The sequence below is a fragment of the Pelophylax lessonae genome (assembly GCF_965119305.1).
Source record: "Pelophylax lessonae genome assembly, chromosome: 9".
Lineage (NCBI taxonomy): Eukaryota > Metazoa > Chordata > Amphibia > Anura > Ranidae > Pelophylax > Pelophylax lessonae.
This window is the reverse complement of record NC_138776.1, coordinates 140,722,298-140,793,263: the sequence shown is the minus strand read 5'-3', so window position 1 is coordinate 140,793,263 and position 70,966 is coordinate 140,722,298. Positions and strand designations below refer to the sequence as shown.

The following is a 70,966-nucleotide window of genomic DNA, read 5'->3' as shown; positions in this document are numbered from 1 at the left end:
TCCGTGTGTCCGCAAATCATCCTATTTTTTTGCGGATGATTTGCGGACATAATGTAAGTGAATGGCACTGCGGGTGTCAGCGGAATACCATCTGCTGACATCCGATTTTCCTCCTTTCAGTTCTGTTCCGTTTTTTCGAATGGAACAGAACCCTATTTTTTCTTCCGTGTAAAAAACGGAAAGGAAGGAAAATCAGATGTCAGCGGTGTCATCCGCTGACATCCGCAGTGCCATATACTTACATTATGTCCGCATATCATCCGCAAACGGATGGGATGATATGCAGGCACACGGAGCGGATGACAGAAATGTCATCCGCCCCGTGGAAAAAAAAAAAAAAAAAGTCCCGCAGCGGAGCTCTCACACAGAGCGGCCGTGTGAAAGAAGCCTAAGGGAGACAAAAGGTATTATAAAATATCCATCTAATAAGTTCAAGGAAGCGCTGGAGTGTATTCACTTCTGTAACGACGAAGGTCCAGTGAAACAGAGACTGTTACTATATATGTTGCCATAGTATGTATAAATATAATATATATGATACATTGTAGGTACAAAAAGAATTAGGTCAGTGATGATAAAAGGACATGGATGTAGAGAATGGTTTTCATTTGAAAGGTTAAAAAAAAAAACATGTTTGTTCAGCAGGATTATTACGCACAAGTAACTCAGTATTGTAATATTTGTGTATGTTTGTGTCGGTGTTAACCATCAAAACAGAGACTTGGACTTTGTTTGCCAAAGGGCTGTGTATTTGTGATGATATATTTACTTTTGTAAATGTTCACTTGCCAAATGGTTCTCAGGTTTGATTCCTGACTTTTGGTGGTGCGGAAAAAAGAGGGGATGTTTTTGAAAGTGTATCTATAAACTAGGGCAAAGCCGATACATCTGGGGGCCAATATGCACTTTCTTCGATATATCGGAATCGGCCCCTGAGGTTACCGATATTGCCGATATTTCGACTCGATTTATTTTGACTGGCTGCTAAGCTGAAGCCAGGGGTATCTGCAGTATCTATCCCTCTCCCCTCTCTAGTGGCCAAAAAAAAACATTTGCGGTCAAGACCATGCCAGCAAAGGTATGAGATATCAGCCAGCTCATACCTGCAAATCCAACCCACATTGAAATTTGCAGATTTGTTACTGACATATTTAGGATTAGAAATGAGCCAAATCGCCCTGGGTTTTGGCTTGATCAAGGTTCAGCAAACTTAAAAAAAAAAAACGCTGAACCCTAACCCTCCAAAATCAATGGGGGCTTAATCAAAAGTGCACATTTTTAGGGCTAATAGGCAAAGGGTTTTTAAAAAAAGAGCGAGAGGGCGGCTCCCTCCTGGCTTCTTTTAAGAAAAAAAAAAGCACACCGCACCCTTCAAATGTCCCCCAAAATACATAGCAGTCAAAATAAGCCAGCAATGAAATGTCAGTTAGCAATTTAAACTGTATAATTTTTTTCTTTGATAATGTCACTTTTGCTGTAGCACATCCAAAAGCAGGAATGGAAAAAAAATTGCATCGAGTTTCCCCCAAAATGCATACCAGACCCTTTGAGTTTGGTATGGATTTTAACCACTTAACGTCTAGCCACGTAGACATACGTCGGCTGACTTTGAGTGGTTATACCGGGATGATCCCTCGAGCTAGAGGCATCATCCCGGTACCGTTGTTTGAAGCCGGCGGTCGGCTTTCCGTCGGTAATGACCGATGCGGCTCGGGAGCCGCTCGATCGTTACCCGGGGGGCGGGAGGGGACGTCCCTCCCCCTCCCGCCGCCTTCCGTGGCTTTGCTTTGTTGAAAAACGGCTGTATGCAAAAATGCAGTTTTCGGCGTTTTGCATACAGGGAAGTGTAGTGGAGGGGTCTAGGGTCTTTTAGACCCTCGATCCCTCCATAAAGTGTACCTGTCACTACATATTGGTGTCACAAGGGATGTTTACATTGCTTGTGACAGCAATAAAAGTGATCAGATTTTTTTTTTTTTTTAAAAACCTGTAATAAAGTTAAAAAAAAAGAAAAAATAAATAGGAAAAAAAAATAAAAATTTAGCCGCCCCCGTCACCGTTAGCTCGCGCACAAAAAAAACGTATACGCAAGTCGAGCCGCGAATGAAATCGCTGTTCAAACCACACATGTGAGGTATCGCCGCGATCGCCAGAGCATGGGCAATAATAAAAAAAAAAGAGCTACACTCTAACTCTAAACTGGTAACCGTTAAATAAATTTAAATCGTCGCAGATTGAGATCTCTATTGACCGTAGTTTGTCGCCATCCCACGGGGGGGCTCAATTTTAAACCATAACATGTTGGGTATCTATTTACTCGGCGTGACATCATCTTTCACAATATACACAAAAAATGGGCTAACTTTACTGTTTAGTATTTTTTAAATGCAGTGAAATGTGATTTTTCAAATTTTTTCCAAAAAATGGCGTTTTAAAGACCGCTGCGCAAATACCGCGTGACAAAAAATTTTGCAATGACCGACATTTTATTCTCCAGAGTCTTTGCTAAAAAAATATATATAATGTTTGGGGATTCTAAGTAATTTTCTAGGAAAAAATACTGGTTTTAACTTGTGAACAAAAAGTGTCCGAAATAGGCTCAGTGGTAAAGTGGTTAAGGGGGCCCCCAGGAAATCCATACCAGACCCAAGTTTAAGGGCGATTCTCACACAGTAAAAAAAATGCATGAGGTCCCCCTGAAAATCCATACTAGACCCTTAAATCTGAACATGCAGCCTGGTTGGCCAGGAAAGGAGGGAGTGAGTATGCCTGAAGTGAAAAGGTAACTTAACTCCATGCTCAATACGTACATGGTATTGTAAATAGGGCTATTGTGGGTGATTTGTAAATAACATTGAAAGCCAAGGGATCTGTACTAACAATGTGTTGTAAATACTGTTTAGTGTATAATTTATATATATATATATATATATATTATGTAACCCTTTCAATAAATGTGTATTGCTGATTGAACTACCTCTTTTGTGTAAAGATCTCTCTGGATCTAGATGTGTATAGGTGCATGCTACTACAATAATTGGGGTGTATGCACAGGTACACATAACAAAAGGCAACACACCTCTTCTTCCTGAATCATATCAGGGCACATGCTGTCAAGTTGTAATTTGGATATCTAACCATGCATTGTAAAACCTTTTTATCAGTTTTTAATGGTGGTTTGTCAACTCTAATAAAAGAACGCTTTTTTTCTCATTGGAAAAGAAATTCTGTTTTAGTAAACACTGTTATAAAAACCCTGACAAAATAACAATCTCAGTTTCACTTTACCGCAATCTGAGCACGGGTTCACATTAGCTGCAGCCGCGGCTCTCAGCAGGGGTCTGATGCGTCCCTGTTCTCCATTTCAGGTACAAATCAGGTCCGAATTGTTGCCTGAATTTGGCCCTTAAATGGAGCCAAAGACACACGACCCTTTCCTAATGTGGACCGTGGCTTCCCTGGAGGTGTGTGAATTGGCTCCATTGAGAGCTGGTCACACTCTCCTGTCATGTGAATTGGAAGCAGGGAAACCCAGCCCTTCCTGGAGGCTACCTTCCCACTTCTCAGCTTACCTACCACCTATGTAACTTTTATTATAAAGCTTCAGTTTTGACCAGAATGCTAGATTGGTTATTTCATAGTCGTTTTACACGGTGTCTCTTGAACAGTACCTAAAACCTGTTCCTTTAATTGCTTTGCTATGGATTGCGCCCGCATAGCACCCATCTAGCCAATCGCTTACACCCCTGATGCAATCCTTATTGAGAGAATGTGACTCTGCTACTCGAAGGTTAGGAATCTCCTCACTACTGGGCCTGCTAACTCCGATTCTGGGTAATCCAGAATTTGCCCCCAGGTCTATGTTCCACTAGGTTTTTGTAAAGAACAGCTTTGGCCCCTTCTCTACTTCAACAAGCTCTTATTGCCAGGGGACTTCAAACATTGAACACGCTAGTCCCTTCAGATTATACTGACCCAGGCCCATGCTTACACTACTTCTAGCTTCGGCATTTTTACATCTACCTCCCTAAACTTGGTACATTGCACAGGGACCCATTGCCCTTTGAGTCTCTTTGTCCTAGGCACTCTGATTGCACATTAGATCTACAATATATGGCATACTCCTTTCTCATGCATTCTCCCACTACCTGTACTACATCAGGGATTGGGAGAGAGAACTGGGCAATACACTTGCTGATGAAGACTGGGAAAAATCTTTTTTTTCTCACCTTTTTAAATTGAGCCTTTCCACTCAAATACAAGAGATGAACTATAAAATACTAACCAGGTAGTATAAATGTCCTGCATAGGATGCACCAAACCTATCCCGAACAGTGTTGGCACTGTGGAGAGGATGTGGGCACCATGATTCACATATGGTGGGCTTGCCCTAGGATTAAATCATTTTGGGAGACCATTTTCCAGCTATGTTCATGCTTCACTGGGGAGGCCTACCCAATGTGTCTGAAAATACCCCTGCTTTCCATCTTACCAGGCTTCCAGTTGTAGCTAAAAAGGGGCTACTACACTTTCTCCTCTGTAGTGAGGACACTGATCCCCAGATATTTGAATACTATGGTTGCGCTTACTATTAAAGAATGGGTAGTTAAACTGAACCCTGTAATGAGAACCGAAGAACTCACTGTGAGTTTACAGGAACAATATTCTAAATTCATAGAAGTGTGGTCTATCTGGATTGAATTTTTGAGCTCTGAAGCCCTGGGATCAAGGGCATGATGCATGGCAGACCTAGGGGTTCTTTGCACCCAGAAAACACTAGTTTGCATGTTGCACACATCTCTGATAATTAAAGCACTTATGTGTCCAGCATTAGTGTTATTAATCTTGCCTTTAGGTTCTCACGACCTTACCTTAGTACTTTCACACTCGTGTTTCATTGAGATAATATTGTACTTGGGTGTGATTATGATGCCTCTAGGTAAAATAAGATTTTTATATGGGGTTCTGCATTAACAAAGAAAGGGACTTGTCTGTACTTTTGGTGTGCTAATATTGCAGAATAACATCAATATTCTGAGTGTTAAAGCGAACGTACAGCCTAATACCTTAAATTCTCCCCTGCAATCATTAATGTGAGCGGAGTTTAGCCTTGTCTCAAAATGAAAAAAATCCCAGTTTTTCCCTTTGTTTTGCAGTATTCAGTGCTGTCACATGACTTTAATTCCTCTTCCTACTGAGTCCAAGAGCAGCAAGTGAGTGTGGTTAATGAAATCTAGTGACATCACTTCCAGGGAGGGGCACTCTTCCTGTGTATCCAGTGGGTGTATACAGGATGGGAGGAACTGATCATAGGTTCCCGCCCAGTGTTCTCTCATCAGTAAGGATGCATTGTACATCCTAATTCATGAGAAAATTAAGAAATAAAAAAAGAGCCAATCACACGGGACTCGGGGGGGGGGGGGTTGCTTGGCTGCACATATACAGTATAGCTGAGCTGGGCTCTGAATGAAGACTACCATAGGAGAAGGAAGGAGGCTTGGCACTGGGAAGGGGAGGGGGACTGTCAGTGTAGCTGGAAGTGCTCGGGGGTCTCAGCTCACCGTCTACAATGATCATAGTACAGGCAACCACACTAAGTCTCCACTAGTGCGACTTGTCATGTGACTTTGGACACACAAAATGACAAGTCACAGCCCATTGATTGCAATGGCACCCGTTCCCATGTATGCGACTTTGAAACAGTACCTGCACTACTTTGATACAGCTTTTGATGCAACTTTGATCCAGAGAGTGAAAAGTAGGATCAAAGTTGCATCAAAGTCACACTCTAAATCGCAATAGTGGAAATGTAGACTAAAGCTCCATTTCCACTAGTGCAACTTGTCATGTGACTTTTGACACAAAAAGTCGCATGACAAGTCACACCCCATTGATTTCAATGGCACCGTTCCCATCTATACGGCTTTGAAAATCAGCAACCTTGAAAAGGTACCTGCACTACTTTGATGCAACTTTTGATGCGACTATGATCCAGAGAGTGATAATTTGGATCAAAGTTGTGTGATTTAGAGTGCGACTTTGAGTGCAGCTTTGATCCAACTTTACACTCTCTGGATCAAAGTTGCATTAAAGTAGTGCAGGCACCGTTTCAAAGTAGCTGATTTTAAAAGTCCCATAGATGGGAATGGGTGCCTTGAAAGCAATGGGCTGTGACTTGTCATGTGACTTAATGTGTCCTTAGTCGCATGACAAGTTGCACTAGTAGAAACAAAGATTAAAACTCATTACTCACATGTAATGAGCACTAGAAATGGATCTGTATCCTTCTTAACTTTCAAAAATGTTCCTGTGTACCTTACTACTTTCATATATTGCACCGGTCACATGACCCCCCTCCCCCTCCTCTCTCTCCCTCCCCCCTCTCTCTCTCTCTCCCTCCCCCCTCTCTCTCTCTCTCCCTCCCTCCCCCTCTCTCTCTCCCCCTCTCTCTCTCTCTCTCTCTCTCTCTCCCCCCTCTCTCTCTCCCCCTCCCCCTCCCCCCTCTCTCTCTCTCTCCCTCCCCCTCCCCCCTCTCTCTCTCTCTCTCCCTCCCCCCTCTTTCTCTCTCTCCCTCCCTCCCCCTCTCTCTCTCTCTCTCCCCCTCCCCCCTCTCTCTCTCTCTCTTTCTCTCTCTCAGGAGAAGCTGCTACCCTTAACAAGGCTATGAAGACTGGAGGAGATCATGTTTTGTGAAGGATGGGAGGGATGGGGGCAGGGCTGGGCAGGTCTAGGCATGCCTGTCTAAGAAAGACCAACAGCCTTTTCAGGAAGTGAAAGACAGCTTAGAAAATTCAGATAAAGGGAGATAGCATGTCCGTGAAGAACAGGGAGAAGCTGTTTGTCTAGTTTAGATAAGACTTTCTACGCAACACAAGCAGCTAGCCAGAAAATGAATAATATCCAAGATATAAGGGGAAAAAGGTAGACTTTGAATGAGACATGTGACACAGCCACTGTGGTAAAACCATAATGACAAGTTTATTGTATAAATGTACATATACGTGGCAGTAGTAAAAATGTATAGATATAAAATAAATGAAAATTGTATGGATATGAGCTGGTCTACATACATCAAATTTGCACAATTAACCAACCAAAATTGGGCAGAGTATGATATATAACAGTAACCCATAATATTGATAATAATCTGCATCAATAAGGCTCGACGCGTTTCTGTGGACTGTATTTCACTTAATCAGGAGCAGATATATAATGCGAAACTGCAAAAAATAGTTGTATAAAGAAATATCCCAAAGGGTAAAGATGGTAAGAGAAAGAAGAAAAAAATAGATAGAAAAAATCCACCCAGGTCTTCTCACAAGGCAGCTCAGATCATTCCAAATCACGTGGGTATGTAATGCTAAAAACGGCCAACAAACCAGTCTTCCCAGGAGCTGTGGGGGAGCAAGGAAATGGGCAAACCAGGCACGAACATGGCACATGAGAATGGAAGAAAGAAGGAAATGAATAAAGAAAGGATAAGAATTGGCAGTGAGAAGTATAGTGGCATCAGAACTTACCTAGAGAACTTGTGAATGGACAATAATAAAGTCCAAGAGACTATTAACCACTAATATTAACCACTTGGGGTCGTGCGCGTGGTGCTGGGGGGCGAGTCGCCCCCCACTAGGCAGTGGGGATGCCAATCCACTAGGCAGTGGGGATGCTGATTGATGGGACCGGCGGCCTGTGATTGCCACCGGGCACCCGTGATCGCTCCCAACTGAGAGAGAAGGACGGCCAGCTGACCACTCTTCTCTCTGAAGTATTTACAGAGCCCCTGTGATCCTTCTATATAGGATCACAGGTCTCTGTGGTCATTTTACAAGCTCATCCCCCATACAGTTAGAAAACGCTCCCCTAAGCTCACACTTAACCCTTTGATCACCACTGTATTAACCGCTTCCCTGCCAATGTCATTATTACAGTAACAATGCATATTTTTAGCACTGATTACTGTAGTAATTTCACTGGTCCCCTCAAAAGTGTCAAAAATGTCAAAAATGTCAGTTAGGGGTCCGATCTGTCGGCCGCAATGTTGCAGTCCCGCTAAAAATCGCAGATCGCCACCATTACTAGTTAAAATAAATAAAATTGACAAATCTTTCCCCTAGTTTATAGACGCGATAAGTTTTGTGCAAGCCAATCAAAAAATATGCTCAATGCGACTTTTTTTTATACCAAAAATATGTAGCAGAATATAAATTGGCCTAAAAGTATGAAAAATCTTGATTTTTAAATTATTTTTTGGGGAATTTTATATAGCAGAAAGTGAAAAATGTTTTTTTTTTTTCAGAATTGTCGCCTTTTTTTTATTTATAGCGCAAAAAATAAAAACCGCACAGGTGATCAAATACCACAAAAAAAAAATCTCTATTTGTGGGAAAAAAAGGACATTGATTTTATTTCAGTACGGTGTTACATGCCTGTGCAATTTTCCGTTAAAGTAACGCAGTGCTGAATCGCAAAAAATGGCCTGGTCATTAAGGGGGCAAATCTTTCCGGTCCAGAATTGGTTAATAGGAAAAATTTCATTTTTGAAGTTTCCATTTAAGTTGATGCTTTATAAAAGAGTATCTGAGTAATCAGAGAATGACATAACTGAGCATTATTGAAAGAAAACCGTAGCACATTAAATAGGACATTTCCTTCTTAAGCCCCGTACACACGTACCGATCGTAGGCCGACCTATCGGCCGTCTTTTGTCCCCGGGCTGTCGTGTCCGCTGAAAAGTGCAAAAGACTGCACACGAATTTTGTCCGCCGACTGCAGAAGTGATGTCATGTAATGGTTAACTTTCCCTGTGTTTTTTCTTTTCTGAGCATGCCCAGTCTTGCAAATCGGCTGTCTGTCGGCCGAATTCTGTACTGACTGGCGAACAATCGGCCGTTCTGGTGTCGGCATACAAAAATTTTAATGCTTGCACGACAGATTCTGTTCGGCCGAAAGTGCGCTGTCGGCTGTCGGAAGCATCATACTAACAAGCCGAAAATCGGCCGATCGGTCGTCGGCCGAATCTTTTCGGGCCGACAATCTGCACGTGTGTACGGGCCTTTAGTGTTTGTTTTGTGCTAGGAACGCATACGTCACAATACAGATAGTACAAAGCAAAGTCAGTGAGACAAGAAGCATTGATGGGGATTTGAATTCACACAGTTGGAGATAAAAATGCTTTAACCTAGTTTCCAAACTGTCACATAGGTTCATGAATTATTAATAGTGTGAAAGTAGCATTGAAAACAAGATTATGTGCACTGTTGGAATGTTTTCCACAATATTTTTTTTTTCCCAAGCGTGATTATATAAATTAGAGGTTACTGTACATACATTTTGCTATTTGGTGAGGATTTTTTTTTTTTTAATTGCCCATTACTACTAAATCACAGAAATTGCCTGACTTTCAGCTTGCAATAAATGTATATAAGTTCCAGGGCCATATCATTCACAAGGCAACCTAGGCAGGAGCCTATGATCTGTTTGATGTCCGGGGAGGGGGGCAGCTACAATCTGCTGCTTTTTCCTGCAGTAAATCAGGAAGATAGTATATTTGGTCAAATCAGTCACGTCACAACGGAGGATGTACTGGTATGCAATTACGTTTGCTTTGGAATGGAATTACATCTATTGATTTAATTATATCCCATAATAGTTGCATTCAAGGCATGCCATGAATGAGAACTGTCACAGTTGCTTGTGCTTTCAACCAATCACTGACCACTTGGTTCACACTTGTGTTTCTCTGCTTATTTCAAACCAGACCTTCTCCATAGCAAGATATGAAAAAGGTTCCTTTCCCCTGCCTGTGCTTCTGGTTGCCATGCTACCCAATACAGTGTGGTTGGTTGGACAGCCGGGAGGGGAATATTGTCCTGTACGTGTGCAGTTTAGATTTCCGATTACAAGCATTTGCGCCCATGAGAAAGTTTTACCACTTGCCATTGCCAATCACTGCGATTCTGCAAGTGATTCCAAATTGCCAAGTGTGAATGCAGCCTAAAGCCTCGTACACACGATGATAATATTGGGCGAATGATCGTCCATTTTTTTTTGCATGCAAGTCTCATTTTTGAAATGAAGAGGTTACTAAATTTAGGAAAATTCTCGGAGGACAGAATACAAATTTAATTTGGAAGTGAGGTAATGTGTTGTACACTGCCTGGCCAAAAAAAAAAGTCCCCACCAAAAAAAAAAAAAAAAAGGTCACACACGTTGGACCGTCTTTAGCTTTGATTACAGCACGCATTCACTGTGGCATGGTTTCGGTAAGCTTCTACAATGTCACAAGATTTATTTCCGTCCAGTGTTGCATTCATTTTTCACCAAGATCTTGTATTGATGATGGGATAGTCGGACCACTGCTCAAAGCCTTCTCCAGCACATCCCAAAGATTCTCAGTGGGGTTAAGTTCTGGACTCTGTGGTGGCCAATCCATGTGTGAAAATGATGTCTCATGCTCCCTGAACCACTCTTTAACAATTTGAGCCTGATGAATCCTGGTATTGTCATCTTGGAATATGCCCATGCCATCAGGGAAGAAAAAATCCATTGATGGACTAACCTGGTCATTCAGTATATTCAGGTAGTCATCTGACCTCAGTCTTTGGGCACATGCAGTAACTATCCAATAGCATAGTTACTGCATGCTTAGTTTAGTTAGTTGCTTAGTTAATTGCAAGTGGCGACTTTTTTTTTTTTTTTTTTTTGGCCAGGCGGTGTATATGTATCATATCTTCATGAAAATGTTGCTGCAAATTTAATAGTCCCATAGCAGAAATATAAAAATTGTTTTTGCCCATAAGAAGAGTAAAGGTGTTGTAGATTAAGTGATTAAGTTCATTTTAACCACCATCTTTAGCAAATCACAGGTGAAGTAGCAGAAGCACCTGTAGGGAAAGCTAAAAGGGACACCTCTTGACTTCTATCACAGCATTAGGCCCCTTTCACACATGTGGACCATTCAGATCTGCCTGTCAGTTTTTCAGGCGGATCTGAACGGATGCCCCATGCATCTCTATAGGGCATTGGATGTCAGCGGAGACATGTCCGCTGACTTCCGATTCTGTCCGTCAAATCCAGACGGATGGAAACCCTATTTTCCATACGTCTGGTGGATCAGATCGTATGAGAACGGACAGGCGGTCCGTTCTCATCCGATTCCACCATAGAGGAGAGCGGGGATCTGACACCTCCGTCTCCGCACACAGCACAGAGACAGAGCTGCCATCTGCCTGCTCAGCGGGGAATCAGCGGATCAATCCCCCGCTGAGCAGAACGGCTCTGTTGATGGAACAGAGCTGTGTGAAAGGGGCCTTAGGGTCTGTGAAACTGCTAGCACCTGGCTGTGTGGGCTGTAAGGTCTGTAGCTCCTTAAGGGGGGGGCATAAGTTGGTCTTCAACCTATGCAGAAGAGGTAGAGTAAGGTCTATGAAGCAGGCTTGCAGGCAGAGTTTAGACACTGCCATTGTTAATGGGGCCTCAAATGCAGGTCACAAACGCAGTGCATTTGTGGGCACCATATTGCATGGTACGGTAGTACCATGGAATTTGGTGTGGCACATTTTTGAAAAGTGGTGCATGCAATACTTTTTCTGAATTCCAGTGTAATTTGCAGCCCATTCATAAGAACGTGCTGCAAAATCCCACTGCGGAGGAATCACATAGGGATTTGGAGCACATTCCTGTGCGATTCATGTGTGATCCCATCTTTAGGGCTATTCTTGGCCCAATAAATTCTTTAAAATACCCCAATGTGTGTTGGAAAGTGCTGGGTGAGTGAGGTTTGCCATCTTCAGGTGTGCCGAATAATCCATAATAAATCAGCGTCTCCTCTAGGGGTAGCAATACACTAAAAAATATATATATATATTTTTTAACCAGAGTTTGTTGTCACTGTATTAGAACGTTAGCTTTTACATAATAATGTGAACTTGTTTTTTTAAAATACATTTTAAATGACTGTGCTAATGTAACAAACACGTGTATATGTATAGCTTTAACACTAAAGCATTCAGTCTCCATCTAGTGGTAGATTTTAAGAAGACAATCTTTGCACTTGCCATAACATCTGGTATTTCTAACCAGTGCACTCTTCTTGAAAATTCAACCACTATTTATCAGCTTTCAATTTAAAAAAAAAAAAATCACATAGGTTAACTTAACCACTTGCCGATCGGCGGCCGTAGGTTTTACTGCGGCAGGTCGGCTCTGTTACGCGAAACATTACGTCGCTACGTGTAACAGCTAGGGGGGGCGGGGCCGCGTGCAAGTGCCGATTGTCTGTTTTAGTGTCACTATTGATATCAGTGTCAGTTAGTGTACCCCCCCCCCCCCGCCAACGTCACACTATCACAGTCCCACTATAAGTCGTTGATCACCGTCATTATTAGTATAAAAAATAAATATATAAAAATTACAGTATAATAACTATAGTTTGTTGGTGCTATAGCTTTCCTGAAAACCAAATAATATACACTTACTGTGATTTTTTTTTTTTTTTTACCAAAGACATGTAGCAGGATACATTTAGACCTAAATTCAGAAAGAAATTCGATTTTTTTATTTAATTTCTATTGGATATTTTATAGCAGAAAGTAAAAAAATCTTGTTTTTTTTTTTTTCTGTCTTTTTTCATTTATAGCGCAAAAAATAAAACAAAAGCCCAGTGGCGATCAATTACCACCAAAAGAAAGCTGTATTAGTGTAAAAAAAAAAAATGATATAAATTTAATTTGCACACAGTGTTACGTGACCATGCAATTGTCAGTTAAAGTAGCGCAGTGCTGAATAGCATTAAATATCCTGGTCATGAATGGGATAAAACCTTCTGGAGGGAAAATGGTTAAAGAACTTACATCCAAGTTGATCTTCTTGACATTAATATCCCTGTAACAAGCTGGCAATAAGGAAAAAAATGTAAGCAACCAACATGTATACCAAACCCAACAATGTGTAAATACTTACTACATTTTTTTGAGCTGTTAGAATCTGACCACTATCAGTCATAGCTAAAGTGTCCACTTCAGATGAGCTGACCATCAAAATGAATTTATTGAAATCATTTGGCTGCCAACCAGATTACTGCCAGCAAATAATCACAAGTACCACGAGACAGCAAGCTTCCTTGTAGCCTAACGCCGAACACCCTACCTCTCCCCTTCTCACCTTAGAGTCCAGAAGAAACCGGAAAATAAATATGGCTGAAAATGAGAATAGATAATACCAATATGCTATATTAAACTACCTAGAAAAGATGTATTTTGTACTTTTTTTAATCGTTACTTTTATTTTTCTGACCAAAAAAAAAAGTACATCACATCTACACAAGAAGTTTTAGCATGAAGAATCCCTAGTTTTAAAGAATATTGATTGTACTTGAAATATATGTCAAGGCAACATTTTTTCAGTTTTGGATACAGTAGATAAAGGTTAAACCCCTTGTCAGGTTATTTTTTGCTGTTTGTATTTCAAGAAATGTTGGCTCTCAGTTGTGTTCTGTGAGTACTGTATGCCATTCGAAATGAATGGCACAACAATGCATTAACGCACGTAACTTGCATTATGCTTTACTGCATCACGCAGAGTGATTGGTCCCTAAGAGGAGAGGGCTTCCTCCTGGTACACTGCTCTTAATTTTCTGTATTTCTATAAACGCCCAATAGCTGAAGGCTCACATTGTTGTGTACTTAAAAACTGCGTAATTTTTTTTTTTTTTTTGAATAGTCTGAAATTGTGGTAGGTAGGTGTAAAAGGTCTTCTTTTGTGTTATTTTTTTTATGTTTTTAAAGTTTAAAGTGTAAACTACAGCAACTATTTAGCAGTCATCTATCATCTTTCTGACCACTCAAAATAGAAAATAAACTCAAATTAGTTACTTTAGTTTAGTTACATTTCCATCCACAATCTTATATAGTTACATAATAAGTCTGGTTGAAAAAGGACACAAGATTATCTAGTTCAACCAATAAAAAGGAAAAATCGTACAATCCTTTACACCACTGGTGTCAAACACAAGACCCGCGGGCCGAATGTGGCCTCCTGGGCCATTTCATGTGGCTCTCGCGCCTCTCCTGCAGCTGCAGCACCCACCTTGTCTCAGTAGTCGGTAGCAGAGAAGACAGAACTCCTTTGCCAGATTCTGTGCTGCTGCAGAAAGGCTCGTCTTTTCCCACCTCCCTTCTCAGCAGTCTGCAGTAGAGAGGAGGGCAGTACTCCTCCTACAGATCCTGCACCTCTCTGTGCAGCCACAACACCACCTTGTCTCTGCCTCCCCTGGTCTCAGCATTTAGCAGACTCTGTAAGCTGACTCAAGACTTGTCCTCCTCCAGACTTTGCACTTTCTTCTTCCCAGATCCACCCGCATCTTCTTCCTGGCAGTAGCACAAGGTAAAGGGGTGCATTGTGATGTAAGGACGGGTGGGTGACTCTTGACTTATGATGGTGGGGGGCTCTTGACATCTCATGTAAGGGGGTGTGGGGTGCTCTTGACATCTAATCTTACAGATACAACCAGCCCTTTGAGGGCAACCATAATGCTGATGCAGCCCGCAATGAAATTGAGTTTGACACCCCTGCTTTACACCCAATCCTATACCCACAGTTGATCCAGAGGAAGGCAAAAAAAAAATCTAAGCAAAGCATGATACATTTTGCTCCAGAGGGTGACAAAATTGACTTCCTCTTTAAGTGATGCCCTGTGTCCTATGAGGCCATGAACCCTCTCAGTAGGAATTTATTATCAATCTGGCTTGGGTTCACAGTAAAATGGTGCTTCCATCACTACATACAAAACATAAGAAGAAAATTTGGAAGGTAGTGGGTCAGTCCTCAAAAAGAAGGCTGAAGGAAAGAGGTTGCTTCCATGTGTAGCAAGGTGTGTGCTTGACTGACAATGGAGAATAAGAGATACATAGGCTGCAGCTGATCTGTGTAGCTGCTGTCCTGCAGTGCTGAACTGTTTAACAGCTATTTCAGCAACAGGAGGAGGCTGCTGAGCAGGAATGCACTGTGGGAACTGTAGTCCTGAGGTGAGACTCTGCTGTGTAGTCAAGAGCTTTTAAACTACATTCCACAGAGAGGAGATTGCTAGGAGGAGGGGGAAGAGCTAAATTTTTCCAGGGTGAACAGGGCACATCTTCCTTTTGTCGTGATGTAGACTGGAGGGTGCACATTTTTGTCCAGCTTGCATCTTCCCTCCTGCATATTGAAGGCCTGAGTGGGGTCCTGGAATGCTGAGTTTGGGAGTGCCAATAGACAAAGTCACCAGAGTGCAGAGCAGAAAGTGGACTAGTCGCCGTGTGTGACTGCAATGGTGGGCTACAATGTCACTTGGACTGGTGAGTTGCTGCTGTGGGGATTTACTATCTGTAGCTAGAGATACTGAGCCCTTTAGGAACTGACCATGCAGCAATCTAGTAGCATTCTACTGCCTGTAGGCTTGACTGGAATTATTCTCATGAGTGCAAATGATACAACTGGGCCCCAATGCTACCCGGCTTAAGAGATAGGGTTAAGGACTGTCCTTAACAGCTGCTCCACAGAGACCTTTGCTTACTGTCTTTGCTAAGGTCTACCTCTTAGGGGACATTACACTAAATCCAGGTGTTTCAGAAAAGCTCAGGCTGTTCTTGGAGCCAAGGTGCAGAACAGAGAACCCAAGGGGCAGGGGTCATGCTATACATGGAAGGGGGCTAAGGACAAAAATAGGAGGGGGGGGGGCAGATGCATTCAACCTGTAGGTGGACTTAAAGTGGTTGTAACCCCAAAAGGAAAAACAAGCTTTTGTTCCTTTAAGGCATGATCTTTAGCATAGTGCTTGTGGCGGGTACTTTGTCCCTTTCTATGCTGTAAAATGCCTGGTTGATACTGCCTGTTCCTGTGTCCCCCTGTGTGTGCTGATCACGGAAATCACGGATGCTGATCCATGATACTGTGGTCAGTTTACATGCCTCCCTCATCCCAGTCTCTGCTCTGAGTCTCTCCCTCTCCCCTCCCTGCCTGTCAGTTCCGAGGCCTGTGTGTGAGAGTGATCCCCTCCTTGCCCCTCCCCTCCTGCTACTTTTCCCTGTGGCTTGAAAATAACATTTCTAAATAACTGCAATCTCTTCTATCTTATTAAGATATAAAGTAACGTGTGTCCTTTTTTTTAAAATGATAATTCTAATTACTTTTTTGCGCAGCACCGCTGTGTGTTCAAGTGACCTCCCTTTGCTGGCCGGCTGACAACAGAGGGGAATCCCAAAGCCTCCCTCTACTCTCCTTAGTTCGGAGACGAAGTGCAGAGGAGGACATGTGACAGCACAGAGGTATTTACCTTAGTTATTGCTTATTCTGACTTTACAACCACTTTAAGGATTACTTGAATAATTTTCAGCACAGGGTTGGTTTAAAGCCATTTAGTACTTATACTGTATACACAGACAGAATATTGCTGAATACATGTTAGGTAAATCTAGTACTCTTGTTCCTTCTAAGACAGACTGGTTTTTATATCTCAAGAGCCTGTTATGCTTAAAAAAAAAGTCTGGAAGAGATGATAGTTTTACTCCATTCAGTTACGTGGTAAGTCATTGTTGATTCAGCAATAAAGATTATCTTAACTCTTTTCTCGATGTATTTATTTATTTGTTTTACATTATACTGGGTGCAATAATTCTACAGCATAATGTTTTTAGCCCACCATGCCATATCCACTGCATTGCTTTTCTGGATCCTCATTTGGTATTAGGACGTATTCACAGGCTTGCCGGTCAAATTTGAATTTGCAGTTGCTGTCACGGCTAAAAGGTTTCCCATAACTGAAAAAAAAAAAAAAACGATCAGTTATTTTTACTACTCTTCTGTACACACGTAGACATGCAAATCATTGTGCCCTATAAGAACAAGACATGCAAACTGAATGTTATGTTGATAAAGAAGATCCAGGGGCAGCCCCGACAAAGGCAGAAATGGAATATCTTGGTACCCAGAAATTATTAAACAAAGTACAATAAAAATATGGTTTTCATTTATATAAATATATTAAAAGAAAAGCGTATATATCCACATACACCATGCAATTAAAAGGTATCCATTACATTTAGAATTTAATTTGGTTGTAAACCATTACATATATTCATTGAAATGAATGGCCTCAGGTGATACACAGAGAATAAAACAAATCCTGCATAAGTTGTACCTGTTTATCTGATTATTTTCTGAAGGGGCACTTTGCTGGGGTACATTGCTGTGATTTTTTCCTTTATTCTTGATCCTGTCTCTAAGATTTTTTTTATATAAGTGATATGCAATTCAAACTCTGCCTCATCTGAATGTCCCATATGAAGATTTCTTCTCTGTCCCTCCAAGGGTATGTCCCAGCTGATTCACATCCACCAAATAACTGAAAAACTGCAAACTGATTGCTTCCTTTGTTTGTGTGTAAGGCCCCTTTCACACTGTCCGTCTGTCGGATGACAGCTGTGTCTCCGCGCTGTGTGCGGAGACACAGTTGTCAGTTCCCCATGCATCTCTATGGGGGAATCGGATGGTCCGTTCCCATCCGATCCGATCCGCTGGACGGATGGAAAATAGGGTTTCCATCCGTCCAGATTTGACGAATCGGATGTCAGCTGACATGTCTCCGCTGACATCTGATGCCCCATAGGGATGCATGGGGTGACCATTCAGATTCGCTAAAAAAACATACAGGCGGATCTGAACGGTCCGCCTGTGTGAAAGAGCCCTTACTCTGGTATGTCCCAGCTGATTCACATCCACCCATATCTGAAAATTGACTTTGATTTCACTCTGTCTGTCTGCATTTTGGAATGTTGTTAGCTTCACCATCTGTTGCCCTGTCTGCATCGTTATGATGTTTATGTTGCTCTGTAGCATCTTACCTAGGTTATGTGCTGTTCTTATCTTTAAAACTGCCCTCTCGCAAGTCTGACTTACATGTGAAAGGTTTGCTTTGATAGCTAGCCATCATCATATTAACTCATGATTAATTAATTAACAAACAACCACCACCACCCTTAACAGTATAAAACCAGATCACCCTTATGGGGGAATGTTGCTAGGGTTCTTTCCTTTTTTGATTCCTTCTCTAAGTGATTCTTTATACAAGTGATCTGCACTTTAAGCGATTCCACGATGCAAACATACTGTACATAGCAAACTGCACTGAAAAAAGCACCAGCGTGCAGGTGACCCTGTCTCTCTATTAAGCTCCCCTTCCACTTTGTAACATGCACGCTCTACCATTCCTTCTGGCAGTTATGTCCTCTTTCGTTAAGCTCTCTTTCCTTCCCCCCTTTTCTCCACCCCACAGCTTATATATATCACCCTCCCTCCTGTCCTCTCCCTATTACTGCACTCACCAACTCCTTCTAATTCTACAACCACATGCTGATAAACCCTCCAAGACTCTGGGGCATGTTCCTTCATATAAATCGCACTCCCACATTACCTCTCTCACCCTTCTGCTTCTCCTAACCTCTGGTGACATATCCCCAAACCCCGGACCTTCATCATTTAACTGTGCCCTTGACCTTGTGTTCTCCAATCTACACACTCCGTGCAACCTTTCCAACAATCCTCTCCCTCTCTCTGATCACCACCCTATTAGTTTTACTCTCTCCCTGTCTTCCACCTCCTCTCCCTCCAGCTGCCTAACAGTTACCCGTAGAAACCTTCACCACCTCAACCCTTTTCTTCTCTACTTTGCTACTGAATCAAAATCTCACCCCTGCCCTGCCCCAACCTAGCTCACTGCCATCCTCCCTAGACAAGCTCGCCCCCCCTCACTATCAGACCCTGTCCCCTACAACCTTGGCAAACGGATGACACCAGAAGTCTCAAAAAAGCATAGCTGCGCTATTGAGTGCCAGTGACATAAGACTAAGTCCCAGAAAGACTGCAACCAATATAAATCTGCCCTCCAAAAATACAATTTCTGGCTCCTCACTGCCAAGCAGACCTATTTTTTCACTCTCATTAACACCTCATCAAGTTTCCGTCAACTCTTCTCTACCTTAAACTCTCTTCTTTGTTCTCCACTGCCTCCACCCACTAACTCACGCACTGCCCAAGAGATCGCCAATCACTTCAAAATCGTGCAGATACCTCCCCCATCTAACACCCTATGTCCACAGGTACAATCATTACTTCCCTCATTCAACCCTGCTACTATTGACAAAGATGTTAAATCCTTTACTAACACCCACCTAGCCACCTGCCCCCTGGACCCTGCTCCCTTGCAAATGCTACAGTCACCCTCTGGCTCCATTCTACACTCTCTAACTCACATCTTCAATGTCATCCTCACTTCTGGGATCTTCCCCAACTCTCTAAAACATGCACTAGTCACCCCCATCCTTAAAAGTCCTCCCTGGACCCCACCAATCTTAACAACCTATGCCCTATCTCCTTGCTCCCCTTTTCATCCAAACTCCTTGAACTTCTGGTCTACAATCGACTGAGCGACCATCTGACTGAACTTCTTGATCCCCTTCAGTCTGGATTTCGCCCACAACACTCCACGGAAACTGCTTTCCTTAAACGCACAATCTACTAATGGCTATAATCAATGGACACTATTATGTACTCCTACTCCTGGACCTCTCTGCTGCCTTTGACACAGTGGACCACTCAAAAAACTCCACTCCTATGGTGTCCGTGACTGTACTCTTCACTGATTCTCATCCTACCTATCCCACCACACCTTCAGTGTCACTTAAAATTCTACTCCCTCTTCTCCTCTGCCTTTCACCATCAGGGTTCCCCAAGGTTCTGTTCTTGGACCTCTCCTATTCTCAATCTACACCTCCTCCCTGGGTCAGTGGATTGCCTCCTTTATTGAAAAAAATAAAAAAATAAAAAAAAAAAATGGTCCCGCTCCAGCCCTACCGCCTCCTTCTGATAAATAAATTAAGTGGCCCCAGCCCCTTTGATGTCATTGACCCAGCATGCCCTGGTTGTGACATCACAAGGGGTGAGGCCACCTGTTTACATCACTGGATGGCCCCAACCCTTAGTTTCTTTTGTGGCAGGAGGCGGCAAAGCTGTCATTTGGTGGGAGCCTTCATTGGGAACAGGGCTTTTTTTTCCGGGTTGGCAGTGGGGCGGGCATTGTGATTGACGTTGGATCTACACCAGGGATCATCCACATGGGGGCAAGGTGCTTTGGGAGGGTAGAGCCCCCTGCTCAAAAGCACCCCCCATGTTGAGGGCACGTGGCCTAGTATGGTTCAGGAGGGGGGGGGGACTCACTCATCCCCCTCCTTTCCTGACCTGCCAGGCTTCATGCTCGTATAAGGGTTTGGTATGGGTTTTGGGGGGAATCCCACGCCATTTAAAAAAAAAATTGGCATGAAGGTCCCCCTATAAATCCATGCCAAACCCCGATGGCCTAGTATGGAATCGGGGGGACCCTGCACCAATTTGTTCTTAATTTCTTTTCTTTACATTCAGCTGTCAGCAGAGAACCACACTGACAGTTGATGACTCATGGGTTGTTAAGGACGTGGAGGCTCCTTAACAATTAAGTTGTTTACTGGTTGTTAAGAATGCCGGCGGCTGCTGGTTCCTTAAATTTTGCATGCCAGGACCCCTACTTATTTACTGAATGCATTTATTTATTTTTTCTTTTTGTGAATTGACTCCTGTTTTTGTGGTATTTACTGAGCGTTTTTGCTTTATGTAAATAAATACTGCATAAAGCAATAGTGAATTCACATTTTCAGGATCGCATGTGGTATTTGGGAAAACACCATCTGTAAATACATCCTGTAATCTGCTTTTGTGAATGGAGCCCTGTGTGCTATATGTCCCCATCCTTTAAAAGCAGTATGCACATAGAGAGCTGATGCATAACCATGGAATTTTTAAGGGACATATAGTCAAAAGAAAAAACACATGCAAACATGATGTGATTTGCATTTGAAATGCATCATATTTACACATGGATTTTTCTTTGAATTCATTACATCTATGTGAACCTAAAGGCAGACATATTTTTAATGATTTTTGTAGAATCCTATTCTTAATTTTAATGTTGTTTAAACAAAAAACATTTCTGCTTTTATATTTATATGTTTTTGCTTTTCTCTGTATGTCCGTCAGAAATTCCATGGATATGTATCAGTTCTCTATGTGACTTACTAAGGTTCTGGGGAAACAAAAATTTTTTTTCTCCGTATCAAGCACAGACCTAGGAGTCCCTCACCTCATAGTGACACATATACACTATACACAATCCAGGGTTAAAAAAAAAAAAAAAATCACAAAATAAATGATTTGCATAAAGCTGATCTTTTTTACATGTACAATATATACAGTATCTCACAAAAGTGAGTACACCCCTCACATTTTTTTAAAATATTTTATTATACCTTTTCATGTAACACTGAGGAAATGACACTTTGCTACAATGTAAAGTAGTGAGGGTAAAAGTGATGGACTGGCCAAGCATGTCTCCAGACCTAAACCCTACTGAGCATCTGTGGGGCATCCTCATCCCCAGCTCAGTGATGTCCTCATGGAGGAGTGGAAGAGGACTCCAGTGGCAACCTGTGAAGTTCTGGCGAACTCTATGCACTTGGGGCCCAGTTTGGACATTGCCACTTAGGGGGTGTACTCACTTTTGTTTCCAGCGGTTTAGACATTAATGGCTGTGTGTTGTTATTTTGAGGGGACAGCAAATATACACTGTTATACAAGCTGTACACTCACTACTTTACATTGTAGCAAAGTGTAATTTCTTTAGTGTTGTCACATGAAAAGATACAATAAAATATTTACAAAAATGTGAGGGGTGTACTCACTTTTGTGAGATACTGTATAAAACAGTATACATTTGCTTAAAAACTGTTTTGTTGTAGGTGAGGAAAATAAAGGTTCAGACTCTGTGGGAAGCAGGACAGAATAAGATTGCAGCTTTCATCTCTTTGGAAGATATTAACAAATTGTAAGACTTTTGGAATGCTAAGAATATTAACATACGCGTGACAGCACCGTATAACCCCGTCAGTGCTGCAACTACAGTCCATACAGCTCTTCGTCCTCTGGGTTTTGCCAAGCGGATAAAATTTGTCGTTATGGCGACATCCTGGAAAAAATAAAAACACTATTATCCAAAATGCGCAAATCCTGACAGTTCCGGTCTGTTGTAATCAAACATACCTTGGCATAACTGCATTGGTAGATGATGGAAACATTGCTCTCTATTAACCCCAATACTGTGGTTAGCACAAAGCACTGCACTAGTGGGACAAAAATGTACAGGATGGGTAAGGGTAGGAGTTTTCTTTTATTCTGTTAGACAGTTAGTGTTATGGTTATGATTAGATATTGATAAACCCAGGTTTTTTTTTTAGGCCCCATTCACACTAGTGCGACTTGTCCCGCGATTTAGGACCGCAAAATCGCATGACAAGTCGTTTTCCATTATTTTCCCCATTCAGTTTGGATGATATGAGCCCCATTCATATCAGTGCGTTTTGAAGTCGCACCGACTTCAAAGTAGTTCCTGCACTACTTTGCCACGATTTTAATGCGTTTTGAGGCATATAGCATTGCCATTGCTTTCAAAATTGCGTAAAAATCCGGGCAAATTGCACCGCGAAATCGCAGGAAAATCGCTGTAAAATTGCGTCGCATAAGTGTGAAAGGGGCCTTAATTGTCTTTCTTTAAATTGTTTGTTTATAACTCTAAAATAAAGAGAAAGTGTTTGAGTATTAGTTATGTTATTATTTATTTAACTGGTGTCACTACTTCATCAGATTATGAAACCCTTTTTACATTGGATGTTTGCCAAGTACCCCCTGGTGCCCCCTTTGAATGTTTTAAAATAATTTCAAAGCTTTTAATTAAAAAAAAATAATTATATTGGTGTTCCTTTGAAGATTTGTAGTTACTTGTAGGTATAAAATAATAACCCTTCTGATAATGTTCTACATACATCTTGGGGTACCACTGGTTGAGAAACTGAGTTATAGGTCATGATTTAGGAAGGGTAGTGTAGAATTTATCCCTCCTCCTTGTAGACAGAAGTAGCATTACACTAGTTTAATATATACTCCTGATTAGGTGAAGAGCGTACACCTGTTTGATGTGAAGAAATTGCAGATTGTAGTTTTGTTTCAGTTGCTGTAGGCAGGTTTCCAAAGCTTGCAGTTACAGTTACATACAATCCAAATTGTGAAAACCTATTGAAAAACCCAATATGTTTGCTTTGCCTCAGTTTTCATAAATGCTACCCAGTGATGGTCCATGCTGATGGCAACATTCCAGTAGGTGCCCTTGCCTATACTGAGAGGTTTGTTTACTTCTGTTGACTTAGGTCAGGGATCCTCAATCTATGGCCCTCCAGCTGCTGAGGAACTACACATCCCATGAGGCATTGTAAAACCTTGACATTCACAGACATGACTAGCCATGATGGGAATTTTAGTTCCTGAACAACTGGAGGGCCATAGTTTGAAGACCCCTAACTTAGGTATTGCAGTGATGTTGTCAAGAAAGGGCTCACCTGCTGGTGGCACTGTGGCTCCCAGATATATGAGCTGCAGTTCTGGTGTCCACCAGCGGGTGTCTCTAAGCAGTCAGGAGCTCATATCATCTAATTTAATCAGTCATCACCTGATGCTTGTTGTAGGAAGTGTCTTTAAGCCCTGCCTGTTTCTCCTCTTGCCTTGGTGTTTTGTTCCATGTGCCCCTGACCTGTGTTCCTGTGTTCCTGCATCCTGATTCTGATCCTGATCCTGGACTCTGACCTTGCAGCCTGGTCCATTAACTGCCTGCTTGTTCCTTCTCTTGTGTACCCTCTCACAGTTTTGGTATATTGGAGGTGTGTTTATATTTACTGTATGCTATTCACTTATTTTTTAAAAATTACATTATTTTTTATTTTACTTGTGCCTGGTATTCTCTGTGGAAGTAGAAACATTTCTGATCACATCTGTTCTTGACAGATGTTATTACAGACAAGTACAATGATTATGAAAATAAAAAAACAATCCTCAACTATATTGTATATCAGAGGTGGGCAATTATTTTTCCCTAAGGACTCCATGAGAAGCTGGGACTGTTGTGAGGGACCAAACAAAATTCTGCTCAATAATAATTTTGGGCCTGGGAAGGTCTGTAAGTACGTAAACTTATAGAAAACAAACACCTGGCTCTAGGAATAAGGATGATTGAACTTTTGAAAAGTTCAGTTCGGCCAGAACATCCGAACTTCCCGAAAGTTCGGCCCGGATTTCAGAACCCCATTGAAATCAATGGGACCCGAACTTCGGTAATCAAAAAACACAATTTTTAAGCCCTAAAACCCAATAAATGCCCCTAAAAAGTCCCTAGGGTTCTGGGTCATGCCCCATTAACTATTAATCACACAAAAAAAGTTCTTAAAAATTGTCATTTTTGATAAAAAAGCCAATTATTGAAAAAAAAAAAAAGAGAGATTTTTTGATTTTTACTTTGGATTTGTATAGTGGTACTGTGCACAAGTTCTGATGTTTTGCCTGCCTCCAAAAACACCCAAAAAATGCCAGCAAAAACACACCTGGGCATTTTTTTTGACGCTAGCGTTTTTTTTGGCATTTTTTGGGGTTCTTTTGAGGCAGGCAAAACATCTGAACTTGTGTATAGTGGTGTATATACACACATACATATATTTATATACACACCTAGACATATATAGGTGTGATAGTAGCAGAAATATATGCTTGCGCTAATGAAATCATTTACAGTAATATATTTCTGCTACTATCACTAGAGATGTACAGAACTGTTCGCCGGCGGACAGTTCCCGGCGAACTTAGCATGTTCGCGTTCGCCGCTGCGGTGTTCGGTCCGCCCCCCATAATACATCATTGAGTCAAACTTTGACCCTGAACTTTACAGTCAGCAGGCACATTTCCAGCCAATCAGCATACCTCCCTCCCACACCCTCCCACCTCCTATAAATAAGCAAGGGCAGCATCCATCTTGGATCATTCTGAAGCAGTGTGTGTAGTGAGAGTAGGGAGAGCTGCTGCTGCTGCTGCTGCTGCTGTTAAGCTAGGGACAGTTAGTCAGTGTTCCTGGTCTTGCAGTGTTCTTGGCCCACTACTGCTGTAAGGACAGCACCCCAAAAAGCCCTTCTAAGGGCTGGTATTTGTGTAATTTTTTATATATATATATATATATATATATATATATATATCTAGCGTCCCCAAAAGCCCTTTTAAGGGCTTGTAATTGAGTTGTTTCTTCTTATATATATATATATATATATATATATATATATATATCTAGTGTCCCCAAAAGCCCTTTTAAGGGCTGGTAATTGAGGATTTTTTTTTTATTTATATATATACATATATATATATCTAGCGTCCCCAAAAGCCCTTTTAAGGGCTGGTAAGGTAATAGAGTTTTTTCTTTATATATATATATATATATCTACTGTGACTGCAGTTGCCTGCCCGCTGTGTGTGAGAGGCCACAGACCTACCACAGACTGTACTGTGTGCACACCACACTCATTTCGGGTGGCACAGGCACAGTACCTTGCATTTTAAAAAATATTTTTTTTTTTCCTCTGTCATAATTGCAGTGAGTGCTGTGTCAGGTCCACAGAGTGCACTGTACCCACTGCAGTGCACTGCCCACCACTGATATATATACGGTGGCACAGCATCTTGTTGCAATAAATTGAAAAAAAAAAAATATTTTTTATTATTGCAGTTGCCTGGGCTGCCAGTGACTGTCAGGTCCACAGAGTGTACTGTGCCCACTGCAGTGCCACTGTGTGCCCACCCACCACTGATATATAAGGTGGCACAGCAGCTTGCAAAGTAAAAAAATATATATATATATTTTAATTGCAGTTGCCTGGGTGCCAGTGACTGCTGTCAGGTCCACAGAGAGTTTACTGTGCCACTGCCCACCCACCACTGATATATAAGGTGGCACAGCAGCTTGCAAAGTAAAAAAAATATATATATTTTTTTTAATTGCAGTTGCCTGGGTGCCAGTGACTGCTGTCAGGTCCACAGAGAGTGTACTGTGCCACTGCCCACCCACCACTGATATATAAGGTGGCACAGCAGCTTGCAAAGTAAAAAAAAATATATATTTTTTTTAATTGCAGTTGCCTGGGTGCCAGTGACTGCTGTCAGGTCCACAGAGAGTGTACTGTGCCACTGCCCACCCAACACTGATATATAAGGTGGCACAGCAGCTTGCAAAGTAAAAAAATATATATATATTTTTTAATTGCAGTTGCCTGGGTGCCAGTGACTGCTGTCAGGTCCACAGAGAGTGTACTGTGCCACTGCCCACCCACCACTGATATATAAGGTGGCACAGCAGCTTGCAAAGTAAAAATATATATATATTTTTTTAATTGCAGTTGCCTGGGTGCCAGTGACTGCTGTCAGGTCCACAGAGAGTGTACTGTGCCACTGCCCACCCACCACTGATATATAAGGTGGCACAGCAGCTTGCAAAGTAAAAAAAAAAATATATATTTTTTAATTGCAGTTGCCTGGGTGCCAGTGACTGCTGTCAGGTCCACAGAGAGTGTACTGTGCCACTGCCCACCCACCACTGATATATAAGGTGGCACAGCAGCTTGCAAAGTAAAAAGAAATATATATATTTTTTAATTGCAGTTGCCTGGGTGCGAGTGACTGTCAGGTCCACAGAGTGTACTGTACCCACTGCCCAACACTCCTATAGGGGTGGCACAGCACCTTGCACTCATAGTACAACAGTAACAACACATAAAAAAAAAAATGACAGGCAGAGGCAGGCCACCCCGCAAGGGCCGTCGTGGTCGTGGTGCTGTGATTTCCTTAGGCCCTAGAATAATGCCCAGTGTTCAGAGGCCACCACAGACCCTGAACTCAAAAAATTCTGAGGCCATAGTTGACTGGCTTACACAGGACACCCAATCGTCTACAGCTTCCGCTCGGAAACCTTAATGCACCATCCTCCTCCAGCTCAGCTTCGGGCACCTCTCAATTTACCACTCGCCAGCCCGCCGGCACCACCACCAACACTAGCACCACAGCCGCTTCACTTGATCCGTCAGAGGAGTTATTTTCACATCAGTTGGAAGAAATAAGTGATGCGCAACTATTAGTGCCAGAGGATGTAGATAACGGGGATATGTCTCAGTCAGGCAGCATTATACACATGGACGTACATTGTGATGATGATGATGATGATGTTGTACCTGCTGCTGCTGCCTTTGCTGAGTTGTCAAGTGAAGCGGCTGATGATGACGATGTGTCTGTGGATGTCACCTGGGTGCCTGCTCGAAGAGCAGAAGAAGAGGGGGAAAGTTCAGATGGGGAGACAGAGAGGAGGAGGAGACGAGTTGGAAGCAGGGGGAGGAGGTCATCGCAAGGAGCTAGTGGCGCAGTCAGACAGCATGTAGATTCGGCACCCAGGGTCAGCCAGACAGCTCGCCAATCAAAGCAAGCTGTTGCCACCACCAGAATGCCGTCCTTGCAAAGCTCAGCAATGTGGCATTTTTTTTGTGTGTCTGCCTCTGATATCAGCGATGCCATTTGTAACCTGTGCCAAAAGAAACTGAGTCGTGGGAAGTCCAACACCCACCTAGGTACAACTGCTTTGCGAAGGCACATGATCTCACATCACAAACGCCTATGGGATCAACACATGAGTAAAAGCAGCACACAAACTGAAAGCCACCATCCTCCTCCTGGTCCAGCATCTTCAGCCACGTCAACCACTGCTGTCCTCCATGCCCTCTATCAACAACCCGCCCCTCCGCCTCTCACCTTCAGCAGTTCCTGCTCACCTGCCCACAGTCAGGTGTCTGTCAAGGAAATGTTTGAGCGTAAGAAGCCAATCTCACAGAGTCACCCCCTTGCCCGGCGTCTGACAGCTGGCTTGTCGGAACTCTTAGCCCGCCAGCTTTTACCATACAAGCTGGTGGAGTCTGAGGCCTTCAAAAAATTTGTCGCTATTGGGACACCGCAGTGGAAGGTACCCGGCCGAAATTATTTTTCACAAAAGGCAATCCCCAACCTGTACTCTATTGTGGAAAAGGAAATCATGTCACGTCTGGCACACAGTGTTGGGGCAAGGGTCCATCTGACCACTGATAGCTGGTCTGCAAAGCACGGTCAGGGCAGGTATATAACTTACACTGCGCATTGGGCAAACCTGCTGGCGGCTGCCAAGCATGGAATGCGTGGCTCTGCTGCAGAGGAGTTGGTGACACCGCCACGACTTGCAGGCAGGCCTGCTGCCACCTCCTCTACTCCTCCTACTCCATCCTCTTTGCTAACCTCCTCGGCTGAGTCCTCTTCTGCTGTTGCGTCTTGCTCCACACCAACTGCACCCCCCCAGCTCCCCAGGGGCTATTCCACATGCCGGATACGACAGTGTCACGCTGTCTTGGGGTTGACTTGCCTGAAAGCAGAGAGTCACACCGGACCAGCACTACTGTCCGCCCTGAACGCACAGGTGGATCAGTGGCTGACCCCGCACCAACTGGAGATCGGCAAAGTGGTGTGTGACAACGGCAGCAATTTGTTGGCGGCATTGAATTTGGGCAAGTTGACACATGTGCCGTGCATGGCACATGTGTTGAATCTGATTGTGCAACGTTTTGTGCAGAAGTACCCAGGCTTACAGGACGTCCTCAAGCAGGCCAGGAAGGTGTGTGGCCATTTCAGGCGTTCCTACACGGCCATGGCGCACTTTGCAGATATTCAGCGGCGAAACAACATGCCAGTGAGGCGCTTGATTTGCGACAGCCCGACACGTTGGAATTCAACACTGCTAATGTTCGACCGCCTGCTCCAACAAGAAAAAGCAGTCAACGAGTATTTGTATGACCGGGGTGCTAGGACAGCCTCTGCGGAGCTGGGTATTTTTTTGCCACGTTACTGGACGCTCATGCGCAATGCCTGTAGGCTCATGCGTCCTTTTGAGGAGGTGACAAACCTAGTGAGTCGCACCGAAGGCACCATCAGCGATATCATCCCATATGTTTTTTTCCTGGAGCGTGCCCTGCGAAGAGTGCTGGATCAGGCCGTAGATGAGCGTGAAGAGGAAGAGGAAGAGTTGTGGTCACCATCACCACCACCAGAAACAGCCTTACCATCGCTTGCTGGACCTGCGGCAACACTGGAAGAGGAGTGTGAGGAAGAGGAGTCAGAGGAGGAATGTGGCTTTGAGGAGGAGGAACACCAACCACAGCAGGCATCCCAGGGTGCTCGTTGTCACCTATCTGGTACCCGTGGTGTTGTACGTGGCTGGGGGGAAGAACACACCTTCAATGACATCAGTGAGGACAAGGAATTGGACATGAGTAGCTCGGCATCCAACCTTGTGCAAATGGGGTCTTTCATGCTGTCATGCCTGTTGAGGGACCCTCGTATAAAAAGGCTGAAGGAGAATGACCTGTACTGGGTGGCCACGCTACTAGACCCCCGGTATAAGCAGAAAGTCTCTGATATGTTACCCAATTACCGGCAGTCGGAAAGGATGCAGCAGCTACAAAATAAGTTGAAAAGTATGCTTTACACAGCATATAAGGGTGATGTCACAGCACAACGGGAATCCAACAGGGGAAGAGGTGAAAGTAATCCTCCTCCTACCACCACAACCACGCCGGCAAGGACAGGACGCTTTACAGACGTCTTGTTGATGGAGGACATGCGGAGCTTTTTTAGTCCTATGCATTGCCACAGCCCTTCGGGGTCCACCCTCAGAGAACGACTCGACCGACAGGTAGCAGACTACCTTGCCTTAACTGCAGATATCGACACTCTGAGGAGCGATGAACCCCTTGACTACTGGGTGTGCAGGCTTGACCTGTGGCCTGAGCTATCCCAATTTGCCATTGAACTTCTGGCCTGCCCCGCTTCAAGTGTGCTGTCAGAAAGGACCTTCAGCGCAGCAGGAGGTATTGTCACTGAGAAGAGAAGTCGCCTAGGTCAAAAAAGTCTTGATTATCTCACGTTTATTAAGATGAATGAGGCATGGATCCCGAAGGGACTGACAGTGGGGGATGCATTTGACTAAAAAAGGCCTGGTGATGACTGAGATGCCTTGGCCTAAAAATGGTCCACACGCTGCTGTATATAATCATTCTCTGCATGCCGGATGAATTACGTGACGTCTCCGCCACCAACTATGGTTCAAGCCGCAATGTTTTAGTGCACTTTCTGCCTTGAAAACCTAAATTTTTCAGGCCGCTGCTACAGCAGCGGCTGCAACAATACCTACTTTTTCATGCATGTGTACATGCCTAATTTTTCTGGCCTCTGGTGCTACACTGTGGCTGCAAAAAAACAAAAAAAAAGGCACATACATGTGTCAATTCCCCTTCGTGATCGTTACCTTGTCGTGGTGAAGGGGCTTGCGTATCACAATGAAGCGATCACCTCTAGGACTGTGTTGGCACACCCCAGATGATAAGGTCGTTGCTTCATTGTGTACAGACCAAAAGCGATCCGCAGGATAATTTTTCATAGAAAAAACATTAATTTTCTTTCATTCTTTCTGCGGAGCTGGGTATTTTTTGGCCGCGTTACTGAATGCTCATGAACAATGGCTGTAGGCTCATGCGTCCTTTACTTTTGCGGAGGTGACAACCCTAGGGGTTGTCACGCGAACCCAAGGCAACATCATCGACCTCATCCCATATGCGTTTTTTCTGGAGCGTGCCCTGCGAAGAGTACTGGATCAGGCTGTAGATGAGCATGAAGAGGAAGAGTTGTGGTCCACTCCCCATCACCACCAGAAGCAGCCTTGTCGTTGTCAATTGCTGGACCTGTGGCAACGCAGAGAGAGGAGTCTGAAGAAGAGAAGTCAGAGGAGGAAGGTGGCTTTGAGGAGGTGGAATACCAGCCACAGCAGGCGTCCCAGGGGGCTTGTTGTCACCTTTCGGGGACCCTTGGTGTTGTACGTGGCTGGGTGGAGGAAGAGACCTTCAATGATGTCAGTGAGGACAAGGAACGGAACATGGCTAGCTTGGTATCCAACCTTGTGCAAATGGGGAGTTTGCGGTTGTGCAAATGGACTGACTGACTGACTGTTAAACGGGGAGTTTGGTCTGTCAGAGTTTGGTCTGTCACTGTGAAGCGGGCGTAACCCTTACACTACTTGACCGATACAACATCATACCTGATCTTATTCACACACTGGATGTTTTAAAGCACGTTATTCCAAACAATTTAGGAATGTTAGGTGATTTATGCCCTTTATGGATCAAAACCCGACTCTGCGTCAACTACGTAATTTTCCATGGGAGTTTTGCCATGGATCCCCCTCCGGCATGCCACAGTCCAGGTGTTAGTCCCCTTGAAACAACTTTTCCATCACTATTGTGGCCAGAAAGAGTCCCTGTGTGTTTTAAAATTCGCCTGCCTATTGAAGTCTATGGCGGTTCGCCCGGTTCGCCGGTTCGCGAACATTTGGCGATGTTCGCGTTCGCCATTCGCGAACGGCGAATTTTAGGTTTGCGACATCACTAACTATCACACCTATATATGGCTAGGTGTCTATATACATATAATTATGTGTGTATATATACCACTATACACAAGTTCAGATGTTTTGCCTGCCTCAAAAGAACCCAAAAAAATGCCAAAAAAAACGCTAGCGTCAAAAAAAAAAATGCCCAGGTGTGTTTTTGCTGGCATTTTTTGGGGGTTTTGGAGGCAGGCAAAACATCAGAACTTGTGCACAGTACCACTATACACAAGTTCAGATGTTTTTCCTGACTGCAAAGAACCCAAAAAAATGCCTTCTATTAAATCGGCAAGGTGTGAAAACCGAGAAGAGAAGCCAACCCCCTGAGCTGAAAGTGTTCTAATACAAACAATCTTTTTTTTATGGTTCTGGACATGCTACAGAGCTGAAACTTCACATGTACACTTTTTAGACACCCCCCCCCCCCCAGATCTGAAATCCAAAGTAAAAATCAAAAAATCTATTTTTTTTTTTTTTTTTCAATAATTGGCTTTTTTATCAAAAATTACAATTTTTAAGAACTGATGTTTCAGCTCTGTAGCATGTCCAGAACCATAAAGAAAAGGATTGTTTGTATTAGAACACTTTCAGCTCAGGGGGTTGGCTTCTCTTCTCGGGTTTCACAGCTTGCCGGTTTAATAGAAGGCATTTTTTTGGGTTCTTTGCAGTCAGGAAAAACATCTGAACTTGTGTATAGTGGTACTGTGCACAAGTTCAGATGTTTTGCCTGCCTCCAAAAACCCCCAAAAAATGCCAGCAAAAACAGACCTGGGCATTTTTTTTTTTTGACGCTAGCGTTTTTTTTGGCATTTTTTGGGGTTCTTTTGAGGCAGGCAAAACATCTGAACTTGTGTATAGTGGTATATATACACACATAATTATATGTATATAGACACCTAGCCATATATATAGGTGTGATAGTAGCAGAAATATATTACTGTAAATGATTTCATTAGCGCAAGCATATATTTCTGCTACTATCACACCTATATATGTCTAGGTGTGTATATAAATATATGTATGTGTGTATATACACCACTATACACAAGTTCAGATGTTTTGCCTGCCTCCAAAACCCCCCAATAAATGGCAGCAAAAACACACCTGGGCATTTTTTTTTTTTGACGCTAGCGTTTTTTTGCCATTTTTTGGGGTTCTTTTGAGGCAGGCAAAACATCTGAACTTGTGTATAGTGGTATATATACACACATAATTATATGTATATAGACACCTAGCCATATATAGGTGTGATCGTAGCAGAAATATATTACTGTAAATGATTTCATTAGCGCAAACATATATTTCTGCTACTATCACACCTATATATGTCTAGGGGGTATATATACAGACATATATGTGTATATATACCCCCTATACACATGTTCAGATGTCATGTCTGACATCAAACATGTCCTCAAAAAAGCACTGGCAGTGGCAGCCCCTGCAGCATGAAAAATGCTTGGCTGGTGAGAAGCCATATGCCTGTCCCAAAGCAACTCAGAGAAATGATCATTTCTCTATAGAGGTCACCCTGCTATGGTATGGAAGGGTTTTGTCACCCTTCCATAGCAGTCACTGTCAGTTAACCCTACACTACACTACGGTCCCCTTACACTTAACACTTTCCCTACAGAAACTAAATTTTTGAAGCTAACTTAAGTGTAAAGGAGCACTCTAACTACACTAGATATCCCTTTCCTCACACTAAAAATAGCTAAATGACACTTTGTAACACATTAGAATGCTAGGAATTTGGCGGGGGCTATTTTATATACTGGGGGGCGTATTCACTAATGATTGGTCTAGGGACCCCCTAGTCACTCCAATCCCATTCCTAGCATTCTCCTGCCCCCTCAATTGGCTTTTGCTAATGGTTCTGTTCCAATCACGGGCTTTTAAAGCCCATTTCCTGAAGCATTGCATTTTGGTCGGTTCTGGTTGCCGAATTCCGAACTTTTTGGGCAAAAAGTTCTAAATTCGGCCGAACCTCGAACACCCAATGTTCGGGCCGAACCAATGGTGGACCCGAACCGTTCGATCATCCCTAACTAGGAATAATAAGTACAACCACTCATGAAATAGATCTCTTTCAGATGGTCAGTTTGGGGGTGGTAAAAATGGGTGGATGAGCCATGGTTAGTGCAGCATTATAGGGTTAAATCAGACAGTGAAGAGGTGAAATTCACTAGGACTAGAAGAAGAGAGCCTGAGATCGGTACAAAAGGGATTTTTGCAGTTTCTGACCTAGAGTGAAGCACAGGTATATGGCCCCTGGGGTTTGCAATGCCCACCAGCACCTACCAATTAGCTCCTCTGGCTCTCTCCTTCCAGTTCTTGCAAATCTCCACATGGACTTCTGTGAGTGTGCCTCTCTAAACCTCTCCACAGTGAGGAAGCAGACAGGCTCAGAAAGGCATGCTAACAGTGGAGCCATTGAGGGCCAAATAGGGACAGCCAACAGGCCAGATGTGGTCCATATAGGGTTACAATAACCTCAACTCACCCTTTAGTGGCTCTTCAATCCATTCAGCTTGTGTGAAATGACAGCCTGCGTCACACACAGCAAAGGAAGCCCCAGCAATCAATGCAATAGTCACAAGGTATTTCTAAAAGGTATGTAAGAAATGAATGTTTGGGTTAATTGGATACAACATTATTTCAGTTGAAGAATGTTTTACAACAAAGTGCGTATACCTGCCTTTCTACAGATATGCATAAACATTTACTTATGAGGGCCTTGGCCAAACCCCAGTAAAGGGCTGGCAGGGGGCAGGTTCACCTCATAAACAGGCATGGGCCATGCCAGTAGGGGCAGTTGAGTGGAATATGGAGATGCATTGCTCAGGAGGCTGTCAGTGGCCCTCTGGGGTGCCCCCTAGTCTGTGTGGGGGGGGGGGCCTTCAGCTGGGGCTCAGGTGCTGGAAGATTCCTACTAAAACACAGAGGGGATGTCTTCCTGGAGGCAAGGGAGGACAGAGTGAGTAGCACTGTAGGGACTACAAAGGGGGGAGTCTGCCAAACGTAGTCAGTCTCCCTTGAAGACAGCGGTGTGCTTACGTTTTCTGCCTTTCGCTGGAGTTCTCCTGAAAGTCGGCCAGGTGGGCTGGTGAAGAGTCAGTCGGGTGGACTAGTGTAAAGGGGCAAATGCAGCCAGGTTGGTTGGCATTGCCTGAAGATGTGGTGCTGGGCTCATTGACCACAGGGAGGAAGTGATGTGAAAGCCTAAGATGTGTCACTTCCATGTGCAATTGTCAATGGTCTGCGAGTTGTTGCCTGTAATGGGCTATTGCTGAGCTGAAAGTCAAGCCCTGTCAGCTCCCTTCAAGGAGTGAGCCAGAAGGAACCAAGTGTGTGCAGGTGGCTGAAGAAGAGGAGGCTGTAAATAGAAACTGTACATAGGAAGTTGTCCCTGAAGTTATTAAAGTCAAATGGGCATCCCATAACTTCCCATTCCTATCCAAGTTGAAACTCTTTAACCACTTCCATACCGCGTCATTGTAAAATGACGGCGGCGGGAAGTGCTCCTCGATCCGTGCCTCCGTCATATGACAGCGGCCCACTCTCGCCGCTATTTCGCACCCCCGGGGGCACGCAGCGTGGCGATCAGGGATAAGCCTCGTCCCTCGGACTGAGCCCATCCCCAATCAAGGTAAACAGCCAATGAAATTGGCTGTTTACCACGTGGTCTGCTGTGTCAATCACAGCCGATCACATGAGCGTCTCCAGCGCAAACCGCTCGTCCTCTATGCAGCGCAGCGACCGGGGACGAAGCTCGTCCCTCGGACAGAGCCCATCCCCGATCTAGGTAAAGAGCCAATGAAATTGGCTTTTTACCACGTGACCGGCTGTCAATCACAGCCGGTCACAGAATGTCAACAAAGAACACGGTAACTAGCTGTCACCGTGTTCTCCTCCTCATACACTGATTCTGTGTGAGGAGGAGATTGTGGTAACAGCTAGTTACCGATTACAGTGCACCCCAAAACACACTGATTGCCCCCCCCAACAAAGAGGACCTGTCACTAGCCCATCAAAGTACCTGTCACTAGCCCATCAAAGTACCTGTCACCAGCCCATCAGAGTACCCGAGTACCTATCACCAGCCCATCAGGTACTCGGGTACTCTGATGACAGGTACTTGGATACTCTGATGGGCTGGTGACCGGTACTTTGGTACTCTCATGACAGGTACTCGGGTACTCTAATGGGCTGGTGACAGGTACTCGGGTACTCTGATGGACTGGAGACAGGTACTCGGGTACTCTGATGACAGGTACTCGGGTACTCTGATGAAAGGTATTTGGGCACTTTGAGTACCTGACATCGGAGTACCCGAGTACCTGTTATCGGAGTACCTGAGTACCTGTCATCAGAGTACCCGAGTACCTGTCATCAGAATACCCGAGCACCTGTCTCCAGGTCAGAGTACCTATCTTCACCCCATCATATTACCCGAGTACCTGTCTCTAGCCCATCAGAATACCCAAGTACCTCTCTGAAGCTAGTCAGAGTACCCGAGTACCTTTCTGAAGCCGATCAGTGTACCTGAGTACCTGTCTGCAGCCCATGCCTCCTAGATTATGTGTTGGGGTGTTTGCTTTCCAAAATGGGGTCATTTTGTGGTGGTTTCCATTGTCCTGGTTTTCCAGGGCCTTCAAAAGTGTGATAGGTTGTAATGAAATTATATGTGTAATTTATGCTCCTAGAACACCTGACGGTGCTCCTTGCATGTTGGCCCTCTGTATGTGGCTATGCTGTGACAAAGTCCCACATATGTGGTATTGCTATACTCAGGAGGAGTAGTAGAATGTATTTTGGGGTGTCATTTTTGCTATGTACATGCTATGTGTTAGAAATATCCAATAAGTTGACAACTTTGTGTAAAAAAAAAAAAAAAATGCGTTTTCATTTTCTTTCCACATTTTCCAAAAACTTGTGGAAAAAAATCACATGTTAAAAAGACTCATTATGCCTCATAAAATATACATTGGGGTGTTTGCTTTCCAAAATGGGGTCATTTGTGGGTAATTCCATTGTCCTGGTGCTCCAGGGCCTTCATAAGTGTTATAGGTCGTTAGGAAATTATATGTGTAATTTATGCTCCTAGAACACCTGATGGTGCTCCCTGCATGTTGGGCCTCTGTATGTGGCCAGGCTGTGTAAAAGTCTCACACATGTGGTATTGCCATACTCAGGAGGAGTAGCAGAATGTATTTTGGGGTTTAATTGCAAGTATGCATATACTGTGTGTGAGAAATAACTTGTAATTATGACTATTTTGTGTAAAAAAAAAGAAAAAAAGTATTTCTTCATTTTCCCAAGAATTGTGGGAAAAAATTACAACTTCAAAAAACTAACCATGTCTCTTACTAAATACCCTGGAATGTCTACTTTCCAAAAAGGGGTCATTTGGGGAGTATTTGTACTGTCCTGACATTTCAGGGCCTCATGAAATTAGATAAGCTGTCGGTACATCAGGTATGATCAATTTTCAATGATTGGCACCATAGCTTGTAGACTCTATAACTTTCACACAGACTAAATAATAACCACTAATTTGGGTTATTTTTACCAAAGATATGTAGAAGTATAAATTTTGGTCCAAATTTATGAAACAAAAATTACTTATTTGCAACATTTTATAATAGAAACTAAAAAAATGTGTTTTTTTTCAAAGTTTTCGCTATTTTTTCACTTATATTGCAAAAAATAAAAAACCCAGTGGTGATTAACTACTACCAAAAGAAAGCTCTATTTGTGTGAAAAAAAAAATGATAAAAAATTTGATTGGGTACAGCGTTGCATGACTGAGTAATTATCATTCAAAGTGTGAGAGTGCCGAAAGCTGAAAATTGGTCTGGGTTAGGAAGGGGGTGTAACTGCTCCGTATGGAAGTGGTTAATAAAACATACAAAACAATGCTATGGACTGTTCTCTGTCTCTGAAGTGCTGGTGAATATTCAGTGTGCCTGGCTGTGCAGAAGTAGCGGATCCGTTTACACTGCAGTTCCTACGTGAGGTGTATTACATGTGATCAACGGGTTACTCTCAACACAAAACAAAATCAGTCAAAAATAATTAAACATAAATAAATATTAAAGAAAGCAATAAACAGGCCCACAAATCTCAGTATTATATAATGAATGTATTGTAGCAAGTATTGCATTATTAATAAATGTATTATTAATAAACTATTCTATACTGACATATTATTTACTTCCTTATTTTAGAAGAGAGAGCAGTACTTACCATCCTGTGAGGTTCCTCAGATACTGAGCAAAGGGAACTTTGGATGTGTTATTTAAACTCTTTTAAGGCTGTTTTTGGTGCATTACACTGGAATTTCCAATGTAAACATATGGTGAACAGCTAACATCTGTCCCAACTTTCCACTTTTTATCTCTGTAAATTCCAGAGAAGAAAAGGGGGGGGGGGGGGGGTCGCTAGTACGAAAAAGAAAAAAAAACTCAAATAGATTCTGTCCTATTTTTTTGACTGGAGTTGGGCTCAAAGGAACATTTCAGGAAACATGGTTTTATAATATACAGTACTTATAAGACCGTGGAAGGTAAACTCTGAAAACTATTTTATTTTTATTCTTTTGAGCATAAGGGCTACTGTGTTTTTTTTTTGCTTTTTTTGCCCTGACCCACATTTACTATACTATAAGTAAACAACATCTTTTGTAATGCTTGCTGTAAACTATATGTAAGCTGTAGAGAAGAGATCCTTGTGTATATAAATGCAGCTACATATATATGTTGTTTTCCTCCTGAATTACAGTGGTTGCTAGTCATAAACATTTTTTGAGTAGTGTCACCTAGTCCAGACATCAGGTGGTAATTCCAGTGGAGCTGTCAGATTGCATAAATTCGCCTCCGTTCACACTTGTTCAACTTTGATGCAATTTTCACGCAACTTTGGATGGATGCAAGTTGGATACGTCTTTGGCTCTGACCAGTGATAATCGAAATTGTTGCACACAAATTGCATTGTATAGCATTCAGGTATGACTTTAATGCAACTTCTGAGGGTTAACATTGAAGTATATGGCCCTCAAGTTGCATAAGGCCCCTTTCACACTTGTGTGACCTAAAAGTCAAGCGATGTTGCTGCGATTTCTGATGTGATTTTGGCATGATTTTGCAGCGATTTTGACTGGACTTGAAGCAATGCCTATGTAATCTTAACCACTTTAGCCCCAGCTGCCGCAGATGTACTGCGGCAGGCTGGCTCTTCCATTCAAAGTCCCGTACATGTACGGCGCTCGCCTGGGAGGAGCTAGGGGGCAAGCGCACGCCGCCGCCACCGTGCTCCCGCCCCCGCTAGTCAGCGGGGAAGCTGGCACGAGTGTTAGGTGGCTCCGATGGCCGCCAGCCACTTGCGATCTCTCCATGCTGACAGAGAAGGATGGACGGCTGATGTAAACACAGCCGTCCGTCCTTCTCCCTGAGATGATCACAGAGACCATGCGATCCTACTATATAGGATCGCATGTCTCTATGGTCATCTCACAAGCCCAATCCCTCCCACAGTTAGATTCACTCCCCTAGGCTTACATTTAACCCCTTGATCACCCACAGGGTTAACCCCTTCCCTGCCAGTGTCATTATTACAGTAACAGTGCATATCTTTAGTACTGATACTGTAGTAATGTCACTGGTCCCCCCAAAAGTGTCAAAAGGCAAGGAGGGTATCCCCGATTTTCTGGGACTGTGAATGCCACTAAGCACTGAAAAGAGGTATACAACAAGGTAATAAAAAGATCAAACTTTATTTATACAAAAAAGAAAACATAAAACATAATTATACAGTAGATACATGTTCCAAACAGTTTACAACTATAAGGTGGTAAAGGAATACCTGAAACGCGTAGGGTCCTGTCCGGGTTCTCTTCACCAGCTGTACCTAGGAGTCTTCTGTGTTGAGGATGGTCTGTCTTTGCATGCAATTTGAATCTGTGATGTATACCCAGTTGTAAACTGTTTGGAACATGCATCTACTGTATAATTATGTTTTATGTTTTCTTTTTTTGTAAAAAATAAAGTTTGATCTTTTTATTACCTTGTTGTATACCTCTTTTCAGTGCTTAGTCAATAATCGTATATAATGCTCTAGTAATGGCAACAAGGATTATTGCAACCACAGAATGTAAGTTCAGCAGTGTCCGAGTTGGAAGTAGCTGAGACAGCAGTGTGCCGTACAGATAAAACAGGAATCTGTATGGCACACTGACCTCCATCTTTGAGATACTCCACATATTGGACTAATACTCCTACCTTACTCCGTATGACCTCTAGCCACGCAAATACTCATCTATAAAAAGGTACTATATATACCCAATCTTCTTCCTTCCTTTCTTCACATTGATTCAATTTCCCCAGATTTTGACACATAATATTCCTATTTTTTAGACCTACTCACCTTAGGCACCCAATACCGGCTTATATACCCATGTAAGGATCCCCTTGGACCAGTTGTTGGATCACTGTGGCACTCCTAGGCACCCTGTGCGGACGCCATCTTTCTTCCTTTACCACCTTACCCAGCGAACTATGTGTATTGGAAACCTGGCATTCCTCCCTTTCGGTATACTTACCGTTTTAACTTACAGCCCATCTCTCTCTATATGAGGACTCCTTTTGGTAGGTACTACTACTTAGTAATTATGATATTGTATACGCAAACATGTTTTTTTCTAAGCATATTTTTACCTACTGAAGAAGGGTAATATACCTGAAACGCGTAGGGTCCTGTCCGGTTCTCTTCACCAGCTGTACCTAGGAGTCTTCTGTGTTGAGGATGGTCTGTCTTTGCATGCAATTTGAATCTGTGATGTATACCCAGTTGTAAACTGTTTGGAACATGCATCTACTGTATAATTATGTTTTATGTTTTCTTTTTTTGTAAAAAATAAAGTTTGATCTTTTTATTACCTTGTTGTATACCTCTTTTCAGTGCTTAGTGGCATTCACAGTCCCAAAAAATCGTGGGTACCCTCCTTGTCTCTATCTACCGGGATGATGGCCACTAACACTGGGTACTAGGTGATATGATTTAATATCCTCAAAAGTGTCAAAAATTCAGTTAGGGGTCTGATCTGTCCGCCACAATGTCGCAGTCCTGCAAAAAAACGCAGATCGCCGCCATTACTAGTAAAAATAAAAAAAAAAACGAAACAAATGACATAATTCTTTCCCGTAGTTAGTAAACGCAATAACTTTTGCACAAACCAATCAAAATACGCTTATTGCATTTTTTTTACCAAAAATATGTAGCAGAAAACAAATTGGCCTAAAATGTTAAATAATTTAGATTTTTGCATTTTTTTTTTGGGAATGTTATATAGCAGAATGTGAAAAATATTGTTTTTTTTTTTTTCAAAATTTGTTTATAGCGCAAAAAATAAAAATCGCAGAGGTGATCAAATACCACCAAAAGGAAGCTCTATTAGTGGGAAAAAAAGGACGCCAATTTCGTTTGGGTACAGCTTTGCACGACCACACAATTGTCCATTGTCCACGCAGTGCCGAATCGCAAAATAGGGCCTGGTCATTAAGCAGCAAAATCTTCCAGTCTTAAAGTGGTTAAAGTTTATGGACCTCAAACGCATCAAAGTTGGACCAAAGTGAATACTTTGAAGTCGCTGCGACTTGAAGTCACACAGATATGAACGGTACTCATTGGAAATCATGGAGTATGACTTGTCATGTGACTTTGCAGTCCCAAGTCGCATGAAAATTCGCACAAGTGTGAAAGGGGCCTTAATGCAGAAACACAGATTTTCAAATAATACAGTAATAAAAGTGCAACAGTTTAGGCCTTGTACATGTGGGCTTCAGAGTGGGGTACTTGGCAAGTTGGCAGGCACTCTAAAGGTCATCAATATTAAAGTAAAACTGAAACAGTTTTTTTTTATCGGTTTCGGATGGAGTGAGAAAGGGTTAGAACATGACTAATTAGTGATTAGGTCACCATTGCCACCAGTAACTACATCCCAAATTTGTTTATATGTAACCAGAAAAATTAATATGGTAGTCAAGTTGTGGTAGACATTTTATGGTAGTCAAGTTGTATAAACCTGTATATACTGTTTAAAATGGTAAAATGTATGATATATCCTGCTAAAAGTCATACAGTAAGAATATTAATTGTCCAGTATTACATCAAAGTCTAATAATCACTTGACTCCAACAAGATCCTGCCCACCAAACACGAACCCACATTTTTTTCATTGGTCAAACAACTTTACACATTAATGTCATCGATCGCACATTATAACGTAACAATACGTTATTTAATGCGTATGTCTTAATGTATTCATTACAACCAGAATTTATTGAGACAGGATTTGTGCAGTCTTATCGCATTTTACGGAGCTTATGCCCCCTTCTTCAGGAGATAGAATAGACTAGGGGAGATACAGGCACGCTGTGCATTAACATGGCCTTCTGTATCTCCATAAATAGGTGCGGTCAGAATGAAAAAGACAGAATGTGAAATAAAGGATCACCAGGTATATATGATGTATTGACAAAATGCCAAAAAAACAGGTTAGATTTAGATTAAACCAAAATTACATAACAGGCAGATATATGGGATGATATATTTGGGGCAACATTCTCTTGTAAAGTGGTTGTAAACTTTGTTACACCACTTGTACTTACAGGTAAGCCTATAATAAGGTACTGTGAATATCTCCTTAACTTGCACAGTTTAGGAGATATTCAGAGCGCATGCAGCCGATGATGTCATTGGCGCATGCGCTCTGAAGGTCCAGCTTACCATGCTGGAATTTCAGAGCCCGTGCTGCAGACAGGTGGCTCCCACATGCATGCACGGGAGTGATGTCATTGCGGCTCCGGCCACTCAGAGCACTGGAGCCCGCAAACCCAGAAGATGTCAACCATCTCAACGGTGTGCGGGCACCTCTGGAAGGGCTTCGTTGAGGTTTTTTTATTTAAATTATCAGTATTGTGCAGAGCCTGGTAGATGAGCTATGCAACAACTTCATTTTTAGCTTTAATGTCTTTTTATTTCTTAGATTATACCTTCTATATCCTTTGGAATATAGTTAAAGTCATGAATACCTATTTAGCACCTGCACACAGTGACCAAAAAATATGAACTTAATGACCAAAAATATCAGCTGATGTGTGTAACACCTGATATATAAAGTAAGAGCCGCGCTAATATGAGACATAAATAATCAAAACATGTGCTTAAATGAGGCAATCAAATTACTGCCGATAAAGCAATTGATAAAAATCTAAATGATATATTAATAAAAAGTATAGTCCAAAAAAGTTGTGCAAAGTGTAGAAACAGAGATTCTTCCACCGTGATAAATAACTCTTCAATCTGTGATAACTTGAGGGCCACGCTATGCGCTTACCAAAATTCAGATGTAAAAAAGCCCAATAGTATATGTAACGCTGAGCACTCCGGTCCCTGCTTCTGGACCGGAGCGCTCGCAGCGTTCATTCCAGATCCACTCACCTGTGCCCGCTCCGGCTCCCTCTTCCGCTCCCCGCTCACATGGTTTCCGGAGTGCGCGCCCCTGCACCATAGGGCGCGCGCGCAGGTCGTTTGAAATTTAAGGGGCCTGTGCACCAGTAATTGGTGCCTGGTCCAAACCTCCCTTCCTGTTTCCTGTGACCTGTGACCTGTTTCCTGTTTCCTGTGACCTGTTTCCTGTGACCTGTTTCCTATATAAGTGACCTGCCCCTTCCAGCCATTGCCGGATCTTTGTTGCCTTGTTGCCTTAGTGAAAGCGTTATTTGTGTAATCCTTTGCCTGTTGCTGAACCCTTTGCTAACGACTATCGCCTCTGAACCTGTGCTGCCTGCCCTGACCTTTGCTACGTCTGACTACGCCTTTGCCTGTCCCTTTTGTACTACGCCTATATCAGCAGTCGGTGAGGTTGAGCCGCTACCAGAGGACACGACCTGGTAGTTACCGCCGCAGCAAGCCCATCCCGCCTTGCGGTGGGCTCTGGTGAAAACCAGTAACTACTTAGAACCGATCCTCCGGTACGGTCCACGCCAATCCCTCACTGACACAGCGGATCCACTCCCTGCACCGCTCCTGCTACCAGTCCGGACCCTGACAGTAAGATCCGGCCATGGATCCCGCTGATGTGCCTCTGCCTAGTATCGCGGACCTTACTACAGTTGTGGCCCAGCAGTCGCAGCAGATCGCTCAGCAAGGTCAACAGCTGGCACAGTTGACCGCCATGCTGCAGCAGCTTCTTCCAGCACAGCAGCAGCCGCCTCCACCGCCTGCATCTGCTTCACCACCGCAGCCTGTGGCCTCCGCCACTTCTAGAGTCCGTCTGTCCATGCCGGCCAAGTACGACGGTGATCCCAAGTTGTGCCGCGGATTCTTATCCCAATGCTCCCTTCACCTGGAGATGTCGGCTGACCAGTTCCCCTCGGAGCGAGCCAAGGTGGCATTTGTCGTTAGCCTGCTTTCGGGGAAGGCCCTGGCCTGGGCTACACCACTTTGGGACCGCAACGATCCTGCCACTGCCAGTGTCCAGAGTTTCTTTGTGGAATTCCGGAGTGTTTTTGAGGAACCAGCCCGGGCTGCCTCAGCAGAGACTGCGTTATTGAACTTGTCCCAGGGGAGTTCCTCTGTCGGAGACTATGCTATCCGTTTCCACACCCTGGCTTCGGAACTCTCCTGGAATAACGAGGCGCTCTGTGCTACCTTTAAGAAAGGCTTGTCCAGCGCCATAAAGGACGTCCTGGCCGCACGAGAAGTCCCTACCAACCTGAGTGACCTCATCCATTTGGCCACCAGGATTGACCTGCGTTTTGCTGAGCGACGAGAGGAACTGCTACAGGAAAAGGGAAGTGCTCGTCCCAGACGCTTTCCTCGTCTGGCGCCTATCTTCCAGCCTCCACCGCAACCCTCTTCTGGGCCTCCCGCCGAGGAAGCCATGCAGGTGGATCGGTCTCGCCTGACCACGCATGAAAGGAACCGCCGTAGAGACGAGAACCTCTGTTTGTACTGTGCCAGTACTGAGCACTTTCTAAAGGACTGTCCTCTCCGTCCACCGCGTCAGGGAAACACTCGCACCTAGTCAACGTGGGAGAGGCGTTGCTAGGTGTGAATACCTCCTCTCCACGCATTACGGTACCCGTGCGGATTTCCGTGTCCGCCAAGATCTCCTTTGCTGCCTCTGGCTTTCTGGATTCCGGTTCAGCCGGTAACTTCATCGACGCCTCGCTGGTGAACAAGTTCCACATCCCTGTGGTTCGTTTACTGAAGCCCATCTTCATCTCCACAGTTAATGGAGAGAGACTCGACGTTATGGTGCAGTTCCGTACAGAACCCCTCCAGATGGACATCGGAGTCCTGCATTCTGAGCGATTGGAGTTTTTTGTGTTACCCCATTGCACCTCAGAACTCCTCTTGGGTCTGCCCTGGCTCCAGCGCCATTGTCCAGTTCTGGATTGGACCTCCGGAGAGGTTCGAAGCTGGGGTTCGGCTTGTTTCGGCAGATGTCTCAAGTCGGTACGAGTCAAGTCTGCACCTGTTATTTCTCCTCCTCCCGGTCTGCCTGAACCATATGCGGATTTTCCAGACGTTTTTTGCAAGAAACAGGCGGAGGTGTTGCCTCCACATAGGCCATATGACTGCCCCATTGACTTGCAACCTGGCACTACACCGCCTAGGGGAAGAATCTATCCTCTCTCCCCTCCAGAGACTCTAGCCATGTCAGAGTATATCCAGGAGAACCTGCAGAGAGGGTTTATCAGGAAATCCTCTTCTCCTGCCGGAGCAGGATTCTTCTTTGTTGCGAAGAAGGACGGTACCCTTAGGCCTTGCATAGACTTTCGGGGTCTCAACAGCATTACTGTAAAGAACCGTTACCCTCTTCCCCTGATTACGGAACTCTTTGACCGGTTACAGGGCGCCAAGTACTTCACCAAGTTGGATCTCAGAGGGGCCTATAACCTTATTCGCATCCGAGAGGGTGACGAGTGGAAGACGGCTTTTAACACCCGAGACGGGCATTTTGAGTACTTAGTCATGCCTTTCGGGCTCTGTAACGCTCCAGCGGTCTTCCAGGAGTTCGTTAACGACATTTTCCGAGACCTGCTCTATACCTGTGTCGTGGTCTATTTGGATGACATCCTCATCTTCTCTACTAACTTGGATCAACACCGTGCTCATGTCCGCTTAGTACTCTCCCGTCTCAGAAAGAACCGTCTCTACGCTAAATTTGAAAAGTGTTTGTTCGACCGTACCAGCCTTCCCTTCCTGGGCTACATCATTTCTGCCAAGGGACTACAAATGGATCCTGCCAAACTGTCTGCCATCCTGGACTGGCCTCGTCCCTCTGGCCTTAAGGCCATCCAGCGATTCCTCGGATTCGCAAACTATTATAGACAGTTCATCCCGCATTACTCCACCCTTGTGGCACCAATTGTAGCCCTAACCAAGAAGGGGGCTAACCCGAAATCTTGGCCGCCCCAGGCCGAGAAGGCCTTCAGCGCTCTTAAGTCTGACTTTGCCATCGCCCCAGTTCTGTCCAGACCGGATCCTACTAAGCCGTTCTACCTGGAAGTAGACGCTTCCTCTGTTGGTGCTGGTGCTTTGCTCATGCAAAAGACTACGAGAGGCAAGTCGGTTACTTGCGGGTTTTTCTCTAAGACTTTCTCTCCCGCTGAAAGAAATTATTCTATTGGGGATAGAGAATTACTCGCCATCAAGCTGGCCTTGGAAGAGTGGCGGCATTTACTGGAAGGATCGGTACATCCCGTGAACATCTACACGGATCATAAAAATTTATCTTACCTCCAGTCTGCTCAGAGACTAAATCCCCGCCAAGCTCGCTGGTCTCTATTTTTTGCCAGATTTAACTTCCGGATCCACTTTCGTCCAGCGAGCAAGAACCTCAGGGCCGATGCCCTCTCTCGTTCGTCTGATGTCACAGGAGAGGAAGTCAAGCCACAGCACATTGTGCCCCCGGAATGTCTGGTCACCGCGGCACCTATAGACTTGCGTAACCTCCCTCCCGGAAAGACCTATGTTTCTCCCCGTCTTCGCCTAAAGGTTCTTAAGTGGGGACATTCTTCTCTTCTCGCAGGACATCCTGGCGTCCGAAAGACTCTACAACTTATCTCCAGGAGATATTGGTGGCCATCCTTGGAGAAGGACATCTCTGAATTTGTACAGTCCTGCTCTGTATGTGCCAGAGATAAAAACCCCTCGCCAAAGACCCGCCGGCTTTCTCCAGCCACTTCCCATACCAGAGACCCCTTGGTCCAATATCGCGATGGACTTTGTTACGGACCTACCACCATCTCACGGGAAAACGATAATTTGGGTCGTTGTAGATCGCTTCTCGAAGATGGCGCACTTCATCCCGTTGCCAGCCTTACCATCCGCACCTCAGTTGGCCAAGCATTTCCTCTGACACATCTTCCGGTTACACGGCCTGCCTTCACATATTGTCTCCTATAGAGGAGTCCAGTTTGTGTCCAAGTTCTGGAGGGCTCTCTGTGGACGGCTTAAAATCAAGCTGGATTTCTCTTCTTCATACCACCCCCAAACCAACGGACAAGTAGAACGGGTCAATCAAATCTTGGGCGACTACCTTCGCCATTTCGTTTCCTCCCGTCAAGACGATTGGGTCGACCTCCTCCCATGGGCGGAGTTCTCCTATAACCACAAAGACTCTTCCGCCACCAACAAGTCTCCCTTCTTCGTGGTTTACGGTCGTCATCCTCTGCCTCCTCTGCCGTTATCCTCCTCCTCCGGTGTACCTGCAGTGGATGACCTGGTGCAAGACTTTTCTGCCATCTGGCGTGAGACGCGCCTGTCCCTCTTACAGGCCTCATCCCGCATGAAAATCCAAGCGGACAAGAAACGTCGGTCTCCTCCTGTCCTGGTTCCTGGGGACAGAGTTTGGCTCTCCTCCAAGTACGTCCGCTTCAGGGTTCCTAGTTACAAGCTTGGTCCTCGTTATTTGGGACCCTACAAGGTCAAGAAGAGGATCAATCCTGTGTGTTACCAACTCCATCTCCCTCCCTCCCTTAAAATTCCCAACTGTTTTCATGTCTCCCTCCTCAAGCCTGCGGTCTTTAATCGCTTTTCCCCCAAGAATCTTCCTCCCACGCCTGTATCCGGTACCTCGGATGTCTTCTCCGTTCAGGAGATATTGGCCTCTAAATTGGTCAGGGGGGAGAAGATATTTTTTGGTGGACTGGGAGGGCTGCGGTCCTGAAGAGAGATCCTGGGAGCCAGAGGAGAATATCTTGGACCGTAATCTCATCCTCAGGTTTCTGGGTACCAAAAAGAGGGGGAGACCAAAGGGGGGGGGTACTGTAACGCTGAGCGCTCCGGTCCCTGCTTCTGGACCGGAGCGCTCGCAGCGTTCATTCCAGATCCACTCACCTGTGCCCGCTCCGGCTCCCTCCTCCGCTCCCCGCTCACATGGTTCCCGGAGTGCGCGCCCCTGCACCATAGGGCGCGCGCGCGCAGGTCGTTTGAAATTTAAGGGGCCTGTGCACCAGTAATTGGTGCCTGGTCCAAACCTCCCTTCCTGTTTCCTGTGACCTGTGACCTGTTTCCTGTTTCCTGTGACCTGTTTCCTGTGACCTGTTTCCTGTGACCTGTTTCCTGTTTCCTATATAAGTGACCTGCCCCTTCCAGCCATTGCCGGATCTTTGTTGCCTTGTTGCCTTAGTGAAAGCGTTATTTGTGTAATCCTTTGCCTGTTGCTGAACCCTTTGCTAACGACTATCGCCTCTGAACCTGTGCTGCCTGCCCTGACCTTTGCTACGTCTGACTACGCCTCTGCCTGTCCCTTTTGTACTACGCCTATATCAGCAGTCGGTGAGGTTGAGCCGCTACCAGAGGACACGACCTGGTAGTTACCGCCGCAGCAAGCCCATCCCGCCTTGCGGTGGGCTCTGGTGAAAACCAGTAACTACTTAGAACCGATCCTCCGGTACGGTCCACGCCAATCCCTCACTGACACAGCGGATCCACTCCCTGCACCGCTCCTGCTACCAGTCCGGACCCTGACAGTATATAAAGGTTGCAAAGACAGAGACTCATCCACCGCAGTGCTATAACTCCCAATCCGTGATGAAATGAAGGTCACACTATGCGCTTACTACAAATTAGATGCATAAGAGCCCAACTTAATGCGTGGATGGTATGCTCCTGACTGATCCAATGGAAATGGGATGATCCCTCAAGCTGGTACAGCCTAGCAGAAGCGCCAATCAAGAACAGTGCTGAGGCACAAACCGTCCGGATCAACCTCACTCCGGCATCAGCCACAAAAAAATGGAGGCCACAATAGTGAAGTATGTAGGCACAATATTTAATGTATAAAAGTAAACAACTTACATGCAGACAGAATAAAAGCGCTTTACTCGGCAGGATCCGAAGATGCAGCCGCCCCACTTCCGGGTAGTACGTTGGTGATGTCAGCACGCCTTCCCGACGCGTTTCGTCATAGATGACATCTTCCTGGGGACACGGGCAGCGTGCTGACTCACCACTTATAAACAAGGCATAACATTGCTACTGCCCCTGTCTGAGCCGCACCTTAATGCAACCGGCGCCATGTTAACTCAGGGAAATCTCCAGTACCTGTGATCACGGCTATAGGCTAAACAGGGGCAAGTAATCCTTCATTGGATGTGTTAACCCTTGACTAGTTACTCTCCAACATCTTAATGCACAGCGATCTAACCAGATTGAATCAACATAAGAATCGGAAAAATTGAATGAAACTTAGAATAAAAAGTTTAAAAATTAGGACACATAACTAGCATCCTATTAATATAGATAACCTTGCCACTAGGTATCTCATTAAATGGGGGGAACTGAATAAAATAACCTGATATGTTTGCATAAAATGTCATCCTCAATTACAGTGGTAAAACCATCAACCACAAATTATACCAAATAATGCTAAATTACTAAATTATACAATTATAATATCCCATATAGTGTGAAGCATTGTCCCCATAGGCCTTGCTGTGTGATGACTTCTTGACAGACAGTCACTAGGGGATTTTTTACACATCCATCCTTACTCCTGTTTTCTCGTTACTCAATAAACAGTCCAGGGTATTTGGTTTTGTATTTAATGTTGGAACTTGGATGGGAGAAGGGAATAGTGGTATACTCCAACTGAACTATTTACAGTAGATAAGGACAACTCTCATTTGGCCTCAACAGATTACTTGTTGAAGCAGACACACCACCTTTACCCTACTGCCACTTGTATGGAAGAAATAAGTCTTCTTGCTCTTTCTAACAGCAGACTTGATGCAACTACATTCTCTTCAAGACACTCTCTAGCATCCCCCTGACACCCATCCAGCCAGCTTTTCTCTGGCTTTAAGGCCTTCAGGTCGACTACCCAAGATGGAATGGCAACTTCTACAGAGGAGGGGTAGCCGAGCACAAGTGTCCCTTGAATTTATACAGTCACCCAGCATGCAATAATGCACTTTCCTCTGCCAATAGCCAGGGCTGTAACAATGACTGTGTCCTTACTTGTCAGGTTTCCTCTCACTGTCTAATATGCCTCCTATTGGACCAGTGTGAAACATTCAGACAAGCTGAGCTGCACCTGAGCATCATGAGCAGACCCCATCAATAGATCCTTTTCCCAGGTAGGCAGAGAGCACTCTACATGTACCTGGCGATCTTCCTGTTAAGCAGAAAGACCCAAAATGTATACTTCTAGCACCTACCTAGGAGGGTGCTACAAGTGCATAATCCATAAAGTGCAGCTTTAAAGAGAAAGTCCATTAATGAATAACATCCTTCAAGTACTGCTTGCAGCTATCATTTATCTTGTGCAATACTCACCAAAGAAGTGCTCCATGCAAATTGTGCAAACCAAAGAAGTGCTCCATGCAAATTGTGCAAACCAAAGAAGTGCTCCATGCAAATTGTGTAAACCAAAGAAGTGCTCCATGCAAATTGTGCAAACCAAATTCTATTAATCATAAAATGCTCTTTCAAAAGTGCTGTCATGTTCAGCAATAAACCACCACCACATATGAGAACTCATCAGACAGGATTTCCCCCTGCTAGAGTAGGTCAGTCAGAGATTTTCCCCCAAGGAGTTAAGGAGGTAACACTGCTCCTTCCTCTCACCACGGTCAGGGATTAAAAAAAAAACCAAAGGAGATAAAGGGCTCCAATAATGTAAAAAAAAACTTTTTTTATTTAGGCCACTGACATATAAGACTTTAAATATGTCATAATGACCACTAGGTAGGTTGATTGGACCCATTATTAATAGTAGTTTTACATATGCCCTTTAGAGTTTTCATAATATATTATGTATGGTTATATACCCCCATTTATACACTTTTTATAGAACTCGGTGTCAGGGTGCCAGGAAACCAGACCACACGCGGATGCAAGTAAAAAAAAAGCGATTTATTTATGCAACAATAATAATCGCACAGCAAGAGAGAGGAGCAAAATCAAGAAAAGCTGGGGTCAAGTTCGGAAGCGAGTAGTCATCCAAGCTGGGATCAAGTCCAGGAACAGGTAGTCATCCAAGCCGAGATAGAGTCCAGAAGTGGGCAGTCTGCCGAAGCCGGGTCATTGTCTGATGCGGGGTCGTCTGCTGATGCAGAATCCAGAGCTAGGAAGGTCGTCAGCTATGCCAAGTCATGCACGAAGAAACCACAGAGACCAGAGGACTGCTAGCAGTGATGCACCTTGGAGCACAAAAGAAAGGGCAAGGTCTAAAAGCCATCAGGTGATATATATATAGTCAGGTGTGCAACATCATCACTGAGCGACACCTAGGCAGCAGACAAGTGATGATGCAAACAGAGTTTATAAGAGACAGCAGTCTACACATGTCCAAGATGGCTGCCAACAGGAAGGAAAGGTAAGACCTTGACACTCGGGTGTCTTGTACTCAGAGTGTGCCCCCCCCCCCCGCCCCCATAGAATGCTTCTCCTTCTGATCTCCTATGAGATATCGACCATATCATCCTGACCTTCCTACCCCTATGCGAGTGAGCTGCAGCAGAAAAATTTGGTGTTCCTTTCTGGTCTATTTGTACATGTAAGTTATCTATGTACAATGTATATATGTATGTATGTATGTATAATTAGGTCCTACATCCATTTATTGTTTTTTTTATTTTCTGCAGTATGCCTACAAAATATATATTGTTATTACTATTGTTGTTGTACATATAGGCACACTCCACCTGTTAGCCCCTAAAGAAGATTTCATAACATCGAAACCCATTGGGAAATATTGGTGGTTATCTCTTGGCGTCAAGTATCATTGTTGAATGTATAGTTCTTGCCTTTGCTGTTCACAGCAATCACATGTAATTTGAGATCAGAGGTTTACCATGTGCAATATATTCTTTTAATCTGATGTGTAATAAACTTTTGTGTTTTTAATACATGCTGTGATTTTTTTGGCTGCCTAGAAGTCCCATGAGAGACACAATTGTTTGGTTCGTAGTTAGGGACATTGCAGCCTCTAGCTCTTGATTAACTCACTTGTTTTTTATATAAACTGTCTCAATAAAGGAGAGATGCAAGTCACACTTCCTGTATCGCTTCCTAAAGACATCATCACGACGAACTATACATTGGGGCGGGGTTACAGGAAGGAAAGCTAGTCCACTGGAGACACTTGGATGTTGTGAGAGGCCGGAGTGATCGGAGCTACAATCTGAGCTTGCGCTTGTTATAGTGAAGTCAGTGTCGAATGATAAAAGCGCTACATAACCTGGGTGCAGGGTGGAATGCACAGTCAGGTTGGGTTCATATGTGGGAATTGGATGCAGTGTTCACTGCATTCAATTCCCCTGGGAGTGTGACTGGCTCTCAATGGAGCCATTTCACACAGCTCCAACAAATTCCAAAAGAGTCCTGTGCGTGTTTGGGTCCAGTTCAGGAGCGAATTTAGGCAAATTTTGGACCTGAATCGCACCTGTACCAGTGAACAGGAGTGCAGCGGACTCCAGGCTGGAAACCGCGGCCACACATATGTGAACCCGGCCTTAAATGTGAGCAGAATAGCTTATTGATTTTTTTAAGTCTTATATGTCAGTTGCCTAAATAAAAACATTTTTTTTTTTTTTTTACACTATTGGAGCCCTTTATCTCCTTTATCTTTTATCTCCTCTGATTTTATGAAATCCCTGACCGTGGTGAGAGGAAGGAGCGGTGTTACCTTGGATTATTACTGATTACTGACAATTAAAATTGCTGGCTGACCTACTCTAGCCGGGGATCAAACCTGTCTGGTGAGTTCTCATATGTGGTGGTTGCTTAATGCTGAACATGACAGCACTTTTTGAAGAGCATGTTATTCATTAATGGACTTTCTCTATAAAGCTGCACTATATGGAACATTATCGTTTTATAATTTAGTAATTTAGTATTTTTTGTTATAATTTATATTTACAGTCATGTTTATGGAATTCCTAAACATTTTACATGTACTTGTTTGTAAGTTTTTAAAAGTATTGTCCCTTTGTATAATTTGTCTCATTTTTTACTTGTCTTCATTTTCAGACTTTCATACCATGCTCATTTTCCACCAATTAAGCACAACTGTTTACATATGAGATACAGTATATGTATTCTATTCAGTTATAAATGCCTACCCCTAAAATTGTTAAATGCTGGATGATAAATATAGTGTAGTATAGAGTACGATACTTTCACTGGTATTTCAGTTTATCAATAAACTGTTAATATACATTTACTATGCTCTATGAACAATATCCCCAATCGTGTGACAACAGGTGGATGGACCTCCTAGATGTTAGTCGATGTGAAACCATCTCTGAAGCTGTCTACACAGCAGCAGCCTTTTTGTCTTTATGCGGTCTTGTTGCACCCCGAGGTGCTCACTGGTGGCAGATAGGGATCCATGTAGTGGCTTATGAAGACACTCAATTTGCAAAAGGTTATATATATTTTTATATATATATATATATATATATATATACTTGTGGTACACTTTCCCTGATGCAGAATTGTATATCAATTTAATTCAAAACGCGTTGGGTTTGCTCAGTACTAGGACTAGCTGTAAATCTTGTAAACATCTGGTTGAACAGCAGGAACCTGTATATACTCCATTTGTGATTTTCAACTTTGCACATGGTGATATGAGTGTCTGTAAAGAATTTTATTGAATTCTGGTCTTTTATTATTTGTAATAAAGTTGAACTTTTGTGGGGAATGTCCAAACCCTATATGTATCTATTTGTAAATTAGAATTTTTATACAGTATGTACTATATGTATTGGTATGTGAGTGCATGTCTGTGTACAGTGGTCTTTTACTATTCTCAAAACAGGCAGAATACTTCTCCCTAGTACCGACTAAGATTGAGTATGCATGACTGTAAAGCAGGAAACCGGATGCACACCTTTACAGATGGCACTTGGAGAATACCTGGTCACTTGGAGAATGCACATGGAGGAGTGTTTTTTTTTTTTCTAATAATGTTTTTATTGTTTTCTGCTTGCATGTACAGAAAATAATAGTCATCAATACAAAGTGTAAGAAATATTTGTCATACATCAGCAAAGAATTGCGAGTACAAGGTAATTACCTTGGTTAAGGTAGGAAGAAAGGTTACATATACAATCAAGGAGAAACAGAAGTAAGAGAATAAAAATTGTGGCGTTCATGCACTTGTAAATATATGAGCTGATAAGTGAATGCTACTAATACCTATGAATTCCCCCTGGCTCCCCTCGGTCAAGCGGTTGGGTGGAGTGCTCCAGAATACAAGTGTTGTTGGAGGTAAGAATTATGGTATGTATTAAAGTTTAATGTATTTAGGATGTTGTAGCCATAGTGTCCAGTTTTTGTAAAAATTATCTCCCGTTAAATGCGCTTTGGACAAAAGAAACTCCATATGACAATGATCATTAAGGGCGTTTACCAACTTAGTGACAGATGGGGGAGATGGATTTTTCCAAGCCCTAGCAAGAACAAGGCGTGCTGCAATGAGTATATGGTGTACAATTGAGGGATATTTGTCAGGCCATGGCTGAGGATTGAGACCGAAGAGAGCCAGTTGTGGGGTAAGACAGTGTGTGATGTTAGTTATATTAGCAATATTGTCTGATACTCCTGTCCAGAAGGGGAATATCATAGAACATTCACACAAAATGTGAAATATATCTCTAGTTGCATCACATTGTCTCCAACATTTTGGAGAGTAAGAAGATGAAATGTTTGCGAGTCTGTCCGGTGTGTAATATCACTTGTGGAAGATTTTCATGGAAGTTTCCCAATGAGACATTTTATGATATAGTCAGCGGTAGTCTGAGAGTGCGATGCCAGATCTCAGTGGGGAGACATATTGGTAGCTTACTCTCCCAGAAGGATACGGAAGTAGGTTTGTCCGTGGTACTGGGTCGAGTCAGAATGCCATAGAGGAAAGATATACCCTTAGGTTTGTGTGAGTTCTTAGTATAGAGTGTGAGAATTTCCCTGGCCATTGTTTCTGTTGATATCTGTAGGGTTGAAAATATATGCCGGATCCTTAAGTAAATGTAAAAGTCTTTGCAAGAGAGCCAATAAGTCGCTGATATTTGTTGGAAACTTCTGATATGGAGGGATTTAAACAGGTCCCCAATCGACCTTATTCCTGCTGTGTTCCAATGTTGGACTGATAGGTCAGGAGAGAGAAGCTGCATGGAAAGTAGAGGAAGATGTTGCAATGTTTCGACATGTAATCCGTGGGACATCTGAGAAATAACTTTCCACATTTTCAACGTGGCATTCATTGTGGGCAAGAAGAAACGCAGTGTACGTTTACTTGTCCAAGTTACGGTAAGTGATTGAGCAAGGGCACATTCTGCTGCAGTGGTTTCTATTTGGATCCATGGGGCGCATGCTTGTTTAGACCATCAATATTTTGCTTGGTCCAGGATGACCGCTTTATAATATGCTTTGATATTAGGCACACCCAGACCTGAGAAGGCTACAGGCGTGTTAAACGTAGAGGTTTTCAACTGGGATCTATGGGATGTCCAGATAAAAGTGTTAATACAGAGTTGTATTTTGGCTAAGTCATCTGGCAGTAGTGGCAATGGAAAAGTCAGAAAAAAGTAAAGGACGTGTGGAAGCAGGAATATTTTGGCCAATGCTATTTTACCCGCCCACGATGCCTTGGTCTGTGACACGGAGACGCTGATGGAGTGGAGCTTCTGAAGTAGGATATCGATATTAGTCTATAGTAACAGGGAAGATGGGGAGGTAAGTTGTATGCCCTGGTAGGACATGGCGGAGTTGGGAGCCCAGGAGAAAGGAGATTGTTTAGTTATCTCAAGTTTGAGATCAGGGGGGAGAGAGATGCCAATCATTTCAGTTTTAGAGTGGTTCAGTTTGTACATAGAGACCGAGCTAAAATCCTTCAAGGTAAGGGAGTGACTGAATTGGAGTGCAATGATGATGTCATCCGCATATAAGCCTACTTTGTGGGAGACATCCCCTACTTGAATTCCAGATATGCGTGGGTTAGAACGTATCACTTGGGCTAAGGGTTCTATCACCAAGGCAAAAACCAGGGGCGAAAGTGGGCACCCCTTCAGAAAACGTCAATTTACTGACGAAATGCGTCAAGTTGGTACGCACGCCGCCACGCCCAGACCCCGCTGGTGAACCGCACACCGTGATCCCACTTCCGGGTACTGCGGACTCACTCACCAACACGGTAATACCGCAGCCGCGAGGCTGGATGGTGTTTGAGGAGGGGCAGGAGCAGCATACTTCTAACAGAGACTGCAATTAGTTTGGTTTTTAACCTATGATTTGGAGTGTATGTTTTTCGGCTTGTTTTTTGGCTCTTTTGGCTCATGCAGTGTTTTTAAATTTTTGGAGTGCTTTTAAATGTTTTAAAAAATAAAGGAGTCGTTTAACACTCTGCACCATGAAGAGCCTTTTGTTTATATTCCGAGCCATAAAGCCCACATAAAGGAGAAAGTCCCCACCTACTGTGGATCACAAGCCATATCCAGCGGACCCCTGAGGCACAGAGGAACCGGGATACATAAAAAATCAAGCGCAAGTTGATTCCTGCTGGCGTACGCCACTAGGAATCTACAACATCTGGTAAGTGAGTCTTCTTACCATAATCAGCACGCAAGGTGATCGGTGAAGGGCCACAATATTGGCATTGAAGCACGTTAATTATATGAAGGACTCCTGCACTACAGCACTTTCCTTTCCCCACCAAGAAAAATTAGGCTTCTGTGGATACAGAAGCCCATGTGAAATATAGAGGACTGGCTGGCAGCTAGATCTATATGCACTGTGAATAATTTTATGTTATATATGTGAACATTTATTTATTTATATTTTACCCACCTATTTATTACATGATATTAGCCAGTTTTTAAAGAATATTATAGCATATTTGCATCATTTATGCAAGATATTTATATAATAACTGTATGCACTTTATTATGTGGATGTGAGATATCAAACTCACCCAAATTAATACGAAGGGGGAGCACAGTACATAGCGGGACTAATATCCCCACTAATACTCACATTTACTGGAGGTTAGCGCAGTTACATATTTTACACATCCGCATATAAGCCTACTTTGTGGGAGACATCCCCTACTTGAATTCCAGATATGTGTGGGTTAGAACGTATCGCTTGGGCTAAGGGTTCTATCGCCAAGGCAAAAACCAGGGGCGAAAGTGGGCACCCCTGGCGAGTGCCATTGGTGATGGAAAAGGGGCTCCGAGAGCATGCCTGACGTCCAAACTCTGCCACTTGGAGAGGAGTAAAGGCTAAGGATGGTCTGTGCAAATGCGCCAGTGACAGGTATCCCCAGTGCATTCTGTCAAACGACTTCTCTGCGTCCAGTGAGATCAGCAGAGAAGGCGTTTGATGATGTTTGGCCCAGTGAATAAAATCTACAAATCTTCAGGTGCCATCGGATGCTTGCCGGTTAGGTATAAACCCCACCTGGTCTGGGTGGATAAGAATGGGCATGTGTTTTGCAAGACGTGTGGCTAAGAGCTTAGCAAATATTTTAAGGTCAGTGTTGAGAAGGGAAATGTGGCGGTAGTTGGCTGGGTCATTAGTGGGCTTACCAGGTTTATGGATAGTAATAATGACGGCCTCTAGTGACTCAGGAGGCATTTCTCCAGTTGCTAGCTTTCTATTCAGGGAATTGCATAGATAGGGGGCTAATAAGTCATGAAAGGTTTTGTAGTATTCATTGCTAAAGCCGTCCGGGCCTGGCGCTTTGTGAGGAGGGAGAGATTTAATAGCATTTTGTACCTCCAGGACCGAGAATGGTTGGACTAACTAAATTGATTGCTCAGAGGTTAGGGAGGGGAGGTCCAGGAGGGAAAGGAAGCCTATAATAGAGTCATGGTCAGGTTGCGGTTCTGTGGGAAATCCCCTAAGCTGTACAGTTTAAAGTAAAAGGAGCTGAAACAATTGGCGATATCCTTAGGATTGGTTAGTCTTCTACCATTAGCATCTATGAGGAAAGGGATCTTGGTTTGTGCTGCTTTTGGTTTGTATTGTTGCACCAAGGTTTTCTCTACTTTATTCCCTTGGGAGTACCTTGTCAGTTTCAGTTTCTTTATGTAGTTGTGGAAGCTAGACTGAAGAAAAGAGCGTTCAGGTCTCACTCTGCTAAAGCTCAGTATGGGTGAGTTCGAAGGGGGATGTTTTGTTATGCAGTTCTAGGTCTTTAATCTGATCCAAGAATGTATTGAGGGTTAGATTATGTATTTTTTTTCTCCTGTGCTCCCAATCCCAGCAGCATCCCCCTTATGACAGATTTGTGGGCATTCCATAATGTGGTAGAGTTTAAGACACAGCCATCATTGAGCGTAAAGAATTCCCCAATCGCAGAACCGACCTGCTCCTCGTTGTCTTTAGAGCTCAGAAGGGAGGTATTTAGGCACCACATTCTGTGCGAGGTGTCAGGGGACTGAGAAGTGGGGGCATGGCCCGACCAGGTGATCGTTCCAATTGAGGAGCTAATAGTAGATTGAAGTAGGATTTTAAACATGAGGAACAGGTCAATTCTGGAGTAGGTCCTTTGCGGATTGGAATAAAAAGTGTAATCTTTTTCAGTGCCATGTTGACATTTCCAGGGGTCGTATAAAAGGGCAAGGGAGGAGAGAGCAGTAGATCTCCTTCTCTTTTAAGTTGACATGTCTAATGAGTGGTCAAGAACTTTATTAAAGTCTCAGCAGATCATTATTTGGTCTCCGGGGATGTGTTGGACTGTGTAGGACGTCCCTGTAAAAGGGTTTTTGGTGGGTATTTGGGGCATAGATATTGACAATAGTCAGGGATTTGCCATTAAATGTCGCTGAAAGAATTAAAAATCTTCTGTTAGGGTCTTGTTCTATATGCGATACTGTGAGAGTTATTGTGGAGAAGATCACAATCATTACCCCTCTTGTCTTTTTTTGTGGATTTTGAGTGGAAGATGTGGGGGAACATTTGTTGAGTGCGTGGGGGGCTGATTGAAGAAAAGTGGGTTTCCTGCACACACATGATGTCAGATTTGTGGGCAATTACTTCTTTCCACAGTAAGGACCGTTTGAATGGGCTGTTCAGGTCCTTAACATTGAGGGAGGTCATTTTAATCGCCATGAGGGTAATTTAGTGGGACTGTCAATATGGCACAAGGGTCTGTAAAGACTAGCAGCAGTCAGAGCATATAGTGCAGAAATCACAAAACGGTACAATAAGTAAATCTGTAGGCAAATAACATCTACAAGGCAGACAGGTACCCTGTAGAGGCTGTATAAAGCTTAAATAAGAAAACTGTTGCAAACTAGATAAACACAACTGTAAAACAAAGAAAGAGGTTATAGGGTGCTGTGTGCTTTTCACACTTCAGCAGTGGGACTTGGATATATAACCAGAAGTGGAGTGGCTCCTCCACATCATTGTAACAGACTGACTTCAGCTGAGCCTTGATGCAGCCCCATTAGGGTATCCCTGAGGAATAGGGGATCCAGCTGTCAGGTTTTGTCTCTTTTCCCTCAGGAGTACTAGATCTTAGCCGAAGGCCTGCCCATGGGAGTTTTAGGAGGTGAGATGGGGAGCATACCCCAATTATGCAGTTTTTTTATCCCATCTTTGGGCTTTAAAATGGAAATCTGCTGTCGCTGGTAGGAAACAAGGAGTTTGGTGGGGTACCCCCGTTTGTAGAATATTTTGTGCTCCAGTAGAATCGAGGTGACTGGTGCAAAACTTTATTTGAATTTACTGTTAAAATTTACTGTTAACATGAGTTAAAACATTTACTAACTTCTAAAACCAATGGCCACTACTACATACTCCTATTACTTGACCTCTCTGCGGCCTTTAATACTGTTGACCAACCGCTCCTTCTCGATAAACACTGTTGGCCTCAAAGATTCTGCTCTATCTTGGTTCTCCTCCTACCTATCACAGCGCTCCTTCAGTGTTATCTACAACTCTGTCTCCTCCTCTCCATTGCCCATTTCAGTGGGGGTTTCCCAAAGCTCTGTTCTTGGATCCCTTCTCTTCTCTATCTACACCTCCTCCCTTGGTCACTTGATAACCGCACAGAGCTTCCAATACCATCTATACACCGATGACACCCAAATCTATCTGTCTACTCCTCACCTCACTCCTTCAGTCTCCTCACGCATTACTAACTTACTAACTGACATATCAGCATGGATGTCACACCAATTCCTTAAACTAAATCTCTCTAAAACTGAGCTGGAAATAATAATAATATCTTTATAAACATTTGTAGTATATTTTAGCAGTGCAGCTGTAGGTGAGTATGTTTTTTTGGTTGGCAATACTGTGTGGAGTCTGGCGAGTTGATCTTTGGAACAAAAGGTCAAAGTAACACATTAAGATAACAGAGACAGGCAATACTATATCATTTTCAATTATATCTGTTCCAGCCCAATACCTTGGGTGGTGTTAACATGTAAAATAGCTAAAAATGGCATAGTGGTACATACAAGATAAATATAAAATTCTGTGCACATATATTAATTTAACAGTTTTTTTCTTTAAGTTAGGTTCAGTTTCTAATAACTTGTTTATTTAGCTCAGAAAGTTTACCTTCTCTAGTAAGGTTTTGTGAATTCATTAATACTGTGTATATTGACTTTGCTAGGAACACAGCTCAGTCCTTGAACCCTGTTAACTGGAACAATACAGTCAGTCTTGTTTATGGAATTCCTGAAACACTTTCCATGTAGATTGTGAGGTCAGTGCAATATTTGTAAGGTTTTGAAGTACAGCAACATTTTGGGAGAGATTTACTAAAACTGGAGCACTTAGAATCTGATGCAGCTGTGCATGGTAGCTAATCAGCTTCTTACTGCAGTGTATAAAGGGGTAGGGAATTGGTGCTGCCCAATAGGGATGGTATAATGGCGTAAAGTCCTATTGGGCAGCGCCAATTCCCTACCCTTTTATACACTCCATTCAGATATAGCATCTGCTATATTTTAGGGAGGCTGCAGCCCCTCCACCCCCGTATCTCCATAGTGCAGGATTTCCTCTAATACTTACAGCTTCTTACTTCAGCTTGTTCAATTAACCTCCCTGGCGGTATTCCCGAGTGTGGCTCGGGGTGGGATTTCACTGCCATAAGCGGTAACCCCGAGCCACATTCGGGGTACCGCCAGGGAGCATCGCTGGATCCTTGTAGAGGGTTACTTACCTTGTCCCTGGGATCCAGAGATGTGTACCTTCGGCATACGGCGGCCGAATCTTCTGCCCGATGCTTGTGAGCCCCGGCTTCCGTCTCCTGCGACGTGACGCTCGCAGGGGGGTGGAACCGACAGCAAAAATTTGAAAAGTAAAAAACACAAACACACTGATTTCATTACAAAATAAAATAAATTGATATTAGTTTGCCCCCCAGTGCCCTTTCCTGCAGTTTTACTGTTCTTATATATATATATATATATATATATATATATATATATATATATATATATATATATATATATATATATGTGTGTGTGTGTTCGTGTATGTATATATATATAGGTATACAAGTATATCTATATATATATATATATATGTATACACACATATATATATATATATATAAAATATATGTATACGTATATATATAGAATTACATGCAAAATAATTGTACCGCTTTCAGCACCTAAAATCGGAAAGAATCATACCGCCAGGGAGGTTAAGCTTTGGCAATAAAACCTGGAAGCTGGTTGGTTTCTTTGCAGAGTAGCAGTCTCTAGTTTTAGTAAATAACCCCCCATTTGTCTTGTTTTTGCCTTTTTGGCTTTTACATCATACTCAGTTTGCACCATTTATTTATGTAAAAATATTTCCAAATGAGATATCTGTGTGGTTTTCATTTATAAATTACTACATCTGAAATTGTTTAAAATTGAATGACATATTGTGTATTATAGAGTACTATATTTTCACTATTATTTCCTTTTATTATCTATAAATTGTTAAAGTGGTTGTAAATCCTTACCTGTACCCAGTGAAGTCACTAGCCTCAGGTGACACACAGAGGTGCAACGGATCTTCCTTCATAAGTTGTACCTGTGTATTTGCAGCAATTTCTCCTGTAAGGCTTTGTAAAACTTAGGGATGGAAAGGATTTTGTACAGAGTCGCAAATTAGGGGGTGTAGAGCTGCAGTTACACACTGTACAAGAGCTATTAGAGTGGATTGAGGGGAAGGGAACCCCCGCCCACCTTTACACAGCACACAGGTATTGAGCTGAGGCTGTCAGTCAGCTGGAGGTCCTTCCCGTGTCAACTTTTTAGCTGTTGGTGTCAGGAAAAGTTTTTAGAAGTGACTCATGAAGCTAACAGGGGAACTAGACAGTAGAGGACACTTTGCTTTGGAGAAAGGCATGATAACTCTATAGAAATATGTGCTTTGTTCAGATTTCATGTCTGAGGCTTACAACCACATTTTTTTTTTTTAAGACATTTGCTATTTACTATGAATAATATTCCTTTTAACATAGCAGTCTAAAAATGAAAGAGCTAAAGTAAACGTGTGGTGCCCCTTTAAATTGTAGAACTAAGATTACAACCAAACAACCAGTAAGTACCTTTATATTCTTTAAATACTTTTCTGTGAACCCAAAGAGCTGCTGGATACAAATTACATGCTGTACAAATGATTTAATGTTCTCTCTTCCTCAAATGTCTGCCATGTTCACCCAACAGTATAAAGCTGGAACCTGTATCAGCCACTGAAATGTTTTCACTGATTGGTTAGATGGTATGGTATAAGACCTATGACAATGTGACAGACTCCCTTTACTGTATAAAATTGGCAACAAAATGATCATCTACAATCTCCTGATTCTTACTTGAGAGTTTTATATTATAACCTTCTGATTGCCAAGCTGGGAGAAAATGGTAACTTAAACAGCATTGACTTGGCAGTAAACTCTGATTAAAAATGTATATTCTATATATTTCTATGCATATTTTATACATTCTAGTATGTGTTCTTAATGCAAAAAGTACCTTCTATTGCTCTCAGCCTCCTCTAAATCTCCAAACTCTTTTTTTTTTCTATTTTTCTGCTGTGATCCGACTTCCTTAGAGGATGTAGCCAATGTAGAGGATGTAGCCAATCTCTCTTGCTTGCTCCTTAGATGGACTTTGGATTATGAATTATGGACATAGGCAATTGTAGTGTGCATAGGCCATGGCACATGACTGTAACTAACATGTGCTTCTTGTTTCAAACAACAATCAGAATTGAGGTGGAAAACAAAAGGTTAGACAGAAACACAGTTAGAAACAATATCATAAAAAATGGCTTAAGGAGCCAATAAGTAGAAGATGTGCGTAGATGATTTTTGGAGAATAGGGATTATTCTTGTTTAGCGTCACTTTAAGGTCTCTTTTTATTTGTCAGAAATAACATTCCAAATTCTAACTAATAGGAATGTACACAGAACATAGTTGAATTGCAGTTGCAAATGTCATTTTAATATTTCAAATAAGTAGAATTAACTCACCACTGTAAAATATTCCATTCTGTTACTGAATTAATACTGGATGTGCTGTTCCAGCTGTTTTGATGCTCCCACAGGATTTGTTGCGCAACTGGTCTGACTAATGTTTCTAGAGAAAACAAATGTTGGATTATTGTAATTTACCTAAAACATTTTAAACTTTAATTTTATAAATGGGACACTTATAAAATAGGGCAGGTTGAAAACAATGCAATTTCTGTACTTTATAAAAAATCACACTATAATAATGCAATAATGCAATTATAACGAATAAACAGTGACTCCAGTCAAAAATGAAATTTATGCTATTATTAGTATGTTAAATATCTTTATTTTTGATATCATTCATTTTCTGGCCAGCTTCTTGTCTAGCTTAGAAAGTCTTATATAAGCTGGACATTTGGCTTCTTCCTGTTCTTCACTTACAATGCTATCTCCCTTTATCTGAATTTGTTAAGCTGTCTTTTACTTCCTGAAAAGGTTTTCGCTCTGTCTTGGACAGGCAGGCCTAGACCTGCCCAGCACCACGAGAGAGGGCAGGCTTTGGAAGTATGTTATGTCTACTCTTCGTGGTTCCAGCAGCACATAACATTGATTTCAATGGCACCAGTTCCCATCTATGCAACTTTAAAAATCAGCGACTTTGAAGAGTACCTGCACTACTTTGATGCAACGTTGGAGTCATACTAGTGGAAAGTCAAAGTAGCTGATTTTCAAAGTCACATAAATGGGAATGGGTGCCATTGAAATCAATAGGCTGTGACTTGTCATGCAACTTTGTGTGTCCAAAGTCGCATGACAAGTCACACTAGTGGAAAAACGTAGACTTAGTGTGGTAGCCTTTACTATTCCTTTAATGCATAGTGATGATTGTAGACTGGCACTTTTCTTATTTCTTTGTTTTCTCATGAATTAGGATGTACAATGCATTCTTACTGATGAGAGAACACTGGGTGGGAACCTATGATCAGCTCCTCCCATCCTGTATATGGGCTTCTCAGGAACAGTGTCTCTCCCTGGAAGTGATGTCACTAGCTTTCAGTAACCACACCCACCTACTGCTCTTGGACTCAGAAGAAAGAGGAAATTAAGTCATGTGACAGCACAAGATACTGCAAAATAAAGGGAGAAAAAGTAGGATTTTTTCATTTTCAGACATAAAGCTGAACTCAACTCACATTAATGATTGCAGGGGAGAATTTAAGGTATTAGGCTGTACTTCCCCTTTAAGTCCTTAAATAGTAAAAGGCGTACATTATAAAAAAACCTACACCCAAGTTGATCTTGATGTTAATATCAATGTTACAAGCTGGCAGTGAGCAAAAAAAAGTCAGCATGTAACATGTCCCAATACCTGAAAAACTCAGGTTTTATGGGTGATTGGGTGTAAACAGACCAGCTGTCCATTTACACTGACTGCTCTCCAACCTGAAGTCTGATCAAGTCTGCAAAACTGACAGGTGAACCCGATCGGAACCATAATGTGAAAGGTACCTAAAGCCAAGATCCCTACTCCCCAACCTTGCTCACCTTGAGGCCCCTTCAGGAGGTAAGGAGCTCCCCTTCAGCCCCCACCTTAAACCCCACTTGACTTCTCCATTGTAGCTAAAAGAAGATATAAGAAGAGCAGTTGCTTGTGTTGCAAAGGGGAAGTGGTCTGTAAGAGCTTGTGGCATTGGCATGGGACTAGTGCTTGACTGTGTGGCTTGTGAGTGTGTGACTGAGTCTTTAGATAGTTTCCTGTCTTCTTTGTGGCCATTGAAGTACTATACTTAACTACCGCACTGACATATGCTGAAAGTTATTACTGGCCCCAACACTTGCTGGGGCCTCTCATTGCTAGATATGTGCAGAACGGAAAAAATTGTTTAGTTTTGTATAGATTCATTATGTTGATAATTTTGTTTCGGAATTCGTTTTGTTTAATTTTGTTTCCTTTCATTTCGTTTTGTTTAATCATTTTCTGATGATTTCAAAATTTTTGGAATGATTCGAATTGGTATCGAAAAATGATTGACCGATTCCAACTCCTTAACAACCGATGACTTATCAGCTGTCAGCAAGTTTGCCCGCTGAGAACTGAAATATAAACAAAGGAATGTAGGCAATAGAAAATTAAAAAAAAAACAGCTTGGGGGCCTCCCCCTATCCATACCAGGCCCTTCGAGTATAGTATGAATTTTAAGGGGAACGTCAAACCAAATTTTTTTTTTAAAATGGGGTGGAGTCCCAGCAAAATCCATACCAGACCCTTATCCGAGCATGATAAGCCCCCTGCCTGCAGACCCCTCACAACCACAGCCCAGGGTTGAGGCTCTTTTCCCCATTAATATTGGGACAAGGTGCTTTGGGGTCAGGGCAGAGCCCCTCTGCTCCCCAAAGCCCTCCTATATGTTAAGAGCATGTGGCCTGGTATGATTCAAGAGAGGGAGTGCTCATTTGTCCCCTCCCTTTCCTGGCCTGCCGGGCTGCATGCTCAGATAAGGGTCTGGTATAGATTTTGGGGTGACCCCACGCCAAAATTAAAAGCAATAACAGCGTGAAGGGCTAGGTATGAATTGGAGGTGCAGGCTGTTTTTTTTTCTTAATTTTCTATTGCTGGAATTCTTTTGTTTCAATTTCAGCTCTCAGCGGGGAAGCCCACTGACAGCTGATTAGTTATTGGCTGTTAGGCAAGTGGTGGTAGGCTTCCTGGCTGCTCCTTAACAACCAGCTATTCTTAACACAGAATTCGAATCGTTTGATCATTTTTCAACCGACCTATATTCAAATTGTTCCAAAAATTTGGAATTCGTAAGAAAACGAATAAACTAAATTCATTACTATTTAATTTGGAGATTCAGATACATACAAATCTCCGAATAACCAAAAATTCATCCAAATTTACATTTGGACCAAAACAAATTGCACATGTCTACTCATTGCTAGCCCCAGTGGAGCTTATTTTGCTTTACAATCTCTTCAGTGTACCTCCAGACCCGATTTAATCTATACAAAGGGGGAAAGGTAGCACACTACAAGCTAAAGACCAGGAAGAAACGCTCACTACGCGTGCCACATCATCTTCCCCACTCATGTTTCTAGCACCTGCACAACACCTCCAAAACATTTTGTCATGAGCCGCCCCTGTATGTATTGGTATGTGAGCACATGTCTGTGTACAATGGTCTTTTACTTTACTCAAAACCAGCAGAATACAGCCTCCTAGTACCCCCTAAAATTGTGTACGCATGATTGCAAAGTAGGAAAGTGGATATACCCCATTACAGAGGGCAGTATCTGGTGACCTGGAGTATACACATTGAGGAGTGTTTTATCTACCCTGTAAAATATTTCTTTGAGGTGCCTACTTGCAAAGTGTTTCCAAAATAACTAGTTGTGGACAAATCATTCCTATGGACAAATTGAGTCCTAAATCATTACAGCACAGAGAAGAGATTACACTCTTGCAATCCAAATCCAGTCTTTACTCTAATAATTTAAAAACTGTGCTTTACAGCATCTAATCAGAAGTAAATTCTCATTCTTCTAAGCACTGTAAATTCAAAGAGTGTACAAGTACACAGTACATACGGCGCTTCTAGGAGAAGTGCAAAGTCCCTTGGTCTATTGGAACTTTCATCTGTATCTGTAGACCATCAACAGGGTAGAGGAATGCATGAGGTAACTGGATGGAGAGATGGCTGAACAGGAAAAGGGACCAAGATTGGAACCTCTGCAGCTCCCTCAGAAGATCTGAGGTCAATATCAAATAAAAAACACTTTATTAAAAAAGGAAGCACACTTACATTGAAGTTAGCATGAAACAGCATGGATGGGGAACACCTGAGATCAAGCAGCTGTAATCAGTGTGAGGCTGTAGGCATCACTGTGTAAACAGAGACCGAAGATGAAGGTGAGCCAGCCAGCTCAAAGTATGGATATTAGCTGCGGCATTCTAGGCTGCACGCGAGGATGACAGCTGTCAAAATGCCTGGTGGATGTTGGGGGAGGGGGTGTGCATGACACATTTCCAGGGACTTTGCCCTCTTTTTCAAACGCATGGACAATGAAAGGAAGTGATGAGCTTATAAAGACAAATTGGCAGGAGGGGGAGACCTCAGCGCCCTGCTATCTGTTTTCTTCTAAGAACTGTAAACTGATGAAAAATAAACTTAAGTGAGTTGATTTAGGATACTAATGCCCCCACCCCTATACCTACATTTACAGTATGAATGTAATTATATACAGTATATGTATATACACTGTATGTGTATATTTAAGTGTACAAGCAGTCTTTGACCAGACACAGAAGTCTTCACTGGTGTCCCATCTAAATGCATGTATTAACATCACCTAAATGGAAAATGAACAACGGAACATAGAAAAGAATGTGAAGACAAAAGGAAACTGGGAGAATAGTAAGCAAGGGAGAAAGTTTTTCTCTGTTATTTTATTTCTACATCTATTGGTGGTTTTTCTACATCTAACTAGTCCTTTTACTCAGGAATTTGATGTTGATGTAAAAAAAACATCATTTTGATTTGCAAATTCAAGCCAGGAAAATGATATGCAAGTAATAATTAGTATTTGTATTGTGATATCACAATGTTGTACAGTATTTGTGCATGGCTATGCCATCATGGAAGTGCTAGGACCAAGCAGTAGTTTGTATTGATGCTTACTGCCTTAAAGCCCAAGTTTCTCACACGCTCAATACTCCGAGGGCCAGCTACAGTCCTGTTTCAGTTTTGTGATGCCCAGTGTCCTATGTGACAATACTGCCCTGAACCTGCCCCCTATAAATATATTTTCAGCCTGGCATGGGCTCGCAGCAAAATGGGGCTTCCATCACTACATACAGTAAAAGAAGAAAAAAAGTGGAAGGAAGTGAGTCAATCCTCAAAAAGAAAACGGTTTATGGAAGGGGGACGATTCCATGTGTAGCTAGGTGCTTGGCTAAGAATAGATAGTGAGAGAAAGACTGGCTAAAGCTGCTCTATCTAGCTGCTGCCCTGCAGTGCTGAACTGATTAATGGCTGTTTCAGCAAGAGGAGGAAGCTGCTTAGCAGGAAAAGTTTAATAGATTAAGTCAGGCAGCAATGCACTGTAGGAACTATAGTTGTGAGGAGAGACTCTTCTGTGTAATTAAAAGCTTTTGAACTACATTCTCAGAGCTGTATTTTCCTGAACTGTACAAGACAGGGCTTCCTCCTTCTGTAAGAGTACACATCGCTGTCCAGTGTGCACCATGACTGCTGCATATCGACTGCCTGAATGGGATCCAGAGTACTGAGTTCAGGGGTGCCAATAGACAAAGTTGCCTGGGTGCAGAGCAGAGAGTGGACTAATTGCTGTGTGTGACTGGATGGTGAGCTGAAATATCATTGGGACTGGTGAGCTGCTACTGTGGGGATTTACTAGCTGCTGCTAGAGAGACCCTTAAGAACTGACCATACAGCCATCTAGTAGCCTTTTTGCTGTGTGCAAGCTTAACTGGGCGTTTGCTTATGTGCACCAACAGTACAACTGGGTCCCCAAGCTAGCTGGCTGAAGAGTTCGGACTAAGGACTGCCCTTTACAGCTTTACTTATTGCTTAAGCTAAGAGGTACCTCTCAGGTGATATTGCACTATATCCTTTCCATTCTCCTAGAGTGCAATCCAAACTAGTTATTGTATTATTATTTACATTGAAGTTAAGGCACATACAGTATCTCACAAAAGTGAGTACAACCCTCACATTTTTGTAAATATTTTATTATATCTTTTCATGTGACAACACTGAATAAATTACACTTTGCTACAATGTAACTTAGTGAGTGTACAGCTTGTATAACAGTGTAAATTTGCTGTCCCCTCAAAATAACTCCACACACAACCATTAATGTCTAAATTGCTGGCAACCAATGTCAGTACACCACTAAGTGAAAATGTCCAAATTGGGCCCAATTAGCCACTTTATCTCCCGGGTGTCATTTGACTCTGGATGATGGCCAATGGGATAATGCTTTGGAGTCTGTACTAACCTGCTCTTTAAATTTCACCCAGAGATTGTCACAGGTCTATATTATTCTCTGTGCCCATTTTACACCTCTCAAGCTATACCGTATGGGAGATGCGCAGTCCCTCTATGTGCTAAATGCACCACAGTGCAGGGCGATCTCATACATTTATTATGGCATTGTCCTAAGTTTCATCGGTATTGGGTAAAGATAATAGAAACCCTTGACAAGGTTTTCCACATTACCATCCCTGCAAAGCCCCACTACTGTATTCTGGGTATACTGGATGACCTTGATCTAACTGAATTTCAAAAGGTTGCTATTAATAGAGCCTTTTTCTGGGCCCGGAGACTTATCTACAATATTGGCAATTTGCTCAGCTCCCGAAATACTGGGAATGGGTTACTCATATGGGTGACACTCTCCGACTAGAAAAAAAAATATTTTTCAACACAGAGGATGTCTAGGAAATTTGAGATGTTATGGGGAGACTGGCTAGCAGTTCCAGGCTTATCTCCTTCTGATTTGGGTATAGATAGAATTCTGGGTTAACTGGCACCAGCACCCCCCTTTCTCATGATGCTGTGACCTACCGAGCCAGTGCTGAGGTGTTTCTGCATAAATCTTGACTTTCTTAACCTTGTTTTATCCCTAATTATGTGTATCACTGCGTTTATGTACTGCTGGATTGTTTTTGATGAAGTGACATTTTTTTTTAACACCATTGTAATTCTTGTCTGCTGGAACATATCTGTTTTTGGTGTTATGTATATTGTGTATGCTTGCTCAATAAACTATTCTTAATAAAAAAAAAAAAACAAGCTGAAGTTAGAAGCTGATTGGTTACTATGCACAGCTGCACCAGATTCTGAGTGCATACGTTTTAGTAAATCTCCTCCTGTGTCTGAACTAAAGGCCCGTACACACGTACCGATCGTCGGCATACAAACGTCGGCGGACGAAAGATCTGCCGATTGTACGCTTGTTAGTATGGTGCCTCCGACAGCCGTCAGCGCACATTCTGCAGACAAGAGTCTGTCTTGCAAGCATTAAAATTTTTGTATGCCGACACCAGAACGGACGATTGTTCGCCAGTCAGTACAGAATTCTGCCGACACACAGCTACAAATCCCAACACGCATGATCAAACCAAATGAGGTCCCGGAAGAATTTTCTCTAGTAAACTCAACATTTTATCCAGAAAGAACTTTCGGCTCGCGGCAGTCCAAGAAATAGGTGAAATGCGGAGCACATGCTCATCTTGATAAATGTGAGAAGAAGGAAGATGCTGCTCATAATGCCATACTTTTCTAATAAAAAGGCATGTGTTCTGTTATGATGAAGAAAATGTTTGTCTATTCTATCTGTTCTATCAAATTTTATAATTAAATAATTTGAACTCTTCACCATTTAATTTTTTTTTTTTAACAGCAAAGATCTAACTATTGATATGACCCTTTATTCTTGTATGAATTAATGTCTAAAACATA

The 70,966-nt window shown here is 43.0% G+C and overlaps 1 long non-coding RNA gene across 1 annotated transcript; it reads right to left on the bottom strand.

Annotated features, from left to right (window-relative positions):
* Window positions 1–16,596: 16,596 nt before the first annotated feature.
* Window positions 16,597–34,103, bottom strand: LOC309562571. Its single transcript, XR_014225640.1, has 3 exons — window positions 33,987–34,103; window positions 21,979–22,084; window positions 16,597–16,793 (listed from the first exon to the last, which is right to left on the bottom strand). It is a non-coding gene; the product is annotated as an uncharacterized lncRNA (long non-coding RNA).
* Window positions 34,104–70,966: the final 36,863 nt, after the last annotated feature.